We start from the raw sequence: 72,089 nt of genomic DNA, 5'->3' as shown, positions 1-72,089 counted from the left end.
TTGCATCCTCATATACATCTATGTTTTCATTAACTTTTACATCTATTTTTGCATCCCTTTTTGCATCCACGTTTGTGTCAAGATTTGCGTAAGGTTTTGTGTCTCCTATTGCATCTACTTTTGCATTGAATTTTGTTGCATCAACTTTTACATCCTATTTTGCATCCATTGTTTCACCCATGTTTACGGCTGCTTTTGCATTCCTTTTTGCATCTCAATTTTCTTCCTTTTTTGCATCTATCATTACATACACTTTTTTTATCACACAATTTTTGCCATGTTTTGTACTTACTATTGTACCCATGTTTTCTTCCAATTTTGCATCCTCTTTTGCATCAAATATTGCATCTATTTTTGCACCCAGTTTTGTGTTGGGTTTTTCATCTGATTCTGTATCTTCTTTTGCATCTACTTCCATTACATCCATATTTTTCATCCAATTTTGTTTTTGTTAATGTGCCCATGTTTGCATCCACTTTTACATCCCTTATTGCATCTTGTATTGCATATAGGTTTGAATCTTTTTTTTTGTGTTTGTTATTACATCCACTTTTTTTGTGCCACAATTTGTTCGATATCTTGTGCCTATCATTGCAACCCACATTTTCTTCCACTTTTGCATCCACATTGTCATCCTCCTTTCTGTCCAAGTTTTCATCAAATATTGTTTATGTTTTTTGCATCCCATTTTGTGTATACTTTTACATCCACTTATAATGTGTCCAATTTTTCATCTAATTTTGTGTCCACTATTCCACCCATGTTTGGTCCATGTTTACATCCATTTTTTCATCCAAGTTTGTGTCCTTTTCTGCATTCATTGTTGTATCCACATTTGTTTCACCACAATTCATGCTAATTTCTACGCATACTATTGCACCCAGGTTTTCTTCTACATTTTCCATGTTTGCATCCTATTTGTGACCAAATTTGCTTCAACTATTGCATCTACTTTTTTATCCACTTTTGTGTCAATTTTTCTATCTTGTTTATCATTTACTTATGTTGTCTCCACTCTTCATCCAATTTTATGTCTATTTTTCTCACGTTTTTTGTTCACTTTTGCATCCCTTTTCCAACACTCATGATAATTTTTGCATTGATGATATTTCTTATGACATTGATAATTATCAACAACTAATTAAAATGTCAATAATTATCACGATGATGATAATGAAGATGATGACGATGATATGAATTGTGATTATTATGATAAGGACATGATGATAAAGACAATGTGGGTTACAATGACAAGGATGATGATGATGCTAATGACCTTGGCCAATCTTCCCAATTTTTAAATGTTTTCATGGTCATAATCATAATCATTATCTTTGGCATTGTCTTCCAATTCATCATCATATAATCATAATTATCATTATTTTAATTTTGGTCATCATCAACAACAATAATGGCATGAATGATGATTATGATGTTCATGACGAAGACGACAACAATGATGATAGAAACTACATTAATTATGATAATGGCGATGATGAAAATTAGAATGACAATGATTATCATCGATCATATCTAAAAGATAAAGTTGTTAGTTCTTTTGTATATATCATGTTTCCTAACAAACCTTCTTGAGAACTCCTAATATAGTTTGGGTTGATGATATTTCTTATGAAACCTATAATTATGAACAATTGATGACAATGTCCTTAATCATGATAATTATGATGAGGAAATGAATGGTGATTATGACGATAATTCAATGATGAAAATAATGATGATGACGATGGTGGTGATGATGATGAAACTCCCTCTAAACTAGGGAGGCACTCATAATGAGACAAAAAAGTATTCTCAAGTTGAAATATTCATATAAGAAGGGATCTGGATTGATAAGCATCAATGATGATATACATCATTATAGCAAACATTATCAAAATAGAAATGCCCTGACTAACAAGTTCTATCTCTCCATTAGATCACAACACAATGTTGGGAGGAATAAATTTGGACACCACTACCTCTCTACGAACTTACCCCACCAAGATGTTCACCAGGTATGTCCTCACATGATCATTTCCTAATCCACTGTCATAATATTTTACACCAGGAAATGTCAATCCTCATGACTATTCTTATATTGGATTAATGTACTTATGGTGGTTAGTCCTAGTCAAAGAAAGAAAATATGAAAGAATATTGGTCCCATATGTTTATCCAATCCACCATTCTCCCTACTAGTGTCTTTACTAGGCTTACAACTGTTAGTCCTGGCCATAGTACATAGCACATGGATAATATGGTGTCCACCCTCACTCCTCTCAACTAGGGAGGATACATCCACATGCATAAGATTTTACCCATCATTTTAATAGAGAGAAACATCACTAATTTGTTTTATCACATGCCACCTTTATGATTAATCATTCATAGATTTGTAGCAAAATATTTCCCCTTTTATATTTTGTGATGAAAGAAAATAAAAAAGTGAAATCCAAAATCATTAGAGATACACCATAATGATTTATCTAATTCTAAACTCTAAGGTTGAATTGAAAATTCATGTAAATGTTATATCTATGAGTTGTTCCAAACTTATGAAAACCCTATTCCTTAAGGCCTATATATAAGAAAAATAAAATGAAATAAAATCAAGCCCAATGAATGGTAACTCATGTATTTACTCCCTCTTTGGAAAACATATGAATATATACACTCCTAGTCACACTTGATCACATGTCTGTGATGGTTAAATCATGAAGTCATCTTTTCCCTTGCATTCTCACTTCATCATTTAAGCACCTAATGGATGATCTAGTGATTGTTTGTTTGCTAATGGTTTCATGTCTACTCTTGGATTACATGTGTCACACTATGGTCAATTTATGTGATGGAGTGAAACAATTAATTTTGTGGAGTTATTAGAACAATGTACTAAGTTAGTCACCACACACACATGTATTACATATCATTGATCCACATGCGTGGGTTGGAGCCTCACTGCTTGAGAACTTTAATGGATACCTCTTTAGAGATTTGATGGTATTGATTACAAAATCTCTTGGTAAACATTGTGATTCACCCTTTACTTTCCTTGAGACAATTGATAATATTTAATTCACTCCCAATAATCCATGGAGATGGGGAGCATAAATTACTTCTACTGCAAATAGAATTGAGAAATAGAGGCTTTCCATTTGTGATATTGGAGTCATAGACATTGGATACATGGCAATAGTCCTCGGTGTCAATTAACTAAAATTGTATTGTCATAATGCGAAAAGAGGTAAACATATTACTAACCTTGATGTCCTGATCATTCCAAATAATAGCCATTCAACCCAAGTATCTCTAAGGACTAATCACTACTACTCAGAAATTCCTCCCCCACTTTCTAATTATATGAGGTAGAACCTCACTTAATATTTTTGTTTCTTATCTCAACATTATTGATGGGTACTTTGCGTACCATTTTTCTTTTAGGAGTCTTTGTTTTCCTTTCCTATTGAGGACCCTTATGTTCCATGAGATTAATTTCATGGAGAATTTACATGGAAAGGAAGCATAATGTGACTAAGAAAAACATGTTTCAATGTTTAAGTGCTTGGAAAGTGCCACTTCATGACTTCTATATTTCCTTAACCTGGGGCCGAATGGTGAACTTGATGGCCTTAAGGAGAATTGAGCAATGAAAATCTCCAAAAGAGGTGCCTTTTGACTTCATGACATACAAGATAATATACTAAAAAAAATATCCATAAAAATTTCATCAATCAATGTATCATTAGAAAAATTACTCAAAACAATTTCATCAAGCAATGAATCATTACATAAAATACAATCTATAAACCTTTTTGGAACTTTGTTCTAAACCATGCTCAAAATCAATTTAATATTAATATTTAACAATAATATGGAAAATAACACATTTTCATAAATTAAATAACATGTTATCAAGCCTAAGAAGTGTCACTAACATAAAACTAAAAAGCGTGCAACTAATGGGAGTGACCACTCAAGGCCACCATAAGACAATTAATCTATTAAGACCAAGATTAATGGGGAAAAAGGTCTACAAAGGAGAAATCAAAACCTATTTTAACTTTATTGTTTTATTAGGCTCAAGTTGAACATCTCAAGATGTAATGAAGAGCAGAATTATTTTTATTGCATTAAGAAAATCCAAGCCGATTCTATAACTTAGCAAGGAAGAGATGTATAATACCCATCCCAGTGACACAACACATGGAATTAAGTTACTTTTTTATATATAATTTAAACTTATAACATAAAATCACAAATTTAGCATGAATGGAATGTTTAAAATCCATTTTTATAAAAACAAAATATAATTTTTGTTATATAATAAAAATTAAAAAAAACCAAAACTAAATAGATATTAAAAAAAAATTAAAACATAAGCAAATATATATATATATATATATATATATATATATATATATATATATATATATATATATATATATATATATATATATATATATATATATAACTTTTTTTTTAATTTTAAACAATTTTTATAATTTTTTAAACATTTCCCTCCATTCTAAGAAGAAAAAATGATAATAGAATTAAGGACGAACCAAAAATCTTCCTTTTCCTGGTAAGTGTATCCCACCATTCATTCTACTCGTTCGAGTTATTTCATAAAACAAAGATAAGTGTTATTTCACACTCTTTTGGCAAAGCCTACTGAGCTTCGCATGTGATACATCTATTCCTTGATTGAGTCCTTGAAATATTCATCAAGTTTTGATTCCTTAGAGATTAATTAGAAAAAGGAAAATATGAGTACTCTTAATTCCAAGTTCAATGCCTTTGATGGTGGACACGAGCCTGCAAGGGAGGGGTTTCTATCATGGTCATAACTCTAATTTCATTGTCTCTAATGGTGGATGAGGCAACGGAGGGGGTTATGGTCATGGTATTGGTCGTGGAGTTTTCTCTTTTACATTATATTTAGGGAGTTCAATGTAGTTTGAATGGAGTAATTGTCATCAGTGGGTATACTGGATTACGTGTGATAATGGATAAAATGAAGTAATTATTTGTGAGCATTTGTTCTTGAACGAACATTAGGATCCATTTTATCATAGAGAAAAGTACATGCATTAAAAACAACTCAATATTTCATGTGACATTCATATTGTATGCGACTTATTTTTCATTAAAAACAATTTACTTTTTCATGTGACATTCTTTTTTTGTTAAAATATCTTCTATTTCTAATCTGAATCACAATTGTAATTTGAAATAAAGCTTCCAGTAACTCTAAACTTACCAACCATGCATGGACATCATAATAAACATTCACAATGTAATATGACGAACAAATGGGTACCTACTCCATATGCATTATAAAATTCTTCTACTACTTAATGTAAATTACAAGTGTGATCTTAGTTGGATCTCTAATATATCTTAAACCATATTTTCATTTTATTTTTTAGTACTATTAAATTTTATTATTTCATACCTCATTTTATGGTTAGAATTGTAACAAAAATATACATTGTGCAATAGAATTACTACTAACATATAATATTGTTTTTTTTTTCAAAACACTACAAGTAATGACCATGAAGATGATGTTACATACTATGTTTAGATTACATTATATTTTAGACATGATGATGATGAGGATGGTGATGGTGTTGGTGATGATTATGTGGATGATATTATCAGGATGGTCAGCATGATGATCACGGAAATGATCATGAGGATAACCTTGATTATGATTTCTGTGGTGCTAGCTAGTCATGCGTTATTTTTTATATTTAGTTGGGATGTCTTAATGTGGTAATCAAACATTTTAATTTTATTTGATTAGAATAATGATGATGATACTACCGGTACTATCTTGTTACCTTATGTATATGTTGAAAATTGTTTACATTTTTCTTATGAAGAATTATTGTGTATGATGAGATTCTTATTTTTTTGTGGATGTTGTGAATTTACCTTAGAATAATGATATCTATGAAACATTTTTATCTGGTAATCATTCATTTACTTTTAGTTGTTTTGATTAAATATGACGATCATATTATCATTTTTACTTGTTATTTTATGTATATATTGAAAATTATCAACATTATTTTGATGGAGAATTGTTATGCATGATGATATTACTATCTTTTGATGGATGTTGTGAATTTACCTTAGAATAATAGTGTTGATGAAAGATTTTGATCAAATAATCACATATCTGAATCTTATTTTATTTGATTAAAGAAGATGATGATATTATTAGTATTATCTTGTTACTTTATATATGTGTTGAAAATTGTCAATTCTTTTTGATGGAAAATCATTATGTGTGATGATATTACTACTTTTGGATGTAATGTTTTGAGTTTACATTGGAATAATGATATCTGTGATAAGTAATGATTTAGTAGTCATATATGTATATTGAATAATATCAATGATTTGTTGATGGAAAATTGTTATATATGAGGATAATGCTATCCTTTTGATGACTTTTTTCAGTTACCATTAAATTTGTTTACAAATATTAAATTACCAATTTGAATTGTGATATCTTCTTAAACGTGTTATACATGAAAATACCTCCTCATCATCTTGGAGGAGAATACTATATTGTTGGTTGAAATACCCCTTTCTCATAGACTGTATAAGACTATAAGACAAGTTATGTACCATGACGACCACATTATCCTAGTCTATAACAAGTTGCCCCCCTCATCTAACTTTTGTTACCGAAATTCTCACGTAGTCATGAGGGAAAAAGCTCGAGTTAACTAGAATTTGACACTTTTGTTCAGTTTCGGAAGCTCATAAGGTGGAATGTGATCTATTTCATCCTTAGCTTTTTCCTAGAAAAAGCATACAAAAGCAGGAAAGAGCCATAAAGCACAAGGAAGCTTTTTCCTAAGCACAAAAGCATCTAATAAGTGCAAAAGGCCATTTTTATATGAGGAAACATTATTCACCCAAAAGCTTTTGTCGAAATTTAACTAATGAGGAATTTGGGAAATCTTCATAGCATTAAATTTCCTATATATTGGAGGCTTGTCCATTGAGAAAAGGATGGGAATTCTTATATTATCACACTGCTGAGATCTATCTTGAGAGGGAGAGCTTTGGAGCTATTAGTTGGGGGAGTTGCTGCTACAACTACATCTGATGTTTGTAACTTTCCTCCAACTCCTTTATTAATATATATCGGTTTTTCTTCTTTCCATATGTTGCTACTCATTATTTACTTATTGTATTTAACTAATGAATATATGATATGTTGGTTTATATTTATTTATTCAGTAATATTTATATTTTTCTAATAGTTTCAATTATCAAGATATTATGCTATGAAGGTTGCTTTGTTCTCTCTCTTATGTGTAGGACAAAGCTTTGGAACTAGCTAGGAGCACTTCACAACTACACTAAAAACTCCAACTAGACTTGCATGTGAGGACTCACAGTGATTCCTTCTCTTTTTCTTAATATATACTCTACATCTTGATCTAATAAGAATCTTGAGCCTTAGAAAAGCCTTCATCTTAATCGATTTGTCCTAGGCTTCCAGGATAAACTGAGAGGGTTTTATGTCCATCTAACCGTGCATTAAATCCTAGAGAAAATTGTTATTCAGAAATTGTAGTATTTTCACTATGTAATTGAAATTAGTAAAATGAAACATAAATTGTGTCATAAATGGAAATAAAATTAAAACTCTAAACAAGAGGCCAAAAGTGGATGTTAGCATGGATGCAAAATTGGGAGTAGAATTGGATGTTAAACTAGCCATTAAAACACGATGCAAACAATGACAAAAAAATGGTTTTAAAGTATAATTAAAAAATGGTGCAACACTAGACACAATGAATGGAACAAAATAGGGCATACAAAAGGATAACAAATTGTGTGCAAACAAGGATGCAAAAATGGACACGAAAATGAAGATGCAAAGAATGATGTAAAATTAGAATGCAAAATTGGGTACAAAAAGGATGTAAGAAAATTCACAAAACAAGATGCAAAATGAGATGAAAATGTGGACATGAAAATGTGGTAGAAAAAAGGATGCAAATATGGATGCCAAAAAGGATGCAAAATTAGATACCAAAATGATGAAAAATTGGACATGAAAAATGGTGCAAAATTGGACACAAAAGTAGAAAAGGTAGTGCAAAAAGGGCTCAAATGTGGATGCAACATTGGATGCAAAATGAGGTGCAACAAATGATTCCAAACTTGATGCGAAAGCGAATGCAAAATTAAACAAAAAATGGCTCAAAAATGAACGTAACATTAGGCACAAAATGGGATGCAAAGGTGGACACAACATATGGTTCAACATAGGGTGAAAATTTATATGCTCAAGAGGATGTAAAATTGGATGTAACTGAATGGTGTTAAAAATGATGCTAAATTGGATGCAACAAATGATGCAAAATATGGAGCAAAACAGGATGAGAAAAAGGGAGAGAATTAAAACGCAAAAATGGTGCAAAAATAGACGCAAAATTTCACAATAAATTAGATTCAACATATGGTGTAAAATTGGATGCAAAAAATAGTGTGAAGAAAGGCAGAGAAACTAGCTCAAAATAGATGTAAAAATAAGTACAAAATTAGAAGTAAAAAATGGTATAAGACTAGATGCAAAAACTAACACAAACTGAATGAAAAAAAAGGCACTAAATCAGATGAAAAATATGGTTTAAAACTTGATGCATATTACAACAAAAAACTAGAAGAAAAGAATGCCACAAAAAAGGAAGCAAAAAATGATGCAAAAATAGGTGCGAAAAAATGGCACAAAACTAAAAGCAATACCTATTGTAAAACCAAATGAAAATGTTCGTGAAAAATATGATGCAAAATTTGGCATAAAAAAAGTTGCGAAATTTGGTGCAAAAAAGGATCTTTAAAAATTATACAATTAAGCTATATTTAGCTCCAGGCTGGTCATCTCAATTGAGAAAAAAATGCACTAAAATCTGGTGCTAAATCTGGCGCAAATTCTCTGTTTTTTTGTAGTGTGTGTGGGAGGAAAAGAGTGTGAAAGAATAATAGAGTATGTATGTGGAGTAGACTATGTATATTTCTTCCATAGTTGAAATGACATATCAACACTTGCAGAAGGTAGTAGAAGCGTGTTTCATTCATTATATTGAGCTAAGAGTGAGGGGATGGTGCAAAGGGATAATCTAATATCTTTATTTTGTGTTTAACATGCTTCATTACATATGTTGATCAGAGATTGAGGAGACGATGCAAAGGGATATTTGAAGATATATATCATGTGTTTTGTTATAGCTAATGTGTTTATCTGATTATATCATGCAATGTTCACATTGATTGATTTTATCATTTTGTGTAGGACTAGTATGTTGTTGAGCTATGAAGTTCTCCTTGGTGTCTAGTTTGAAAATGAATGAAAGCATGGCTACGAGAATTTGAGCAGGTGGTGTCCTTTGCTACATAGTGGTTGAACAAGATAGGGTTGGTGTCCAAAAGATGGTATATTGGGAGTGGAATCCCCATCTAATGGTGGTTGGATAGAGTAAGGGTGGTTGGGAAAGGTTTACTAGGAGTTGTGGCTTCCAGCAAGTGTCGGCCTACAAGGTTATGTCAGTAGAGATTTCCTAGCTGGTCGTGGATAACAATACTATTCACAGGGGTAGTGGCTCCTAGAGAGTGGTGGCTAGCTAAAAGATGTCAAATATTTGATTCATAATACTAAGATAGAAACAAGTAGCACAACAATAGCGGGTGTCAGATGGGTTTTCCTCCCTTTAGGGTTTCGATCAGAGATACTTGTGAATGTGTCTATTGATGTTTTCCATGGGTCTTATGTGTTCATTCAGGCTACAAGTATCTACCCATGTTATGATGTCTATGAATATTTTATGATTCGGAAAAAAACTGTTAAAAATTATACAATTTCCTTCACTACTAATTCAACCCCCCTCTCTGTAGTGTGTAGAAATTGCCACTGTAGATCAACAAATTATGCAATATACTAAAGAAAAATACAAGATCTACTTCTACAACAAACTTTGCAGAATCTTAATCGAATATGGGCAAGATCAAATAGAACACATATAAGTAAGAATGAGAAATAAATCACACATGAGCACAGAAGAATAACACAAGGAAAGCCTCAACCTAAAACCCCAATCTCTATATTATCATACAAGTGGAAATATGTTCAAATTACAAAAAGAATCATATCACAAGCTATCTCGATCTCTCTGCACTAAAAAAATACAGCTCACAGACTAAATAGACACTAGATATGCCTTCCCTCAGTCCCCCAAGACTCCTATTTCCTTGCACATTTTTTCTTGGGGTCTAATGATGCCACCTACATGATTAGCCTCATCACACACTCACTAAACTGAAGAATTAAACGTTCAATCTCAAAGGAATGAATTCCTTCTACATGAAAGAGATATTCACAATGCAATATTCCCGCAACTGATAGTATACAGTCCCTCCATCTGATCTCAACTGGGTCTCCGACTGAACTGACATGCATGAGTTATTTATGAAATAATATTCAGTTATCTGAAGTGCAGCAGTTACATGCATGCATGCATTAACTAACTGAACTCACAATTATTTCAATAAACTATTTGAACTAATCTAACTGGATTTGACTCAGTTAACTAAGCCAACTAATTACAACTCAATATTACAACTCATCCTTATCTCTTTAACTCATGGATAAATTCCTCAACCAATGGAGAAACTATTGCATGTCTTCACATAGACTTCATGTTTGATTTTCTACAAGTAATTAACTCAAGATGAATTAATTAATTATTTTACAAACAACTGCTAATATCAAATTCAAATTTTTTCTTCTCTATTTTATTTCAGGGACTAACTAAAATAGGAAGCTATCAAAAAATGCTATTTATAATAGTCCTAAAATTAGCACTCCTATATTTAGCATTTCCTGTTTCTATTTTCAACACTCCCTCTCAACAAGAAAGGCATTATTAGTAACCCCAATCCTGTCTCTATGGAACTCGAACTTGAATTTTGACAATGCCTTTGTCAAAATATCTGCATCTTGTTCCTCAGTCGAAACATTCAGTAACAACATGATCGTCTTGACCACATAGTCTCGAAGATGGATATACCAAATATCAATGTGCTTGGACCTCTCATGAAAAACTGAATTCTCAGAGAGTTTGGTGCAACTCTAATTGTCGCAGTAGATCACAATTTGATCCATCCTCTAACCAAACAATCCTACTAGAATCTTCTACTTCCAAATGGTCTCACATGAAGCTTGAATAGCAGCCATGTATTCAACATTTGCTGAGCTAAGTGAAATTGACCTCTATTTCTTGCTATACTAGGAAATTGTAGCTGAGCCAACGTTAAAGATTCCTCTAGAAGTGATCTTCTAGTCTGATGGACTCCTTGCCCAATCTGTATCTATGAAGCCCTGAAGCTTCACTCCCTCTATCTGTCTGTACCACAAACCAAACTGATATGTGCCTCTTAGGTATCTCAGCACATGCTTCGTTGCCTTCCAAAACAACTTGATAAGCTAAACCATAGCTTGGCTCAGCTGGTTCACCGCAAAGCATAAGTCTGGTTGTGTGTTCAACATATAGATAAGTGAACCTACAAGCTACCGATAAATAGTAGTAGCTACTACCTCACCTGAAGTAGCATCCTCCTTCCTCCAATTCCCAATTAGAGGAGTCTACATGGGCTTGCACTTCTCCATGTGAAAGCACCTGAGTATCTCATTGGCATACTTTCCCTGAGACACAAATACTTCACCATAATTCTACCACAGATCGATGCCTAGAAGGTAGTGCATAAGACCCATGTCTTTCATTTTGAACTCTCTTGCAAGTTCCTCCTTACAAGACTATATTAGTTGATTATGACCTATCAAAATTAGATCATCGATAGAAAGAACAATGATAAATGGCTTACCTTCTACCATGATGTGTTAAAGGTTCACATCTTCTTCACCCTTGGTGAAGCCAAACCTGATGAAATAGTTGTCGATATTGGTGTACTAAGCCTTAGTTGCTTGCTTTGGACCTATAAAGCCCTCTTGAGTTGGCACACATGTGACTCATGATCGATGGTCTCGAAACCCTTTGGCTACTCAATGTACACCTCCTCCTCAATCTTCCCATTGAGGAATGTTGTATTCACGTCCATCTGATGGATATTCTAATACATTTGAGCTAATAGTGCCAATGGTGATATGGTAGATGAGTTCCTTTCTACAGGAGTAAAGGTCTCATCGTAGTCGATCCCCTCGACCTATGAGAAACCTCAGGCAACAAACCTCACCTTATGTTTCTCAACACTGCCATCAGCTACCTGCTTTACCTTGTAAATCCATCTGGAACTAACCACTGACTTTCCCTGAGGTCTTGGGACAACATCCCACACACTATTCCGAATGATAGAGTCGCACTCCTCTACCATTACATCAACCTAGACTGGTTGTTGCACTGCCTCCTTGAATTAAAAAGGTTCATTATCTACACATTCCCCAACCATGGCCATGTACCTAGTGTACTGCTCGAGTGACCTCCTCTGTTTGTGCTGAGAAAATGGTTGTCCCACATGCTCCCGTGCATCCAGCATCAACTTGTCAACTTCCCTTAATCATTTCCACACATCCTTGGAAGTCTTAGATGAGTGGATGTCTCCACTCCAGGCTCCTCTGCATGCAGCTACTTCGCATCAATTTGCGGCTCCTCCTCCTTAGGAACTGAAAGTTCCTCCTCTGCATACAACCTGAGCTCCCTAGAAAGTGATACTTGCATGGATTTTTTCTCATCAAACTTCAGATCCCTACATATCACTATCCTCTGGTTGGTAGGCAGGTAAACCCGATAGTTGTGGGGTGTATTAGTGTACCCCAAAAATATTCCTAACTCAGCTGTTGGATCTAGCTTCTTTTAGGCATCTTTGGTCACATGATAGTATACTAATGATCCAAAGATTTGGAAGTGACTCACATTTGGCCGCTTCCTAGAAAAGGCCTTCATAGGTGTCTTCATTCCCAATATATGGTGTGGTCTTCTATTTTGCAAGTATACTACTATATTGCATGCCTCATCCCAAAAATGCAGTGGTAGGCTTTGGTCATGCAACATCGCTCGAGCTACTCCCACAATCGATCTATTCTTCCTTTTTGGCACCCAATTCTATTGTGGGATATGGGGTGTCTTCAACTCCCGTTTAAATCCTTCTATAGTGCATAAGTCCTTAAACTGTTGTGAGACATACTCTTCACCATTGTTGCTACACAATGCTTTTATTTTCTCTCTAGATTCTTTCTCTACCAAGGCTTAAACTCACAAAACCTCAATAACGCCTGATCCTCCTTTTGCAGAAAGTAGATCTAGAATCTACGAGAAAAATCATCAATACAAATAACATAGTACCTTTCTTTAGTAGTGGAGGTTGTAGAGAAAGGTCCACAAACATCTAAGCTAACTTGCTCCAGGATTGCTCCAACTCTACTGTCTCGATCCGCAAAGGAATATTTCACATACTTACTCAAGGCATAACCTTTGCATGTATTATTTTGCTCCAGATTTCCCTTGGGAAATCCAATAGAAATCTGCTGCATGATCTTTAGGGCTCCATGGTGCAAGTGGCCCAATATTCTATGCCATAGCTCGCCATCATCTTGGCTCTAGACTATCTTAGCTATGGAACTCAATGCAGCACAGCCGTCTACCTCTAGCTTGTAGAGATTCTTTACTAGAATCCTAATTCACTTGGTCTATCCAATACCGATATGCCACATGAATCCCTTTCCTTTACTAAAGACTACATCATAACCTTTATATTCTAGCATAGCAATGAACACAAGATTCTTCTTCAGACCTGGTACATACTTTACATCGGTTAGGGTGAGGGGAGCTCCATGCTCCCTCTGAAACAAAATTGTACCTTTACCTGAAACACGGTATTTTCCATCATCACCCATCTTGATCTGCATCTGGAGATCCTTCTCCTCCAAGGTACTGAAAATATTCTTGTCACCTGACATGTGGAATGAAGCTCCACTGTCCAGGTACTACACACATCCCACCATGGATGAAACCATGCATGTGATAAGAGATAAATCCAGCTCAAACTGTGAGGTGAGTGACTCACCATCAGATCCCTTTAAGGAACCATTCTTTGATTTCTACTGTGGACAATTCATAGCCTAATTTCCCACTTTATGACAATGAAAGAATCATACTTTCGATTTGTCAAACTTCTTCTCACCATGGGAAGAACTGGATTTCCGATGGGATGCCTTCCCTTTAATTTTCCTCGCCTTACTCACTAAGGTGGGACTTCCCTCATAATCTCGCTTTAATGAGGATCCACCTTTAGTGCTTCTTCTTATCTCCTCCTGCATCAGATCTGACCAAAGTAAATCCCAATCTAGTAGTTTTTCTCTTCCATTAACCGAGTCTTGGTAGCTATGCTAGCTCTTAGGAATACCGAGGAGTGCAAGACTCACCGTCATCATCGGGTGTCATGATCCCTACACTTCCAAGCTCATCCCTGCAGGTGGTGAGCTTGTTCAGATATGTAGGGATCGAGTCGCCCTTTTCACACTTGATTTTCTAAATCTTGTCTTTTAGTGCAAGCTTCCTCTAATTGATTTTGTTATGATATAGATCTTTCAATGTTTTCCACATTGAAAACAATGTCTCCTTCCCATGGAGGCTCGAGACAATGTGGTCTCAAACTCCCTCCACATAGATTCTCCTTGCTCTAGCCACACATTTCTTCCATTCCACCAATTCTGTAGCATTAGCTGCTGCCGACTTGGGGAATTCTTGATCAATGAAGTTCTTTAGACCGTTATCCTCTAATACTCCTTCCATGCGATCCATCTAAGTTATATAATTCTAGCTGCCATCAAGGGCATACTCGAGTCTTAAACCATTGAATGCCATTGGTGAAATTGAGATGTGATAAGAACTCGATTTCTATATTCAGGAACCTAAAACTTTGAACTTCTCCATTCTTATATTGTTCTTCACATGATCACCTTTGCTACGATACCATGTAGAAATTCCCACTATAGATCAACATATTATGCAATATACTAAAGAAAAATACAAGATCTACTTCTACAACAAACTTTGCAGAAGCTTAATCAAATATGGGGAAGATCAAATATAACACATATAACTGAGAATGAGAAATCAATCACACATGAACACAAAAGAGTTACCTAGGAAAACCTTAGCTTAAAACCCAAATCTCTATATTATCATACAAGTGGAAATATGTTCAGATTACAAAAAAAATCAGTTCACAAGCTATTCTGCTCTCTCTGCAATCAAACAATACAACTCACAGTTTGAATAGACACTAGATGTCCCTTCCTTCAGCCCTCCAAGCCTCCTATTTCCTTGTGTAGTTTTTCTTGGGGTCCAAAGATGCCACCTATGTGATTGGCCTCAAAACACACTCACTAAACTAAAGAAGTAACTGTGCAATCTCCAATGAATGAATTCCATCTGCATGCAAGAGATATTCGCAATGGAATATTCCTGCAACTGATAGTACACTTTCCCTCCATTTGATCTCAATTGGGACTGTAATTGAACTGACATGCATGAGTTATTTATGAAAGAATATTCAGTTATTTGAAGTGCAGTAGTTACATGCATGCATGCATTAACTAACTGAACTCACAATTAGTTCAACAAATTATTTGAACTAATCTAACTAGACATGACTCGATTAATTGAGCCAAATAATTACAACTCAATATCACAACTCATCCTTATCTCTTTAACTCATGGATAAATTCCTCAATCAATGGAGAAACTGTTGCATGTCTTCACATAGACTTCATGTTTGATTTTTTACAACTCATTAACTCAAGATGAATTAATTAATTATTTTACAAACAACTGATAATATCAAATTCAAATTTTTACTTCTCTATTTTAGTTCAGGGACTAACTAAAATAGGAAGTATCCTGAAAAGCTATTTATAGTAGTGCTAAATTTAACAAATCTATATTTAGCATTTCTTGTTGCTATTTCAACATAGTGATCTACATTTCTAACATTTAGTTAAAAAGAGAGTTGTAGTCTAGGGAAGGATAGTTGACATAGAAAAAGAAAAGGGTCTTGCATCTTCAAGAGAGAGACACTACCACAAAATTAATCGTGACAAGAGTTATAGTGTCATGGGTGGATGAAGAAACTATGGCGAAGGAAAATTATGTATTTAGGTTTCAGTGAGAGAGGAAGACTAAACCTAGGCAGAATAACTGAAAAGGTGCATAGATCTCAAGGGGAACTCAACAGTTCATTTGTCAAGAGGAGTATGGTTACTCCTATTATATTCTGAGAAACATAAACAAGTAATTAATTTATTTTTTTATGTTCTACTAAAAAATTGATTCATATTAACTATTTATTCCTCTGTATAATGAATAGGAGTGACTAAAAGTAATAAAGGGTGTTTTGGGGAAAACTAGTGTCTTTTCGATCTCCTAGTCCCACTAGGATTGACAGCTGTCCTAGAAACAAACAATCAAAGAAATTTGTGATTTCTTCTATGTATTATAGAAAGGAGAGAATCAAAGGGACCAACTTGGATCTTCTTCTTGAATCTTTTCTTGATTTCTCTCCCCCTTGATAGAGCTTGTAACTCCTCTCCTACTTGTCCTACTTAGAGAATAAATGTAGAAACAAAGTAGTAGAACACCATCAAAGCATCTCAATCTATTATATCATAAATAGTGCAGAATCATAAACACATTGAACATAAAATGGCATTCACAAATAACAAGATTCACAAGTACATAATTTTATGGAGGAAAACTCAAAGAAATTTATTAAAATAGAAGGGAGAATTACAACCCAGCTGTCTGATCCAGCATCAAAGCCTTCTTCACCTCATGAAAAGCAAGATCACCAAAAAATACAATGCTCATTCTCAAAGACAAACTATCAACACTTGCAAATTACAAAATTTCAGCCTCCATATCTCTCAAATGAGCGATCCATTTATAGATGTTTGCAAAGGTGTGAGCCATCTTTGGCTTTTTACTAGTGTCATTCCACTTGTAGTTCTTGGTTCGACTTGGAGATTTCTTGGATCTCTTACTCATCCCGGGGTGAATTCAGAGAGGTGAGTGTTGTTGGCATTATGATTCAAGTGTTGTCCTTGATGGCAACTAACTCAGAGGTTGGCACAGGTGATGGAAACTTAATCAGAGGACAGATCTTAGTACAGCAGGCCAAGATAGTTCATACATTCAGGTTCATTAAGCCCAAGTCGCATATACATGCTAGTTCACTATATATCAAGTCCCGTGTACGCAGGTTCGCTATATACCAAGTAGGGTATACACGCAGTTTCATGTACGGAAAAGAGCGTACATGTCAAAAAGCTTACTTTTGGTCCGTGGTAGTTAGTCCTTGGAATTTGTGCCTATGGTTTTGGACCATGGAGTCTCGACAGACGTGTTGATCCCTAGTATTGAGTTGATGGTATTGGGTTACTATGGTTTTGGACCGTGGTATTGTGAAGGGCCTAAAGCTATATAAGGAGAAAGATCATTAGGCCAGAGGACATAGCAAGAGTGTGGGAGTGATGAAGATCTGAGGAAGCGTGAGATCCAAGTGTTGATTATGGGTTGGTGATCTGAACCAAGGTTTCACTCATGTGGAGGATGATGAATGATGGAACGAGATCTCAAGGCTTGGAATGATTATCTTCATATGGTTTGACTGTGAATAGACTAGATCTATTGACGCATGTTTATTGTTATGATCTGGGCATGTTTTGATGTCCCATATAGCTGCGGAGCTTTAAGTTTGAATTTACAGATCTGTACGCGGGTTGTCTTTGGTAAAAGAGTGTATACACGCAGGTTGGGTTCGTTGAAGTAGCGTATACAATGTGAGGTATGAAGATGGAGTTGGATCTGGTTGTTGTTATGTTGTCTATGTTCTTGACAGGGTTTCAGTGATTCAGTATTGGGTGATTCAGAGATTGATGATGCAGGTTGTACTACAATGGTGATTGTTTCATGGATCCAGTATGAAAATGTATGAAACGTGGTCCCGGGAAGATCATAGGCCGGCACCTACGTACTGGTAAACATATCAGCCAGTACAAGAGCCAGGGGGTTGTAGCTCCCTTCCAGTAGCAGCTGGAAAACGAGTAAAGGTTGGAGCATTCTGTAGGTAGGCACCTACGTACTAGTAAATGGATCGGCTAGTACAAGAGCTACGAGGGTTGTAGCCCTCTGCAGGTTGTAGCCTGCGTGCTGGTAAAGGACTGCACCAGTACATTGTAAAAGAAGTTTCTTATTAAAGGAAGATAGAGACAAATTGCAGCAGGTGGTTTTCACCCACATTGGTTTTCCACCTTATATCATGGTGTTCATGTGTGTGCCTTATGTGTGATGATCTGTTCTGTTATACTGCACCTGTTTACTGTTAATGTGGTTAATAATGTTCTGATGCATTTATTGAAGATAAGCTAACTGAATCATAAGATTACTGCATGTACGCTAGTTGCCCTACGAAGTCGCGTATATACGCTGATATCCTTAACTGAAGCTGCGTGTATGAATCTGAGTATGAAATTCATAAGTTTTATCTGATCTGATAATACTAATTCACCCCCCCCCCCTCTCAATATTATTTCCAACAATTGGTATCAGAGCAGGTCCTTCAGAGAAGCTTGATCGTTTGAAGGAGATTCGTAGAGCAATGGGGAAGAAAGCGCGTCAGAAGAAGAAGACAGCTCAAAGGAAAAATGACAACCTGCCGTTGAGTGGAAGCAAGAATTCAGATCCTGAATCACCTCAGAATGAAGATGGACAAGCAAATGAAGCATCAGATCAAACCATAGATCAGCAAGATCTACCTAGCAAAAAGGAGAATGCCCTCAAAGAAGAAATCATCAGATTAGAAGATCAGTTGGAATGTGCCTCCAGAATTCAACAAATGCTGCTAGCGCTGAATAAAGAGCAAGAAAACGAGATCCTAAAACTAAGGCATCAGCTGGATGAAGGAAGGAAAGCTGAAGAGACCTTGAAGAAGCAATGTCTGGAAAAGGAAGAACAACATCAAGTTGAGGTAAATATCTTGAAAAGTAAATTAGAAGAAAAAGATAAACTATTACGATTTCAAGATAGTACTAAGATCTTGGATGATATTCTTAGTAGTCAAAGATCCCCTGCTATCAAAATTGGTCTTGGTTTTCATGAGTCTATTGAAGGTGAATCTGGTGAGACAAGAAACTCTAAATCTGAAAGTCTCAACAAGGAGATGAAAGGACAACCCCATCAACAGTCAAGGAAAGAGACTCCTCAAAGAAAATCTTTTACTCCTCCCATGAATAATGTTGAATGTTATGTATGTCATAATCTTGGACATGTTGCAGCCATATGTAGAAGAAGAAGGTTTCAAGACCATCATGCAGAAAGATCATCACATTCAAGGTACTTTAATGGATATTTCGTTTCTTGCAATATGTTTGGCCACAAAGCTGTTGATTGCTATAAGAGGAATATGAAACATGTAAGATGTTATGCATGTAACAAGTTTGGACATAAAGCAAGAGATTGCAGGAACAAAGCTCATGATAAGAAGAAATCATCAACATGCTTGAAGATATGGAAGAAGAAGGAAGTTCAGTCAGAAAAATATGGCACAGCTCAGGGAACTCAACACAGCACAGACATAATAGACTCAGGGGGAGCTGAAGGTGTAAAACTTCAGTGTTCTAATTCTCATACGCAAGTTTAATGAAGGGAAGCCATGTATATATGCAATTTCTACACTGCAAAGTCGCGTATATGTCAGTTTGTGGAAAAGCAGTGGGAACAGACTCAGAAAAGGGGTCTGATATGTTTTAGTCCAGTATATGCTCTATTGGTTAATAGTTACAGTCTGCTGAGGAGGTCTGGAAATGTCTTAAGATGCTAGAAGTGTTTTAATCCTAACTTGATGATGATGATATCTTGATGCTTATTACTGATGTATGCATGATCAGATCTAACTGAAAACAGATGGCACAAGCTCAGGGGGAGCATATACTTCAAATAATGCATTGTTGGCATTATGGTTACAAGTTGTTGAAGCTAAATGATACATCTTGTTGTTTGATCAAAGGAATGGTATTGCAGGTTGATGCTTATGGTACAGATCATATATGATGAATGATAATCATGGTCTTGAATGAATTGTTGGTCTTAGAACCTGCATCTGCTCAGGGGGAGCATGGATGGATTAATACAAAGGGGAGCCAAATCAAAAACTTCAGCATGTACTCAGGGGGAGCATGGACAGATTGGCACACTTTGGCATATACAAAGGGGGAGCACATTTGGAGATTTCAGCAGGTACTCAGGGGGAGTATGTACTGTAGAAGGTATACCAAAGAAGAGAATATCTTGGTCCGCCCTTTGCCCTTGATGTCAAAGGGGCAGAGTGACTTTTTGTGGTGGTTGCCATCAAGTCCAAAGGGGGAGATTGTTGGCATTATGATTCAAGTGTTGTCCTTGATGGCAACTCACTCATAGGTTGGTACAGGTGATGGCAACTTAATCAGAGGACAAATCTTAGTACAGCAGGCCAAGATAGTTCATACACGCAGGTTCATTAAGCCCAAGTCGCGTATACACGCTGGTTCACTATATACCAAGTCGCGTGTACGCAGGTTCGCTATATACCAAGTAGGGTATACACGTAGTTTCATGAACGGAAAAGAGCGTACATGTCGGAAAGCTTACTTTTGGTCCGTGGTAGTTAGTGCTTGGAATTTGTGCCTATGGTTTTGGACCATGGAGTCTCGACAGACGTGTTGATCCCTAGTATTGAGTTGATGGTATTGGGTTACTATGGTTTTGGACCGTGGTATTGTGAAGGGCCTAAAGCTATATAAGGAGAAAGATCATTAGGCCAGAGGACGTAGCAAGAGTGTGTGAGTGATGAAGATCTGAGGAAGCGTGAGATCCAAGTGCTGGTTATGGGTTGGTGACCTGAACCAAGGTTTCACTCATGTGGAGGATGATGAATGATGGAACAAGATCTCAAGGCTTGGAATGATTATCTTCATATGGTTTTACTGTGAATAGACTAGATCTATTGACGCATGTTTATTGTTATGATCTGGGCATGTTTTGATGTCCCATATAGCTGCGGAGCTTTAAGTTTGAATTTACAGATCTGTACGCGAGTTGTCTTTGGTAAAAGAGTGTATACACGCAGGTTGGGTTCGTTGAAGTAGCGTATACAATGTGAGGTATGAAGATGGAGTTGGATCTGGTTGTTGTTATGTTGTCTGTGTTCTTGACAGGGTTTCAGTGATTCAGTATTGAGTGATTCAGAGATTGATGATGCAGGTTGTACTACAATGGTGATTGTTTCATGGATCCAGTATGAAAATGTATGAAACGTGGTCCCGGGAAGATCATAGGCCGGCACCTACGTACTGGTAAACATATCAGCCAGTACAAGAGCCAGGGGGATGTAGCTCCCTTCCAGTAGCAGCTGGAAAACGAGTAAAGGTTGGCGCATTCTGTAGGTAGGCACCTACGTACTAGTAAATCGATCGACTAGTACAAGAGCTATGAGGGTTGTAGCCCTCTGCAGGTTGTAGCCTACGTGCTGGTAAAGGACTGCACTAGTACATTGTAAAAGAAGTTTCTTATTAAAGGAAGATAGAGACAAATTGCAGCAGGTGGTTTTCACCCACATTGGGTTTCCACCTTATATCATGGTGTTCATGTGTGTGCCTTAAGTGTGATGATATGTTCTGTTGTACTGCACCTGTTTACTGTTAATGTGGTTAATAATGTTCTGATGCATTTACTGAAGATAAGCTAACTGAAACATAAGATTATTGCATGTACGCTAGTTGCCCTTAACGAAGTCGCGTATATACGCTGATATCCTTAACTGAAGCTGCGTGTATGAATCTGAGTATGAAATTGATAAGTTTTATCTGATCTGATAATACTGATTCACCCCCCCTCTCAGTATTATTTCCAACAATTGGTATCAGAGCAGGTCCTTCAGAGAAGCTTGATCGCTTGAAGGATATTCGTAGAACAATGGGGAAGAAAGCACGTCAGAAGAAGAAGACAGCTCAAAGGAAAAATGACAACCTGTCGTTGAGGGGAAGCAAGAATTCAGATCCTGAATCACCTCAGAATGAAGATGGACAAGCAAATGAAGCATCGGATCAAACCATAGATCAGCAAGATCTACCTAGCAAAAAGGAGAATTCCCTCAAAGAAGAAATCATCAGATTAGAAGATCAGTTGGAATGTGCCTCCAGAATTCAACAAATGCTGCTAGCGATGAATAAAGAGCAAGAAAACGAGATCCTCAAACTAAGGCATCAGCTGGATGAAGGAAGGAAAGCTGAAGAGACCTTGAAGAAGCAATGTCTGGAAAAAGAAGAACAACATCAAGTTGAGGTAAATATCTTGAAAAGTAAATTAGAAGAAAAAGATAAACTATTACGATTTCAAGATAGTACTAAGATCTTGGATGATATTCTTAGTAGTCAAAGGTCCCCTGCTATCAAAATTGGTCTTGGTTTTCATGAGTCTATTGAAGGTGAATCTGGTGAGACAAGAAACTCTAAATCTGAAAGGCTCAACAAGGAGATGAAAGGACAACCCCATCAACAGTCAAGGCAAGAGACTCCTCAAAGAAAATCTTTTACTCCTCCCATGAATAATGTTGAATGTTATGTATGTCATAATCTTGGACATGTTGCAGCCATATGTAGAAGAAGAAGGTTTCAAGACCATCATGCAGAAAGATCATCACATTCAAGGTACTTTAATGGATATTGCTTTTCTTGCAATATGTTTGGCCACAAAGCTGCTGATTGCTATAAGAGGAATATGAAACATGTAAGATGCTATGCATGTAACAAGTTTGGACATAAAGCAAGAGATTGCAGTAACATAGCTCATGATAAGAAGAAATCATCAACATGCTTGAAGATATGGAAGAAGAAGGAAGTTCAGTCAGAAAAATATGGCACAACTCAGGGTACTCAGCACAGCACAGACATAACAGACTCAGGGGGAGCTGAAGGTGTAAAACTTCAGTGTTCTAATTCTCATACGCAAGTTTAATGAAGGGAAGCCACGTATATACGTGATTTCTACACTGAAAAGTCGCGTATATGTCAGTTTGTGGAAAAGCAGTGGGAGCAGACTCGGAAAATGGGTCTGATATGTTTCAGTCCAGTATATGCTCTATTGGTTAACAATTACAGTCTGCTGAGGAGGTCTGGAAATGTCTTAAGATGCTAGAAGTGTTTTAATCCTAACTTGATGATGATGATATCTCGATGCTTATTACTGATGTATGCATGATCAGATCTAACTGAAAACAGATGGCACAAGCTCAGGGGGAGCATATACTTCAAATAATGCATTGTTGGCATTATGGTTACAAGTTGTTGAAGCTAAATGATACATCTTGTTGTTTGATCAAAGGAATGGTATTGCAGGCTGATGCTTATGGTACAGATCATATATGATGAATGATAATCATGGTCTTGAATGAATTGCTGGTCTTAGAACCTGCATCTGCTCAGGGGGAGCATGGATGGATTAATACAAAGGGGAGCCAAATCAAAAACTTCAGCATGTACTCAGGGGGAGCATGGACAGATTAGCACACTTTGGCATATACAAAGTGGGAGCACATTTGGAGATTTCAGCAGGTACTCAGGGGGAGTATGTACAGCAGAAGGTATACCGAAGAAGAGAATATCTTGGTCTGCCCTTTGCCCTTGATGTCAAAGGGGGAGAGTGACTTGGTGTGGTGGTTGCCATCAAGTCCAAAGGGGGAGATTGTTGGCATTATGATTCAAGTGTTGTCCTTGATGGCAACTCACTCAGAGGTTGGTACAGGTGATGGCAACTTAATCAGAGGACAAATCTTAGTACAACAGGCCAACATAGTTCATACACGCAGATTCATTAAGCCCAAGTCGCGTATACATGCTGGTTCACTATATACCAAGTCACGTGTACGCAGGTTCTCTATATACCAAGTAGGGTATACACGTAGTTTCATGAACGGAAAAGAGCGTACATGTCAGAAAGCTTACTTTTGGTCCATGGTAGTTAGTCCTTGGAATTTGTGCCTATGGTTTTGGACCATGGAGTCTCGACAGACGTGTTGATCCCTAGTATTGAGTTGATGGTATTGGGTTACTATGGTTTTGGACCGTGGTATTGTGAAGGGCCTAAAGCTATATAAGGAGAAAGATCATTAGGCGAGAGGACGTAGCAAGAGTGTGTGAGTGATGAAGATCTGAGGAAGCGTGAGATCCAAGTGCTGGTTATGGGTTGGTGATCTGAACCAAGGTTTCACTCAAGTGGAGGATGATGAATGATGGAACGAGATCTCAAGGCTTGGAATGATTATCTTCATATGGTTTGACTGTGAATAGACTAGATCTATTGACGCATGTTTATTGTTATGATCTGGGCATGTTTTGATGTCTGATATAGCTGCGGAGCTTTAAGTTTGAATTTACAGATCTGTACGCGGGTTGTCTTTGGTAAAAGAGCGTATACACGCAGGCTGGGTTCGTTGAAGTAGCGTATACAATGTGAAGTATGAAGATGGAGTTGGATCTGGTTGTTGTTATGTTGTCTGTGTTCTTGACAGGGTTTCAGTGATTCAGTATTGGGTGATTCAGAGATTGATGATGCAGGTTGTACTACAATGGTGATTTTTTCATGGATCCAATATGAAAATGTATGAAACGTGGTCTCGGGAAGATCGTAGGCCGACACCTATGTACTGGTAAACATATCAGCCAGTACAAGAGCCAGGGGGTTGTAGCTCCCTTCCAGTAGCAGCTGGAAAACGAGTAAAGGTTGGAGCATTCTGTAGGTAGGCACCTACGTACTAGTAAATGGATCGTCTAGTACAAGAGATATGAGGGTTGTAGCCCTCTGCAGGTTCTAGCCTGCGTGCTGGTAAAGGACTGCACCAGTACATTGTAAAAGAAGTTTCTTATTAAAGGAAGATAGAGACAAATTGCAGTAGGTGGTTTTCACCCACATTGGGTTTCCACCTTATATCATGGTGTTCATGTGTGTGCCTTATGTGTGATGATCTGTTCTGTTATACTAGACCTATTTACTGTTAATGTGGTTAATAATGTTCTGATGCATTTACTGAAGATAAGCTAACTGAATCATAAGATTACTGCATGTACGCTAGTTGCCCTTAACGAAGTCGCGTATATATGCTGATATCCTTAACTGAAGCTGCGTGTATGAATCTGAGTATGAAATTGATAAGTTTTATCTGATCTGATAATACTGATTCACCCCCCCCTCTCAGTATTATTTCCAACAAGTGTCATAGAGGAAGTTTCTAGAAGATTCCATGAGCATCCACTTAGCAAACTATCTTGGAAATTTTCCATCCTTGCTCATCGCACCCTATAGAAGGCTTCATCAGTATGCATCGCACCTAGATAGTGTAGAAGTCAATATGCATTGCACGCTGACAGTGAAGCAGTCAGTATGGTCCAGTTTTGGCCAGTTATGAGTAGTTTTTAAGGTGGAACTTTTAGGGAATGATGTAATGAGTTGACCATGATCCTTTAGGGTATGAAACAATACTTTTAGGGGTTAAAGATCCGTTGGCTTATCAACATATAAGATTGGGGTTGCAGTGTCCAAATATGTCTATAACAGTTGCCCCTTAAAGCATGAAGTCATAAATCTTTTCATGTTGGGTGAAATGCTTTATCATGAGGATCTGAGGTATTCAAACTGGAATGTGACCTGTATAAGATGCAATAAAATACAAAATCATAATATTATTTTCATGATCTAGATGAGGTGGGCATTCCCATGCTCAGCTTTATAAATTTATTTTTATGTACATAGGACAGATAATCGTCTGTAGTTGCAAACTAGTGATTCATTATATGTAGAGTCATCATCCCTTAGCTTGGATGATTGTCTGTGCAACTTCTATGTACATTTTATGTCTTTATGTTCCAAAATATATCATAGCCCAGATGGATGAAACTAGATCAGGGGTCTTCAAACTCGTTCAATCTTCACCCGATGTACAAGTCGATCCATGTGAAAAGATGTCCTGAAGTTGAACATGGAAAGACATTGCCTGATTACCAGCCAATAATGTAAGCTCTTAACAGGTGCAAGAGGAATCACCGATAATGATAATGACCCTCAAGGTACTACAATACAATTCATGTGGTGTGAATATATGATCCGATGTCACACACCATGCAAAATCTCTCGGTTGAAGGCCATTGATGTAAACCTGTCACCAGAAGTGAGAAACTTTCCATTGAGGCATGCAAGCTTTAAAGTACTAAAATGGTCGTTTCTAAGTCAACTTCTTAGATAATGAGATGATGTTGATAAGAAGTGACCTATCATAAGAGGGGCTTAATGAATCCCACATCTATGACACGAAATGTAGCAAATGATTTTCTAGATGTGAAAACGATTTGATGATACAAGGTTCAGGAATGGTGATCATGAAAAATGAAGGGTGAAGGTATTGTAGTGGATCAGGCATTAACTGGATCTTGAATTCTCTAAATGACTTATGTTGAACATATCGGCGACACTGAGATGGATTGGTAGCGTTAACTCCAAAAATGGATGGCACGGAGGACCAATAGTGATATGACTAGTGAACGGAGTAACCCAACCTGACTCAATCATGGTGATAGAGTGAAAGTGTCATGTTCAAGAGCGGCTCGCTACCAATAAAGTTCTTCAAGTTTTTTCCCTTTCTCCCTAGTAATTGTTGACCAATACCTCTTTATTTTTGTCAAGCTTGAGGAGGATAACATATGCTTGTTCTATAATTTTCCCTTCAAGAAAACATGTCACAATGTCTAGTGATAGTGAAACTCATTCTTGTCTAGGTGGACAAGTTTGTCGCTATTGTTTTAACAAGTTTAATGGTAAGGATAACTTGGTCCTTTTCATTTTTAGAGAGTTTGAAAAGGGATGAAAATGAAACTCCAATAGTTTTTTTCATAGCATAATCCCTTAAGTCTGAAAAGGAATAAAATAATACAAAAGGGATGAGCGTTTGATAGCTTTAGCGAGATGAAAAGACAAGCGCTCAAACTTTTTCATGAGATAATCCCTCAAGTCCGAAAAGTTTAAAATGTACAGGAGGGATGGCACTTCTAATCACTTTAGTGAGCTAGAAAGGCCAATAGCTCAACAATCTTTTCATATTTAGTGAGTCTGAAAAGAGTTTAAAGTAGACTCGCTTTTTGAGGAACGAGTGGCGTTTAGGGTAGCAACTGGTTCCGGGTAATCTTGGAACATCTCAAAACATGGTGATGTGAAAAGGGTGGTTAACGGGAATACTCATCAAAGCTGTCCCTAAAAAAGGTAAACAATCAAGTGGAAGTGTGTGATCAGCCAAAAGAATGGAGGTGATGGCGAGAACACAACCAAGGTTCAAAAGGTTGATAGAATGGCAATCACAAAGGTTATTTACCAGAGGTGGGTTCATTTTTAATGAGCTTGAAGTCTAGGGGAACATATGCTTAGCGACCAGTTTATTTTTTAATGAGTTTGAACCTTGCAGAAACATTGCTCATTGTTCCATTTTATGTAAGCTAGGAATGACCAAACTAAAAAGCTAAAAAATCTAGAAAGCTAAGGAACTACTGAGGTTAGGTAGGATGGTTTTGCCCACGAAACAGTTTAAACACTTCCTTTTCTTCGTTTGCAACATATACAAAGGTGAATGGTGGATCAAACTAATCGCCTAACCTAAGAAGTTGAAAAAACTAAAAAGCTAAAAAATCTAAAAAGCTAAAAAATGAATTTGGTCGTTTTTCGCTTGCATAAAAAGGTTTGCATGCCCCCAAGCATCGAGAAAAGGAAAATCTCCAAGTAACCATATGGAAGTCACTATGGTTAAGTAGGATTGCTTTTGTTAGCAGAGCCAATGAAACACTCCCTTGGATTTGTCCATCAAATAGAAAAAGATGAATAGTGTGAGATAACACTTCCAATCACGTAACCTACAGAGAAACCCATCTTTTCAGTTGGGTTCATCTTAAAATAGACAAGGGTGCATGCCCCCTAAGCTTCATTACATTCACTGGACTACTCGTGGTAATTAGGTGGATGGAATGAAGGTTGAAGAGACACTTTTGACACAAAAGAACCATTTAGGGATGATGTTTGACTTGAAGCTATGTTTGAACCGGGAAATGAAAGCTGGTCAACAGTGACAATCTTGCCTTTATGCGGGAAGCACACCACTCAAAAGAGTGTTGAAACAATAGCTTCCGTGTTGTAAACATAGCCACATCCAAGGAGTATATTGTAATCTAAGGGTCCTTTGACTACCATCACGTTTAAGTAAATGGTTTTCCTTCTCAAAGTTATGGGTAACATAGGAAAGATCCCTAATGGTGGACTGGTTCCTTGTTAAAGCCTGAAAAATTTTATGTAACAGGCATAAGTGATGGTGAGGTAGGTGCTTTCTAAGCAATTGAGGAAAGGATACTCACTGAAGCCTCTTATTCTATGATAGTGACAGACACGACCATTTTATACACTTGTACTATGTTCCGGAATGGTACATTAGAAGGAAGGTGGGATCTCGCTAGTCGATTCCAATCGAAGGAAGTGACTAGACTGCTTGGAGGGGGTACCAAATAAACGGTTGAATTGACCCCTTGAGCAGTAGGAATTGGGGGGTTCTCTTCCTGTTGTGAAGGAACAGGTGGATTGCCCCCAAGTTCATCGAAATCTAAAGTGACAAAAAGAATTTGACCAGTGTCGTTCTCACTCTCTTTGGGAATGGTATCATCTGAATGTGGATCTTCTAAAGGTAAAATTGGGTCGTCTGCCATCTCAACTTGTTAACTTTGGTCCGGTATGAACTCAAAAGATTCACTTTCAATGATAGGTGTTTCGACTGACCGTTGAGTTATGTCAGTCAGATTTTCAATCAGTAAAGGACTTGAGGTGAGTTTATTTTATTGATATGGAAGTCACTGCAGTGAAGCAGGACTGTTACGCAAGACTCTTTTGGCCTCATCCAAGAAAGGAAAATGGGGAAGGTGATGGTCCCCTTCACATAATCCACATGGAATTTTGGCCTTTCCTTTCTATCCATGAACATCATTTTCACTAGTTGATGGTCTACTGTCAACATGATCACCAAAGGTTGATGACATTGGACAGTGCAAGAGGGGAGACCATTCTCTCAAGATCCGTGGAACATAAGGACAATATCGATGAAAATGGTTTCCTTTTCAAATTACACAAGGATATTTGGGAGATTTAGTGTGCATATTTTCACCAAATGATTCATGGTTGCCACCTTGCTTAACTGACTTCTTCTTCTTCTTCTCCTTCCCTTTCTTCTTCTTCTTATTCACTTAGTTACTAACATCACTATTTTCACCAAGCGAAGAGGAAGAAGGGGTGGGAGAAAAAAATGAAGAAGAAGGCGAAGGGTCAACTCTAACATTAACTAGTTGACGATTCAATTACTGAGGAATTACAATATTTTGAATGACAGAGGTTGAGAATATCCATACTGGAAGGCCAATTGTGATTCTGTGGTCGTATATGGAGCACCAATATCTCCATAAGAGGAGAAATGACTAGGATTCCCCTCAAAAGGGATTGCTTGATTGGTAGACTCCATTATCTCAACCTAAGATCAACGAAGAAACATGGATGTTATTTCGAATTAAATAAATTTTAATGATGCATCGACACTACTTTGTTTTTTCAATTTTTAAGTGTCCAGAAAAAACTAAAGATGACTCTAGTCCCCTTCGATTTTTAATGAGCTTGATGTGACAAGTGCTCAAATGGACCTTTTCTTTTAAGGAGTCGAAAAGGAACGAAAGTGACTACTCTAGAAATGTAGATAGAGGGATTACCAAACCAATTGCAAAACCACAATAAACACCTTGGTGATAAATTAAAGAGAAATTACCAAGGACTTATGTACGTCAGTCAATCTTCCCGAATGTTGTGTTTAGTGTATTACGATTGATAGGGTGGTGGACACGGCTCCCTATGCATAAAGGATATAGGCCAATTGTTGTATTCCAATATATACTCGATGGTACGGGGAGCACAAGTCCATGCTAGCACTTGTCATATCAAAGAGGAGGAATCACCCAACCTTTGATGAAAAGAATAGTTACTAGATTTTACAACACCGGAACACGTCTCTAGCCTAGACCTCTAGATGTGTTGCGTTAGGTTCCAAAGCATTATTAAGTTCATTGAAATTTATTTTAGAGTTGATCTTGCTTAGAAGTTTTCCTTTCAAGGTTCACCGCAAGATGTAGATGTAAAATTCCTAAATATGCAATCTAAAATGATAAGCAATCATTGTTTATTTTTAGCAATGAAAATCCTAACTACTGAGGAAAGAAGATTACGATTCTTTTAGACAGAGAGCAAAGAACACACATTAAATTCACATTTCCTAAATCATTTTTTGCACACAGTCTAAATGTAAATGGAAGTGCATGTATTTGTTTTCTTCCCTTTAATGCGAAGAATGTCAAAAAGGAAAACTAAGTCTAGATCTGAAATATTTTCTTCAGAGTGACATTTCGATAATTTCTCTTTCAAAATTGAAGGAAGACTTTATGACTCTCCTCTTTTTGACACAAAATGATAATTATGACACTTTTCTACCAAAATGATAGATCGATTCACTAAACTTTTCGATGAAGGACTGTAAATGATGGAAAAATACATAAAAAAAAAATTACTAATCATAATCAATGGAGGCTGGTCTATGTAATGCAAAGAGGCTTTAGTAATGAGATATTGTTCATAAGTAGCAAAACAATTAAACAGAGCTAAAAACAAGGACAAAAAACCCAAATTTGAAGGAGAGAAATAAGATTACTCAATCATCACACCTATGTTTCACAAAAACAGGGATGCATCTCACCTGCTACACTAGAGAAGTGCAATGCATACTAGCTTTGAGTTATAGATATTGCAATGGGCCAGGGAGCACAACTAAGATGGGTTTTGGCTCAAATTTATAGCTAGTTTTAGTGAGTTAAGATGAGATATTATGGACACTCAAGTGTAAATTACAGGGGAATGATCTTCGGAGGTTATTGAGCTACCAATAGGGAATCTAGAATGCTTGTAAGTCAGATGTTCAAATCATAAACTAAACCAGAGATTGACTGAAGTAGTATTCATCTACATAGAAACTGCAGAGCAAGAGCAATTCGAAGGCTATCTTGCTAACTTTAGGCTCCGCCTATAGTTTATAAAGAAAACAACAATAACAAACAAACAAACTATTCATTCCCCAGTGGATTCGCCATTTTATTCACAGGAAAACTAGTGTTTTTCGATCTGTTGGTCCCACTAGGATTGGCAACTATCCTAGAAACAAACAATCGAATCAATTTGTGATTTCCTTTATGTATGATAGATACAAGAGAAGCAAAGGGACCAACCTGGATCTTCCGCTTAAATCCTTGCTTGATTTCTCTCCCCCTTGATAGAGCTTGCAACTCATCTTCCTCTTATCCCACCTAGAGAATAGTTTAGAAACAAAGTAACAGAACACCATCAAAGCATCTCGATCTATTATATCATAAACAGTGCAGAAACATAAATACATTGAACATATTATGGCATTTACAAATAACAAGATTCACAAGTACATGATTGTATGGAGGAAAACTCAAGGAAATTTATTAAAATAGAAGGGAGAATTACAACCCAGCTGTCTGATCCAGCATCATCCTCCTAGCATCAAATCCCTTTTCACCTCATGAAAAGCAAGATCGCCTAATAATACAATGCTTCTTCTCAAAGGCAAACGATTAGCACTTCCTTGCAAATTAAAAAATTCCAGCCTCCATATCTCTTAGATGAGGAATCCATTTATAGATGTGTACAAAGGTGTGAGCCATCTCTGGGTTTTTGATTAGTTTCATTCCAGTTGTAGTTCTTCTTTCAACTTGGAGATTTCTTGGATCTCTTACTTATCCCTAGGTGAATTCAGAGAGGCAAGTGTCATAGAGGAAGTTTTTAGAAGATTCCATGAGCATCCATTTAGCAAACTGTCTTGGAAATTTGTCCATCCTCACTCATCACACCCTACAAAAGGCTTTATTAGTATGCATTGCACCTGGCTAGTGTAGTAGTCAGTATGCATTGCACCCTGATAGTGAGGTAGTTTGTATGGTCCTGTTTTGGCCAGTTCTCAGTGGTTTTTCAGGTGGAACTTCTGGGGAATGAGGTAATTAGTTGACTATGATCCTTTAGGGTATGAAACATCACTTTTAGGGGTTAAAGAGCCCTTGGTTTATCGACATATAACATTGGGGTTGCAGTGCCCAAATATGCCTATAACAAAGGGAAGAAATGTTACTTACTTAAAAGGGTTTAGTTTCTATTATAACATGTCTACAATTTGGGTGTGTGAATATGCAATGTTTAAATAGAAAATAGGAAAAGCATATACTTATATACATAATAGAGATAGAAGGGTACATGATGTCATTGAAGGAGGAATTCTTTCCAAAATTATTAAAATCGTGTAGTCCCTATTTAGTAAACTCCCTTTAGAAGAGTTGACAAAGAAACTCAATACAAGAGTCAAACAACAATTTCTCTGTATGAGAAGGAGTCTTGTTCAAGTACAAGTTAAATGAAAACCAATATACACATAAATAGAAAATTGAGTAACTACATATTAATTGTCATATAGGAGATAAGATAATAGAAAATAAGTACCATAATGTTTTTCATAGCATAATGAAAAAGTAAACCATACATATAATCAGTGAGGCAACTGTGTAGAAGTCCAAGATAAGGGAATATATTGTTACTATAATTACCTAAAATAAAGATAAAGAAGTATACTATTACTATAATTACCTTTGATTCTAGTGCTAGCAAAGTATATATTTATGTGTATGTCTCATATGTGAAACAATACAAATCTAAGCCGAAATCCTGCCTATAGAATAATGAGAAGGAAATAGAATCAACACCGTTTATATTAATCATAGATTTAAAAGAAAATAGAAATAAACACCCTTTGGAAGAACCGAGGTCAAGATTTATCAAAATATTCATGCATGCATTGGAAAATCAAACTGGTAATGCTATGGAGGAAAGCCAAATAATAAAGTTAAAGAAACAACAGATTTTTACATGCTTGAATACACAAAGTTCTTGGGAAGCAAAATCATTGTTATTTTGTGCCTTAACAAAATACATTAACAATATAGGCAGCTAAGGCAAAATAGGAAAGGGAGGCTGGAGGATTAAATAAAAATTTACACGAGGACTAAATAAAAAATTACAGAGAAAGATAATAACCGAATGTCCCATACAATATGAATGTAAATGAGAAGTCAACTACACAATGGGGCTAGAAAACCCTGAAATTTTATATTTCCAGACCATGAAAACCGAAAGCGTGAAGAAAACGCCAGTTTGAGCATCTCCATTCTAATCTGTAAGTAATCGCTTAAGAAATTAAATATAACCTTGCAGATAAGAAAAAGTGACAAGGGTTAGAAAAACCTGTGTACTTGGGAATGACATAGTTAAAATAATCCAAATCAACCAAGTACGAATCTATAGTAAAATGTAGGAAAGATGATGTTAGAAATTTTGGGCATAAGAACTGTCGGAAAAAAAAAAAAAAAAATATTATACGAATGAGAAAAGAATGTCAAGATACGTATGTGTTAAACCCTTCAGTGTGCTTAACCGTCGCATGCACACCAAGAAGAACCGGAATAATGAGAAATGCCACAAAAAAATCCTTAGAAGGAAAAGAAAATCAGGGGTTCACTAAGAAGGCCATCCAAACATATAATTACCAACTCAAATTTTGGAGGAAAGCCAATCAAAAAAGAAATATTAGAGACTTTTCTAGATCAATTGAATGTAAAACCCTACCTCCGAACGATTCCCTGTGGGATCCTAACCTATGATTGGAGCAGGGTTTAAACATGACTAGACACCTGCAAAGGAAATTGAGAATGAAGAAACGTAAAAACCCTATCAAAACCTTTAGAAACAATCGAGAAGATATTTTCTCTTAAGGGGCACCCAATTTACCTGTGTAACCAGGAACATGGTTAGAAATTAGTCAAGACTGATATAGCCCATCGTTGGGATGAAGACACAGTGTGTGGCCAAAGGATATCATTTCGTCACTTCCCTACAGCCACTCTTGCAAACGGCATAGAAATTATGCACTGTGCAAACCAAAACAAGGATAGCAAAACCAATGGAGGAATAAGTAATTAATAAATGATACAATAAGGTAAACTTAGAAAAATTACCTTAAGCAACCAAGCAACAAAACTCTTCGGATAAAGTAAACAAAAGGAAGAGATGCAGGGTTGCAATGAAAAGAAGCGGAAACCCTAACCACCCTTTCCATTACTCCCACCATCAGGTCACGGGAAAGCACGTGAACTGTGGATTCCATGCAGATCACGTGGATATGCCTCGAAGACCTAGCGACGCCTTGAGGATGGAAAAAATCCAATACATGAATCTTAATCCTTACAAAAATTTACACACAGCAATACATATGGTCAGCTAGCGAGGTAAAATCCTATGGGAGACCATGGTCACAGGTTCATGCCACCTAAGACAACTTTATAAAACGAAACTGTACTCAACCTTGAAAACGAAATTTTCTTTTACCAAGGAAAGGGTGATGAAGAACCCCTTAATAGTAATACCAGTACATATATACATGTATAAATGGTTTTTCTTTATACGCAATTTGTAATCTTCGAAATGTATTTATTTAAAAAATAAATAAATTATATATATATATAATGTATTTATTTAAAAAATAAATTAATTATATATATATATATATATGAGAAATTAAATAATTAATTAAGTATTGATTATATTATTGTAAATTTCATATTAAATATGAAAAGAGTTATATTTTTTATATTAAATTATAAAAATAATCCATTTTTTTTTAAGTCACTACCAATATTATCAATGTTCTCATGTCATATGTAATTGTCATTTAGTTCTTTCGCGCTATTTAATTTATCGAAAGTTCAAGAGGGCCGGCAGAAAAAGGAAATGGCAAGATCGAATCTTGATTACGGGCATACTACGTGCATAGTTGACATATCAGTCAGATGCTCGATGGTGGTTTGGCCAAACAGGACAGATTCTCTATGTCAGATCTCGTTTTTCTTGTTGCAGGTGGCATAGAAGAGCTCAGAAAATGCGAACCGCTTCCTAGCACAATGAATTGTGAGTCGGATTCCAATAGAATGGATTGCCCAGCTTTGTGTCTGGCCACATGGATCCATTGTTGGACATGATGACCTGTCGTTGTGCATTCAATGGCTGCTCTTGCTGTTTGTTCCGTCCTCTATGATAGTGGATTTTCATATGTTAATTTATTATTTGATCATTCATCAAGCTTTTATCATATGTTAATTTATTATTTGATCATTCATCAAGCTACAATGGTGGTGATTTATAGTGATTGTTTATTGTTTTAGGGTGGAGTCACATATTATGTGTAAATTTTATTGGATTTAGATTTGTGAAATGATTAAATGCGTAAAACCATAAGGAATAAAATAATTATTTAATAGATTAACGTTATTCGCTGTGTTTCAGGATTTTAAGAAATTTTTAATATAGCTAATTTGGTGTGATCTATCATAAAAGTGTCAGTAATTTTATAAGGTCAAGTTGTAGAATTGTCTTTTGAAGACATTTTGTACCTTAAATGTTATTCTAGAAAGCTAGTGAATAGAGAGGAAGACCATAGTAATTCTACAATGTCAAATTGTAGAATTGTCTATTGAACATATTTTGTACCTTGAATTTTATCCTAAATATCTAGTGAATAGAGAGGAAGGCCATATATTTAACATCTGGTGGAAATTCCATAGGATGATTAAGTATCGAAATTGATTTGTTGCACTCAGGAGGTTGAGAAGCATCAATTATGCAAAGCACATAATCTATGGTTTAAAACGGTTATGTATTAAATGGATCAAGTGGGAAGCTCGAAAGTGTGGTGAAGAAAAGAGCGGATCGTGGATTTTTAAAGCGCATACTTGTTGTAATATTTATTTTCAATGTTTTCCATTTAAACATTAACGGAGGGTGTCGTAGGTAATGCTATCATGTCATTTATACTTATCATTTGGTCTAGATGTTGTTGCTTCCTATGTATGAGTTGTTGTAATACTTTTTTCAATGGTTTCCATGTAAACATTAAGGGAAGATGTTGGAAGTAATGCTTTCATGTCATGTGTAGTTGTCACTTAGTTAAGATGTTATCGTTTCCTATGTATGAGTTGTAGTGGCTAACTAGATGGGTAGAAGTCAATGATTTATTTGCTATAAATTTGTAACTGTTATGATCAATAAAATGTGCAAGTATGATTTATTTTGCATGTATAGCTTTTTCTGTCCATTCTCTCTATTTTTCTAAATAACAAATATTTAAAATAATATATTATTTTATTTCATTAAAAATAAATAAGTTGTATGATTCAAGAAAACATCTGTATACACATACATTAAGTTAATTTCAATATACTACTTGAGTTAAAAAAGCTAAATAATTTAAAAGTTTTATTTTAATTTCCTATTTTATTAATAAAATTAAAAAAAATCAACTATACGTTTATTATTATCATGACAGATTATTTATTATTATTATTAGATATTTATTTTAGAATAAAATTTTCAAAAATTTAAATTAATTATTCATAACCATGAGGGGAATGTTACATTTAGTCTCCATGGAATATGTATAAAAAAATTAAAATTAATATATCTTTAATATAGTTGACACATTTTTGTTTTTTAATTAATTAATTAATTACAGGAAAATATCATTTGAATAAATATCATATGAACTTTGTTATAATCATACATAATCATATGAACTTCGTCATGGTCATATAGTCTTGATCAACGGTGATATTGAATAATACCATTGTACAAAACTTATTTATAAATTTAAAATTTTTAAATAATAAAATCTAAATTAATCTATAGATTAAAAATTAATTATATAATATAAATTACCTTATATAAAACTTTCTTATATCTTAGGATAACTATAATTATAAATATACCCCTTATAAAATAGAAATAAAAAACAAATTAAAAAAACAGTAAACATGTTCATTCCAATCGGTTCATTCTAAACCATATAAAGCTTCCCTTAAAAATCATATTGTATTAACAAAACCATTAAAAAAAAACCAATGTATAGATCTTTTGTTATCCCATAATAATTGCTTTTTATAAAACTTTTATTTTAGAGTATAATATTTATAAATTCATGTATTCAAAATAGACGCCAGATAGAACCAATGCGCCTCAAATCTGCCCGCTGATATGCATTCTCCTTTAACTTTACTAGTTTGCTCCAGCAATTATATCCTAAATCAGAACTACACTAGCAACATTGTCAACTATGTTTTGACGTAACAAGTGTCCCTTGGAACTCGATAAAGCTATCTCAAAACCTACTTACACGGAGTCTCTTCAATAATTTTCCAGATATACAAATACATTAAAGTAGATTTTACGCATAAAATAAATCAATCAAAAAGAGAATATGAATATTGAACTTAGAAAAAAGCCATAAATAACTGAGTTAATAACTGAAGTATATGGTTTTGAAAATAGAAAAATTTCAAATATTTTACACCTGCTGCCTTCCACTCTTTCGAAATTTCAAATTGCAAAAAGTATAATCCAATGTGTAATACAAGTCTAGTTTTATACAACTTTGGCATTAAAAATGAGTCATCTTACCCTTCCTTCTGAGACCAATTCAAAAGATCTGACAAATAATGAGGACCCTTATTCTATTCCTCCTTCTGGTACAATTTATTCCACGGGCAATGTTAAGTCAAGCATTAGTATTTGCGATTTGTGAAAAGCAAATAGATTAGCGAGTTGAGCAAGAATGGAAGCTATTTAAAACTGAAACTACTGAACATCGAAATAAATCTCTCTATTTCCTATTATTATATATATTTATCAAAATAATTTGTACTAAGAAAAGTTTTTCAGATTTTTATATTTTTTTATTTTTATACTAGAATAATGGATTTTAAGACTAAATTTCTTGAAATGAAAATAAAACTTGAATAAAATGTTGCATTTCTATACCATTGATAATCAAGAGAGAGCACTTGTAATTTTTTATATGTTGTATTTTTCATTATATAAAATGGATAAAATTTGTCTGGGTATAAAATAGTTAGATTTCTTAAAATCTTGTAATGAGAAAGAGTCCACTTGAGAAAGCATTAGTATTTGCGATTTGTGAAAAGCAAATAGATTAGCGAGTTGAGCAAGAATGGAAGCTATTTAAAACTGAAACTACTGAACATCGAAATAAATCTCTCTATTTCCTATTATTATATATATTTATCAAAATGATTTGTACTAAGAAAAGTTTTTCAGATTTTTATATTTTTTATTTTTATACTAGAATAATGGATTTAAGACTAAATTTCTTGAAATGAAAATAAAACTTGAATAAAATGTTGCATTTCTATACAATTGATAATCAAGAGAGAGCACTTGTAATTTTTTATATGTTGTATTTTTCATTATATAAAATGGATAAAATTTGTCTGGGTATAAAATAGTTAGATTTCTTAAAATGTTGTAATGAGAAAGAGTCCACTTCAAAAAATTTCATTGTTTATGTTGCATTTGTAATGTATAAAATGAATCAAAATTTACTTGAGCTAAAAGAGTTAGACAACTTAAAATGTTTTCAATCATAAATGTTTTCTTCAATTTTTTATATAATGAATATGTAGCTCTTTTATAACTTTTAATTACTTTATTTCATTATAAGATTAAGATTACATTGGTTCAAATATTCTATGGTTGAGTCTTTTATTATACTTTTAATTAAACAAACCATATATTTTCTTTTTTAATCATATGGGAATCAAAATATTTTATTTATGGTTAAGAGTGAGTGAAGTAAGTTTGCTAGTTGTGTGTGCATATATGTTAACTCCAAGTTGAACACAGCCACATACATATCTCTTTCATATTGAGTTGTAGAATGCAGAAAAACATATTATACTGGGTTATAAAATGACAACTCAATGAATATCTCTACACAATAATAAATATTAAGAACAATATTGTCAATTATTGATTTATTACTTTTTTTATCATTTTTATTATATAAAAGTAACACAATATCAATTAACTAAAATTAAAACTCTAGACTTTATCATTATATTATTATTTAAAAAAAAATTCACCTTACTTCATTCATATCTATCTAGGTCATATATAGGTACTTACAACATTCATATCTAGGTAATGGTACAATAAAAATAGGATAGGATATTTCCACACATCTTTGCACTGTGGAGTAATTCTACGGAGAACAAGAAGTAGAGATTTTAACAGATCATTTTCATTATGCTGTAAGTTACTAGTAAATGAAAATTAAGTTACTAGTATGGAAATGAAACTATGAGGGAAATTTTCACATAGCTGATAACAGCATATAGCCTCAGCGGCCTTACATAAATTTCATAAAGACCCAAAGCATTAAAAAAATGATTTAATAATAAGCATGTTGTTCACCCAGTAAAATCGTGGAGAACAAGAATTAGAGATTTTAACGGATCATTTTCATTATGCACAATTTATATGTAAGTTACTAGTAAATGGAAATGAAACTATGAGGGGAGATTTTCACATAGCTGATAACAGCATATAGCCTCAGCCTTTTCATTATGCACTTTTTATATGTAAGTTACTAGTAAATGGAAATGAAACTATGAGGGGAGATTTTCACATAGCTGATAACAGCATATAGCCTCAGCCGCCTTACATAAATTTCATAAAGACCCAAGCATTAACAAAATGATTTAATAATAAGCATGTTTTTCACCAAGTAAAATTGTGGACTTTATTTAGAAATTCCTTATAACCCAACCGTGGATCCAAACCACAAGAAATTGGGATTGTAGTAGGAATTAAGTCGAACATAATAGTGACTTTACTTCGAGCTTCCACATAACCCAACTGTGCATCGTAATAATAGGAAAGGAAACAAGGATTTATAGTTATGCTGACAGCGGAGGAGATTTACAACACACCAACTTCGGGCAAAAATAGCAGCACCCTGGAGGAAGTTGACATCCTGTATCTAGACAAGTCTGACAATTGGGAATACTCAGTGTCTTTATGTTCACTTTGGAAAGATCCACGGTCTTCTCAGGCCTCATCTTATCATGTACCTTCGTAGGTTTGAGGGCCGAGTGACTTTCACCTGCATAATAAATATCATTATATTCACTTTTCAATTAATTATGAGCTACCAACTAATACAGTAAATTGATCTACAACAATTGCAAAACCAACCTGCTACATCATTCCGGACTTCTGCTGTTTGCGACAGTACCACTGTAAAAGTTAAACATATTATAAAGAAAGTCATAATGAGGGAGGGAGAAGCCATTTTCAATTGCATAACACAATATCTTTTTCCCTCTCTTTAGATCTTCTCTGCGGAATAGTGTGGAATGATGCTTATGTATGTGGATTTTATATATTTTCTGAGTTGTTTCTAAGGCAAGCTTATCCAGAGTGTTTCCAGTTTCAGTGTCCAAGGTATGAATCTTTCCAGTATGTTTCCGATTTTAAATTAGAATTTCTCAATAATTTCATCAATCTAGACTCTTACTATACTAGAGTTCTTACTATACTAGAGTTCTGCTCAGAATCTTAACCATTTAAACTCTTTCAATTTATTTTCTAGGAGGTCCTAAAGGAAACATTACTAAATCTGTTTTTTAACCAAAACCCCATCCCGTGGCAAAGTTGAAAGGATGTTTCCAATTTTATAATAGAATGTCTCCATAAAAATATACAGCTGCTTCCAGAGGGTTTTGCTAGTATTAACAATATTCTTTTTCACGTTAACGAAATCTTAATCACTGCATTAAGAGGTAGCGGTAGTTGAAAGGTTACAGTTGTAATCAGTCATTTTAAAATTAAACTTTTTCAAATTATTATATCTCAATTTTTTTAAAACCAATGTATTTAAAGATTGAAGAAAAAAAAGTTAATAGTGAATAATAGATTTATTAATATCCAAATATCGAATTTCCACAGATTTCATTTTCGAATTATTGAGGGAATTTACTGTAATTATTAGAGAAATGTTTTATATAGTTATTCAAATTCAATTTATATGATAAAATAACTATTAAACCAATAAGAGAATAATATTGTATTACAATTATTTTAATGGATCATAAATTTATCTTTAACAAAAAAACCTAAAATCTTGCTCCAATTTTTTTTAATATTTGTTTTAATTGAATATTTGTAAAATGAATCATGGAAAACCATATCTTATGGATACATTAAAATCCCTAAAGACATAAATATTTCCACGTGGAAGTTTAATATTTGAAATTTTTATTATCATACTATTTAAAAATATCATTAAATTTAATATTAATTAATATATTATAATATTAATAACTTAGGATTAATACAATATTAAATTTGTTATATTTTAATATATATTAATAAAATATGATAGATATTAACTCTATATATGTATGGGATGGAAAAACAAAGAGTGATAGAGGTGGAGAGATTGAGGGAGTGTGAGGAAGGATGAAAGAGGAATTGAGAGAAAGGATGAGAGGGCGAGGGATAGAGAAATATGGAGAAAGAGTGTATGTTTTGGGGATGATATAGGGAGACAAAAGAGAGAGAGAGAGAGAGAGAGAGAGAGAGAGAGATGGAAGGTGAAGAGAGGGAAGCAGAGGGAGTTATAGAGAGTGAGATATAGATAGATATGGAGGGAGAAAGCATGTGTGTTTGGGGGAGGGGGGTTCAGTTAGAGAGACAAACAAGGAGATGCAAGGAGATATAGGTATAGATGGAGGTGGGAGAGAGGGAAGAGGAATTATTGTACTAGATGCATTGATTTAAGTGTAGATGGTGATTTATAATCCTATTCGATTGCTTGCATTGAAGGATATAAACTGAAGTACATGGGAGAGGAGGAATTAAGAGAGAGACAAGGAGAGGGAGAGAAGGGTAAGAGAGAGATAGGGAGACACAAATATGGAGGAGGGAGAGAGGGGAAGAGAGATAAGGATAAAGGGAGGGAGATATTGACGGGGTTTGAGGGAAAAGAAAGAGAGAGAGAGAGAGAAAGAGAGAAATAAATTGAGAGGAGAGAGTGAGTGGGAGTGAGGAGGAGAGAGGGAGGACAAATAGATGTATTTGGAAGTGGAGAGACGGAGGGAAGGAAAAAAATACAGAGAGAAAAGTGGGGCAAGGGAGAGAAGGGTAGTGAAAGGAAGATATCTAGAGAGTGTATGTATATTTGGAGGTGAAGATAGAGATACAAAGAAGGATAGATGGAGGGGGAGAGAGAAGAAGATTTCTTGCAATAATTTCATTGAGTTCAAGGTAGATGGTGATTTGTAAACCTATTCTATTTCTTTCACTAGGTGCATTAATTTTAGTGTAGATATTGATTTATAATAATATTTGATTTCTTGCACTAGATTCACTGATTTAAGTGTAGATGTTTATTTTGAATCCTATTTGATTGCTTGCACTAGTTGCATTTCTTTCAGTATAGATGCTTTCTAATTCTTATTGATTGCTTGCATTATATGCATTGATTTCAGTGTAGATGGTGATTTCTATTTCTATTTGATTTCTTGCAATAGATGCATTCATTTTAGTGTAAATTGTGATTTATAATCCTATTTGATTACTTGCAATAGATGCATTAATTTCATTATAGATAGTGATTTCTAATCTGCATTGATTTTAGTGTAGATGTGGATTTTTAATCTTATTTGATTTCTTGCACTGGATGCATTGATTTTAGTGTCGACGTTGATTTATAATCTTATTTGATTACTTGCATTAGATTCATTGATTTCAGTGTAGATGTTTTCTAATATATTTGATTGTGTGGATTAGATGCATTGATCTCAAGGTAGATGATGATCTCTGATTTTATGTAACTCAATGTATGATGGTCCATTAACTTAACGTGATTGGCTTAACAGTATGCATTAATTTAAGTGTAAGAACAAAAAAATGATGGACAATTTGCATTGGTTTTTGTGTTATAGTATTCAACCTATTAATATTGGAGGGCAAGAGAGACAAGGTATGATGTTTACTGCAATAGTTTGAGTTAAAGAATTGAAGTGTCTAAAATCTCAACTATCATTTTCATATAATCCATATGAAAAGATGGAAAAACTAAAAAATAATTTAAATATTGTAAATATGACCACTCATTAAAAAAAATTCAAGATTACATTATTTTTTGAATTTTGCAAAACAAACTATATATAAAAAAAAGTCATCCAAATATTTTGAAGGAAATAGAATATTTCAAACATTAAAAATGAAACAAGTCAACTATCCTTTTCATATAATGTATATGAAAATATGGAGAAAGTAAAAAAAAAAAAAATTAAAGATTTTGTAAAGCTGACTAATCATTAAGAAAAATCAAAATTACATTATTTCTTGTATTTTGCAAAACTACCTATATATAAAAAATTCATGATCAAAATATTTTGAGGGAAATAAATTATTTAAAACATTAAAAATGAAACAAATGATTTCAAGAGTAATATCTATGCAGTAAATTATTAATACTACTCTTCAAAATATAAGAATTATTAATTGTCAAAGGTTGTGATACCTAAAAGTAAAAGAAACATATGTGCATATCAATCCTCTTGCAAACTATGGATAAGATTGTCTCCTGTATTCATTACCAACTAATTACTAAGAGACAATTACATGCACTGAAATATAACACAACAATTGTAACATTCACAAACATTACCATCCAAATTTAAACACATAAACACACAAAGCACTCAAAGCCGGACAAACCATTCAAGGCAAACAACAGAAACAAAATGAAAGAAGATAATAATATAGTCATGTCAAACAAAGAAAACATCGTATAAATTTCAAAGTATGAAGTTTATCTCAAACATATACATAATAATTATAATATAAAAATGTATCATTGTAATGATAGAGTTATGTCAAACAAAGAAAACATAATGTAAATTTCAAAGTATGAAGTTTATTTCAAACATATACATAATAATTATAATCTAAAAATGTATCATTGTGGCCCTCAACTGAACCATACTAGATCTATCTAATTTCAGACATTTCATGTGCTGAGAAAGATCAAATCCCCCAAAATACAAACTTTTCCTCAAATTCTACAATAAAAAAAAAGTGATAAATCCAAAATTAATAACAAATAAGTCTACTATAAAAATATGATAAACGAAAACTATTTCAATCGTTTTACTTTGTACAATTCCATCGAAATATCTTAAGAAAATCTACAATCAAACAACACTTGGACGTCCAAACGATTCCGGTTTATTGCGACAAAATGTGTTTCGGCAGTATAAAACCCTATAAACATGTTAAGCTAAAAGTTTATGGAATTCGTTTTTATTTTTCCTTTTCACACTTAAAGTAAAATGACAAATAAAATTATAAAGATCTTATGCTCAACCAACAATTAAACTATAGTTATTTTATTTTACTTATTAAATGTTGAATATTTATTTTTAGGATATATAGATTATCCTTTTAAATATATATTAATTTGTTTTTTTATCATAATATTTAAAAATAATTTTTATTTTTGTGATATATTAAAATTTTATTTTTAATTGTTTAGGGTTTTAGATAGATAGTGATTGGGTGTTTTGTTACGCATGATTTTAGTGATACATAAAACATGAAAAATATGTAGTCCTCCGAAACTTACAAAATAAAAGAAATTATTTTTGATTACTTTATTAGAAAGAAAAATATAATTTAAAAATATATATATAATTATTAAATTTAAAAGGAAAATCCTTTTTTGTTTATGGCAAATTACCTTAACAACTTTATAGTTTTTTATATATAAATAAATGTGATATATTAAAATTATATTTTTAATTATTTTATTGATAAAAAAAATATAATTTTATAAATTACATTTAGAATTTTTTTATAATAAAAGACAAAATTGATTTTTTTTAAATTGTAATTCTAATTATTTTTTATCTTTTTTTATTATTTTTACAAATTATATATGTTTTATATCTTTAATTAATATTAATATATGGAATAATGTAAATATATTAAGTAATCATGATAGTGTTAATTTCTATATTTACAAATGATAATTATTTATTTTTATTATTTTTTATAAAAATTTATATAATCTTTTACAACCAAAAAAAATTATTTATAAATTTTAAAAATAAATAATATTATGATGATGTTGGTGGTGGTGGTTAACGTCCACTGAGACCAAACTTTGGTCTATAAGACCTAAAGAAACAAATTATTTAGTTTGATTTAAGATTTTATTCCTACAGTCAAAAATCTTGGACTCATTCAACCTCCTAATTTGACTTAGTCCACCATTCTCATTTGTTTATTGCATGTTTTTGATTATTTTTATGTTAATAGAGTGAATTTGGTTAGTCATTATGCCAAAAAGTCTAATGGGTGCTTTGTGTAACCTTTTTGGTCAACTTGGAGACAAATTTGAAGGTCTTAATGAGCACTTGGCAGCCAAATTCGTGGGAGAACAAGCTAGAGGATTTGTAGGAAGGTGTCCCCCTCATTTATGGGCCCTTACCTCGAATTCTCCACCATCAGCCTGGAGTTCAAGGGCCACCGAATCAATCAGCTCAAGGGCAGCCAAGCAAGTCAAGTTGGACTGCTGTTAACTACAAGTCTTGGGCAGCCAAGTCCCTAAATTTTAGGAGGACTGTTGGGTCCTCAAATTGTATAAATAAGAGGGCTTAAGACCTCATTTCAGTTAGTCATTTTTGTAGCTAGTGGTTAGTCATTTCGTAGCAGCTAGTTAGTCAATTTGGTTTTTGCTCTTTGTAAGCCAGTTTTGGCATGACATTAGACTTTTGATTATGAATAAAAGCAAGCAGTTTTGGATCAAATTCTGAGTTTTTAAAGGAGCCTAAAGCTCTCGGGGTTGGGCCCAACCTGAGAGCTCAGGCCTCCTTCCTTTGTATCAATATTGTTCCTTTAGCATTTCGTTTCCATTTTCCTTTACATGCATTCGAGTATAGCTGCTGATTTAGATTTCCTATAGTGGTTAAACAGTTGCTGATTTGGATTTCCTGTAGAAGTTAAACAGATTGGTTTTATCAGTTAGAATTGCTGGCTTACAAAGAGCAAAAACCAAATTGACTAACTAGCTGCTACAAAATGACTAACCACTAGCTACAAAAATGACTAACTGAAATGAGGTCTTAAGCCCTCTTATTTATACAATTTGAGGACCCAACAGTCCTCCTAAAATTTAGGGACTTGGCTGCCCAAGACTTGTAGTTAACAGCAGTCCAACTTGACTTGCTTGGCTGCCCTTGAGCTGATTGATTCGGTGGCCCTTGAACTCCGAGCTGATGGTGGAGAATTCGAGGTAAGGGCCCATAAATGAGGGGGACACCTTCCTACAAATCCTCTAGCTTGTTCTCCCACAAATTTGGCTGCCAAGTGCTCATTAAGACCTTCAAATTTGTCTCCAAGTTGACCAAAAAGGCTACACAAAGCACCCATTAGACTTGTTGGCATAATGACTAACCAAATTCACTCTATTAACATAAAAATAATCAAAAACATGCAATAAACAAATGAGAATGGTGGACTAAGTCAAATTAGGAGGTTGAATGAGCCCAAGCTTTTTGAGTGTAGGAATAAAATCTTAAATCAAACTAAATAATTTGTTTCTTTAGGTCTTATAGACCAAAGTTTGGTCTCAGTGGACGTTAACCACTGATGAGCCCCAAAAATGTACAATTATTTGGGCTTATTCAACCTCCTAATTTGGCTTAGTCCACCATTCTCATTTGTTTATTGCATGTTTTTGATTATTTTTATGTTGATAGAGTGAATTTGGTTAGTCATTATGCCAACAAGTCTAATGGGTGCTTTGTGTAGCCTTTTTGGTCAACTTGGAGACAAAATGGAAGGTCTTAATGAGCACTTGGCAGCCAAATTCATGGGAGAACAAGCTAGAGGATTTGTAGGAAGGTGTCCCCCTCATTTATGGACCCTTACCTCGAATTCTCCACCATCAGCTCGGAGTTCAAGGGCCACCGAATCAATCAGCTCAAGGGCAGCCAAGCAAGTCAAGTTGGACTGCTGTTAACTACAAGTCTTGGGCAGCCAAGTCCCTAAATTTTAGAGGACTGTTGGGTCCTCAAATTGTATAAATAAGAGGGCTTAAGACCTCATTTCAGTTAGTCATTTTGGGGAGCTAGTTAGTTAGTCATTTTTGTAGCTAGTGGTTAGTCATTTCGTAGCAGCTAGTTAGTCAATTTGGTTTTTGCTCTTTGTAAGCCAGTTTTGGCATGACATTAGACTTTTGATTATGAATAAAAACAAGCAGTTTTGGATCAAATTCTGAGTTTTTAAAGGAGCCTAAAGCTCTCGGGGTTGGGCCCAACCTGAGAGCTCAGGCCTCCTTCCTTTGTATCAATATTGTTCCTTTAGCATTTCGTTTCCATTTTCCTTTACATGCATTCGAGTATAGCTGCTGATTTCGATTTCCTGTAGTGATTAAATAGTTGCTGATTTGGATTTCCTGTAGAAGTTAAACAGATTGGTTTTATCAGTTAGAATTGCTGTAGTTGTTTGGAAGTAGGCTGAGTAGATTAGAGTGAATAACAGTTAAAACAGAACAGGCTGACTGTATGCTCATGATCCACCTCTTTCTAGAGGCAGGGATCGCAGACTGTGCTGCCCATTCAAAAATGTTTGCTTACATGTTAATGCTCTCTTGAACGCAGTCTTGGTGATGGATAGAAGTGTCCATGAGTGTCAATTTCTTGGAATGCTTCATTGCTTCAGTACCATATATCAGTTTCCTTCACGAATACATTGCTGTTCATTGGTTTAATAAGCTGTTGGCATAAGTTAATAACTTTTACTTGCAGGACTTGGATGATTTGTCTCATTTACACCGTGCAACGCTACTCCATCGTTCTCCTACCTTCCCGAACCGTGCCCAGACCAACTATCCATCCTCCAATGAAGCCCTTTGTTCCTCAACTACCCCACTGCTCATATCCCCTGTTTTTCTTGCCTTCCATTCCCTCTATTTCCTCTAAGACAAATCTGCCTCTACACTCACCCTCATCTCCTCACCTCACTATTGCTGAGCCATTACCACCTCATTTCCATCCTACATATCCCCCTATACCACTCCATCACTTCACCATCACCCAAAACTCCCATGGTAGGACATCCTGTAGAGGTTAACAGACTTCCTATAGAAATTCCTGAGTTTCCTGTAGGATCCCCTGCAGACATCCTGTAGGAGTCCACACACTCGGTTGCTGAGCATCTGAACATGAGGAACCTCTCTGGACTGATGCTAAGGATCCCTTAGGACCTCTCCTAGCCTCCCTGACCTTTCCCAAGCTTTCCTTCCCTCTGCACCACCTCTGCACAACCAAACCCTAATAAGAACAAAATCACAATCACTCCATCCACTTAAGAAAAAATACAGAAACATGTCTTTTCAGATGCAAGTAGTTTAATTTCATGCATTTCACATCACTAGAAGTAATGGCATCATCTTTAGACATTTGCACTCTCACTATTGCATCATAGAGGTTAGACTAGTCAGATTAGGGTTTACTAGGGTTTCCATGTTTTGGTTGGCTTTCAGTTCATTTTTGCCAAGAAGATTAGTTTCCTTTGAGATAGATTTCATCCATCATTTAGCAAGCTTCTCCTGAGAGCATATAGAAGTTGGCTTGAGCCCTAGCGGACTTGTGCCAGCTGACCAAGTGACAACTGCGACAAGAGCTAGTACTTGTGCATACAGCACCGTCGCTTCCAAGTTTGTACGAACTACCGGGTTGATAAAATTAGAGATAGGAAGCCCCAGGAGTTGTAGCATTATTGCTACAATACTGGAGCCCACCATCTTTTTGCCGCCGTTGCCGGGGAAGCGACAGAGTATTGGTGATTGTTGCTATTCTTCTATTTTCTACTACAACCTTCTGCTCAGTAGTTTATTTCATTTTCATTCTGCAAAAGTAGCATAGACATTTCCTGCTTTCATAGATTAGTATTTCCTGCTTTCATAGATTAGTATTTCCTGCTTTCATAGATTAGCATTTCAATTCCGCAATTTCATTTCTGTAAGCGTAGGGTAGCATTTCAATTCCGCAAGCGTAGCCTAGCATTTCATTCCTGCAATTTCATTTGAGCAAAATAGATTAGTCCTTTCCTGCTTTCATTTCAATTCCGCATTTTCATTTCAGCAAGATAGTTAGTTGCAGTTCAATCTATTTTAGTTTTGCAGGTAGAAGTAGAAAAAACAAAAAAATCAACCAAAAAGATTTCATTTCATGATCTGTAGGAGTAGAGATAAGTTAGAAAAATGATTGCACAACACCCCCACTGCTTCACACAGCCAACGTTCTTCTTCGACGGCTGTGATGAAAGAACCCCTGGGTGGACATCAAGGCATATTTAAAGAACCTCTAGGGGAGAAGAAGAAGAAAACATTCCTCTGAAGCAAATGGCTACAAGCAGAAATGTTTGGAGCAGTACCTTGTCCAAAGATGAATTCGAAGATCAGATAGAAGGTTTCAAGAGTGATATGAGGCAGTTTCTTGCCATGCAACTGGATACCTTGCGGATCCAAAAGAAGCAAGAAGAAGCCAAGAGGGCTTTGGCCATTTTTTGTCCTAGGTGCACTAGAAAGCATCCTAGGAACGAATGTCCAATGCACTCTCTAGAAGTGTGTTTCATCTGTGAAGAATACCATCCTACAGATCAGTGCCCTTCCTTACCTAGAATCAAAACTACATATCAAAGAGCCAAGGGAGCCACTGAATCACTCTATTATATGAATCAAAGGAGGCCACATGGACCCATACCCTACCAGCAGGAACTACAAGGGACACCCGAGACCTATTATGACCCTTACCAAGCCACCTTCATGCCTTCTTGGGGTCCCCCTGCTCATCCTTCCTGGTTCACACCTCCTCCTTATTCCTTCACAGATCCATATTATGCCCAACCAGCTGCTCATTCATTTCACTCTTATGCTCAGCCACAGCCTCAGTGGAATGCACCTTATCAGGAGTGAAGGCCCCAGTACAACTCTCATCCCGCTCATTTTCCTCCACCACCTGCTCATCCACAACCATCACCTCCTCCTCCACCAAGGCAACCCCAAATGCCTACCCAACCACAATGCCATCCATCTCCATCTCAATTTCACACCTCCACTCAGCTACCCGTACCTCCATTTCCAAAGCCATGCAATGGAGCAGCTCAACCAAATTGCAAAGCTGAGGCACAACATGTGCAAATGACTCCTTTTGAGCTCAATGATGTTCACCAAAGCTCAGGAAGAGTGTTGCAAAAGAGAGAATCTATTGACAACATTGAAGGACCAAAGGAAAAATAAGATTCCAAAGAGGAGACCAAAGAACCATGGGCTGCACTTGATAAAGAGAAGAGATCTAAATCAGAGATCGAGAGAGTTCCCTCATGGTTGTCATCAAATCCTCCATGTACTCAAGAGAAAGATCAACAAAAAGAGGAAGATCAGAAGGTCATGATAGAAGGTGACATGAAGAATGATCCAAATCAGCAAGGCGACCAAGGATATCAAATCTATATTGAGATATGGTTTCAGAAGGTCACTAAGTTGCAGCGGTACTTTCTTCCTCAGTTATGTTTGATCCCTTCAAAGCCAGATCATTTGGTCTCTGAGATCCGGATACCTGTCAAAGCATGCATTTCGAGCCTTCACATCATCTTGTCTCTAATCTCGATGTGCACATGGCTCCATTGGAAGTATTCTTATACTTGAAAATGATTTTGTTTTTCAAGTAGGGTAGGGTAGAAAAAAGAAAAAAAAAAGAAAAAAAAGGAAAAAAAAGAAAAAGAAAAAAAATGAAAAAAAGAGGAAAATAGAAATCTAAGGTGAAAACCTCCTCGGAGGCGCCTTAGATTGGCTCATTGATTGAAAACCTCCATGAGGCGGTCAATGGGTTGGAAAAAAAAGAGAAAAGAGAATAAGATCTTTGGGTGAAAACCTCCCTTGGAGGCGCCCAAGGCAGGCAATTAGGGTGAAAACCTCCATGAGGCGCCCTAGTTGTTTTTCAAAAAAAAAAAAAGAGAAAAAGAAAAAGAAAAATAAAGCTAATCTCCATCGAATAATTTCATGTTGCAGCAATGACAATGCAAGTTGCAAGAAGGAAGTTTCATGACGGGAGGAGCACTCAAATCAAGGTCAAAGTAATTGTTCTTGTGCCTTCTACAGGAAGCTCTGTATTTCTACAGGAAACATCCTGTAGAACCTTTGGACGAGCCAAATCCAATTTCAAAAGTGAATCTGATGGTGGGAATCTGTTGATTAGGCCTACAATCACTTGTGTTTCCATCCCTTGCCTTTCTCCATCATTTTTTCACCTCCTTGTGCTTCTCATTGTGCTTCTACAGGAACTTCCTGTAGAAATTGTGGGAAACTAGGCATGCATTTCAAAAAGTGGTTTGGCAAGCATGGTAGCTTCCTCAAAAGTTCAGAAGTCCTCCTGCAATCTTCCAACTCCTCCTCCATCATCTCCATACCTGCATCACAGCCAAAATTCATTTTGTCATACCATGCAACCAAAATGCAAAGTGCCTTGAAGCAAAAACACATAGAGCAGAATTTGTTTTTGCCATAACTGGAAAACCATGCATCCATTTGTCAAACCGTTTTGTGGGGAATTGTACAAGGTTGATGAAAACATGCCTGAGCAGTTTCATGCAATTCCGGTGCACGGTTTCCAAGAAATCAGCCTCCTTCACCATCAGCCATTTTTGCATTTTATCCATAACCGTGCATCCGTTTCAAAACCTGTTTCATGGGGATATGCATGTGAGTGACGGTAACCCACCCAAGCAGTTTCAGCTGATTCCGATGCACGGTTTCCGAGAAATCGAGCTCTGAAATCTTCAGCCATTTTCCATTTTTCTCGAAATCCGTGCATCCATTGATCACGAATTTGCTATGGGAGATGCATAATGATGGTAGGAACATTCTCACCGAGTTTCAGATCAAACCGATCTACCGTTTGGGAGAAATGGCAAAAATAAGTTCTGGTTTTGTGACCATGCAGCAGCAGCAGCTTGAACGGGCAGAGTTGAACGTGGAAACGATTGCATGCAGCTCAGATCCGGCCAGAGGACACCTGCACAAGGGAAAGCAATCAAAAATCATTATCAAAGCCTCATACAATCAAAGAATCAAAGCATGCAGCAGCAAGAAGCTTCACAAGCAGCCGTTTGATTTCAGGTACGTGACTAAACCTTGTTCATCTGTTTGCATAGATCTAATCTAAAGCAATGCATGAATGAATGAGATGAGTGGATTAAGCCAAGAAGAGAGCCATGCTCAATTGCACTCAGCAAGGCAAAAATCACGCAGCATGATCAGCCGTGCACGTGAAAGTCAAAAAACGGACAGTTTGTGTCAGCTGCTGGAACTCCAGTGCAGCGGATCAAGAAGAAAACATACGGTTCCTAAGTAGAACATGCAGTTCACGACAGCCTAACTGTCTGCATGGCCAACACATGTCTCTGCCACCTCACTCCAAAAATCACGCAGAAATCTGAGCGCTCAGTTGTTGGTCAACTTGCACTTGCAACATGATTCACTCGAAGAGTATTCAAATTCAGGTATTGCTTCCCTTTTTGTGAAGTTACATACTCTGACATGCGAGCTCATGCTGTGGAACTATTGTTTGTCTTGTCTCAAGATGGAGATAAACGAAAATTAGCAGAACATCTTGGAGAAAAATATATGAAACGGTTAGCAAAACTTATTTCAACATCTTCAAATATGGTCTTGGTGGTTCTTCCATGGCTCTGTTTGGCAGAGTAGGTGGTGGTATTTACACCAAAGCAGCGGATGCAGGTGTTGATCTTGTTGGCAAGGTTGAGAGGAACATTCCTGAAGACGATCCACGCAACCCAGTTGTCATTGCTGATAATGTTGGTGACAATGTTGGAGATATCGCTGGTATGGGATCAGATCTATTTGGGTCCTATGCTGAATCTTCCTGTGCAGCTCTGGTTGTTGCATCCATATCATCATTTGGAAACTCTCATGATCTTACTGCCATGTGTTATCCCTTGCTTATTAGTTCAATGGGTATCATTGCTTGCTTAATCACAACTCTGTTTGCAACTAACATATTTGAGATCAAGGCTATGAAGGAAATTGAGCCTGCAGTGAAAAAGCAACTTATTATCTCCACAGTAGTGATGACTATTGGCATTGCTGCTGTAAGCCTAGTTGCATTGCCTTCATCCTTCACTATCTTCAATTTTGGTGCCCGGAAGGTTGTAAAGAACTGGGAGCTTTTCTTCTGTGGTGCTATTGGTTTGTGGTCTGGCCTTGTTATTGGTTTTGTCACTGAGTACTACACTAGTAATGCTTACAGCCCTGTCCAAGATGTTGCCGATTCATGCAGGAATGGAGCAGCAACTAATGTTATATTTGGGTTGGCTTTGGGATACAAATCTGTTATTATTCCCATATTTGCTATTGCAGTAAGCATTTTATGAAGAAAAGAAAGATGCCGCAGTCGGAAAGTATTGTCATGTCAGGAACAAAAACGTGAATCAAGGTTAACCAATGGAAAAACAGTGATTTAAAGGCCTGGAAACACTTTTTCCCATCCAGCTTTGGCATGCAATATCTATTCTCAGGCAGTTCATTGTACATGTGTGCTTTTATAATACATTAGACTTGCCATTTGTGTTGGATTCGTCAGCTTTCAGGCAGCGCAGTTCAAGGAGAAGGCACCCCCAGCCAAGCAAGTAAAATCAGTGAAATTAGTTCTACAGGAAGTTAGCAGACTGTTCTACAGGAAGACAAAGGACTGTTTCTACAGGAAGACAGAGACTGTTTCTACAGGAAGCCAGTGAACAGTTTCTACAGGAAAGTTTGAAAAGCGGGAAGCCAAAGGATAAATCGGCCGAGATGCTAGCCAAGGAAGTCACCAGGGCCATCAAAGACAAGGGGGGAGATTTGGTTGCTCAGAGGATGAGCAACACTTTCAGTAGGGGGGTGATGATGAGCCCCAAAAATGTACAATTATTTGGGCTCATTCAACCTCCTAATTTGGCTTAGTCCACCATTCTCATTTGTTTATTGCATGTTTTTGATTATTTTTATGTTGATAGAGTGAATTTGGTTAGTCATTATGCCAACAAGTCTAATGGGTGCTTTGTGTAGCCTTTTTGGTCAACTTGGAGACAAAATGGAAGGTCTTAATGAGCACTTGGCAGCCAAATTCGTGGGAGAACAAGCTAGAGGATTTGTAGGAAGGTGTCCCCCTCATTTATGGACCCTTACCTCAAATTCTCCACCATCAGCTCAGAGTTCAAGGGCCACCGAATCAATCAGCTCAAGGGCAACCAAGCAAGTCAAGTTGGACTGCTGTTAACTACAAGTCTTGGGCAGCCAAGTCCCTAAATTTTAGGAGGACTGTTGGGTCCTCAAATTGTATAAATAAGAGGGCTTAAGACCTCATTTCAGTTAGTCATTTTGGGGAGCTAGTTAGTTAGTCATTTTTGTAGCTAGTGGTTAGTCATTTTGTAGCAGCTAGTTAGTCAATTTGGTTTTTGCTCTTTGTAAGCCAGTTTTGGCATGACATTAGACTTTTGATTATGAATAAAAGCAAGTAGTTTTGGATCAAATTCTGAGTTTTTAAAGGAGCCTAAAGCTCTCGGGGTTGGGCCCAACCTGAGAGCTCAGGCCTCCTTCCTTTGTATCAATATTGTTCCTTTAGCATTTCGTTTCCATTTTCCTTTACATGCATTCGAGTATAGCTGCTGATTTAGATTTCCTGTAGTGGTTAAACAGTTGCTGATTTGGATTTCCTATAGAAGTTAAACAGATTGGTTTTATCAGTTAGAATTGCTGTAGTTGTTTGGAAGTAGGCTGAGTAGATTAGAGTGAATAATAGTTAAAACATAACTGGCTGACTGTATGCTCATGATCCACCTCTTTCTAGAGGCAGGGATCGCAGACTGTGTTGCCCATTCAAAAACGTTTGCTTACATGTTAATGCTCTCTTGAACGCAGTCTTGGTGATGGATATAAGTGTCGATGAGTGTCAATTTCTTGGAATGCTTCATTGCTTCAGTACCATATATCAGTTTCCTTCATGAATACATTACTGTTCATTGGTTTAATAAGTTGTTGGCATAAGCTAATAACTTTTACTTGCAGGACTTGGATGATTTGTCTCATTTACACCGTGCAACGCTACTCCATCGTTCTCCTGCCTTCCCGAACCGTGCCCAGACCAACTATCCATCCTCCAACAAAGCCCTTTGTTCCTCAACTACCCCACTGCTCATATCCCCTGTTTTTTTTGCCTTCCATTCCCTCTATTTCCTCTAAGACAAATTTGCCTCTACACTCATCCTCATCTCCTCACCTCACTGTTGCTGAGCCATTACCACCTCATTTCCATCCTACATATCCCTCTATACCACTCCATCACTTCACCATCACCCAAAACTCCCACGGTAGGACATCCTGTAGAAGTAACAGACTTCCTGTAAAAATTCCTGAGTTTCCTATAGGATCCCCTGCAGACATCCTATAGGAGCCCACACACTCGGTTGCTGAGCATCTGAATGTGAGGAACCTCTGTGGACTGATGCTAAGGATCCCTTGGGACCTCTCCTAGCCTCCCTGACCTTTCCCAAGCTTTCCTTCCCTCTGCACCACCTCTGCACAACCAAACCCTAATAAGAACAAAATCACAATCACTCCATCCACTTAAGAAAAAATACAAAAACATGTCTTTTCAGATGCAAGTAGTTTAATTTCATGCATTTCACATCACTAGAAGTAATGGCATCATCTTTAGACATTTGCACTCTCACTATTGCATCATAGAGGTTAGACTAGTCAGATTAGGGTTTACTAGGGTTTCCATGTTTTGGTTGGCTTTCAGTTCATTTTTGCCAAGAAGATTAGTTTCCTTTGAGATAGCTTTCGTCCATCATTTAGCAATCTTCTCCTGAGAGCATATAGAAGTTGGCTTGAGCCCTAGCGGACTTGTGCCAGCTGACCAAGTGACAGTTGCGACAAGAGCTAGTACTTGTGCATACAACACCGTCGCTTCCAAGTTTGTACGAACTACCGGGTTGATAAAATTAGAGATAGGAAGCCCCAGGAGTTGTAGCATTTTTGCTACAATACTGGAGACCACAAATAATCCTGTTAATAATGCAGAATCTTGGTTGGGTCCGTTAAATTTTAGGAGCACTCAAATCAAGGTCAAAGGAATTTTCTTGCCTTCTACAGGAAGCTCTGTATTTCTACAGGAAACATCCTGCAGAACCTTTGGACGAGCCAAATCCAATATCAAAAGTGAATCTAATGGTGGGAATCTGTTGATTAGGCCTACAGGCACTTGTGTGTCCATCCCTTGCCTTCATCCATCATTTTTTCCACCTCCTTGTGCTTCTCATTGTGCTTCTACAGGAACTTCCTGTAGAAATTGTGGGAAACTAGGCATGCATTTCAAAAAGTGGTTTGGCGAACATGGTAGCTTCCTCAAGGGTTCAGAAGTCCTCATGCAATCTTCCAACTCCTCCTCCATCATCTCCATACCTGCATCACAGCCAAAATTCATTTTGTCATACCATGCAAACACATGCAAAGTGCCTTGAAGCAAAAATCCATAGAGCAAAATTTGTTTTTGCCATAACTTGAAAACCATGCATCCATTTGAAAAACCGTTTTATGGAGAATTGTACAAGGTTGATGACAACATGCCTGAGAAGTTTCAGCCAATTCCGGTGCACGGTTTCCAAGAAATCAACCTCCATCACCATCAACCATTTTTGCGTTTTCTCCATATCCGTGCATCCATTTTAAAACCTATTTCATGGGGAGATGCACATGGGTGATAGTAGCCTGCCCCAGCAGTTTCAGCCGATTCTGAAGCACGGTTTCCGAGAAATCAAGATCTGAAATCTTCAGCCATTTTCCATTTTTCTTGAAATCCGTGCATCCATTGATCATGATTTTGCTATGGGAGATGCATAATGATGATAGGAACATGCTCACCGAGTTTCAGCTCAATCCGGGTTACCGTTTGAGAGCAATGGCGAAAACAAGTTCTGATTTTGTGACCATGCAGCAGCAGCAGTTTGAAGGTGCAGATCTGAACGTGGAAACAATTGCATGCAGCTCAGATCCAGCCAGAGGACGCCTGCACAAGGAAAATCAATCAAAATCATCAGCAAAGCCTCATGCAATCAAAGGATCCAAGCATGCAGCAGCAGAATCAGAGCATGCAGCAGCAAAAAGCTTCACGGCAGCCATTCAACTTCGAGGTATGTGACTGATCTCATTCTTCTATTGCATAGATTTAATTTGAAAACTGCATGAATTGATGGAATGGTGAAATTAAGCCACGGATTAGCAAGGCTCAACTGATTGTCTTCTTTAGAACTCAGCCGGCAGTCACGCAGTGCACGTGGACAGTGGACTCACGTAAAAATTAAAAAAAAAAAATTAAAAGAAAAAAAACAGTGATAGAGAGTTTAACTCCAGTGCAGTTGATTAACGGGAAGAGGACATGCAGCTTCACAGCACTGCCGTCTGCATGTGGCCACGTACGCTTGGCCACTGCACTCCTTCACCACAAATCACGCAACACTTAATCAACGCTCAGCTGAAACTCTCACCATTCAACTGCAGTCAACTGAAACCATTTCCAGATCAGTTAACCGATGGTGCTCTACAAGATTTCTGCCTTTTTTTCTCGAGATCTCTACAGCTCCTTAAACAATTCCCGCCTGTCGCACTCTACAGGCGTTTCTATAGGAAGACGTTCTACAGGAAAGTACAGCAGAGCCTTCTAGAGCAAAAAAGCTTGGATTTTTCTTCGACAAATTGGGAATCCTGAAAGTGGTAGGCTTGAAAAAACACTCTTCCATGCATGATACATCTGAAAGGTGGTGAATTAAAACTATTTTTGAATAAGAAAGTATGAAAGAAATCTGTCTGTGGGTCAAGAATGGTAGTTTTCCTGTGTGATACACGAAATTTTTCAGTTGGTTATGCATCACATTCCCCTCCACAGGTCCTATTAACAAATTTCTCCTGTACAAAAGTTAAAGCACTGTGAGGACTAACATGTGCATGAAGGATGTGAAATTTATGTGGTTGTATGTGTGCTGGGGATGAAAATTAAGCTCTACACGTTGTCTGTGGGAGCCTAATTCCCTTCTGACAGTCGAGTATTTGGGTAGCAAAAGTCTTGAAACGAGGGAATTGTTGTTCATTGATATCAAACAGCTGAGGAATTCTTCCTTGAGTCCAGGGGGAAACTATAAACAACACTTCTGTTTCTGAAAAAAGAATAAGAAAAAGGGAGCACTCTTACCATGCCAGGGGGATTCATGATTCTGCATTATCCATGGTTGTCATGTGAACTTACACTTCCTCCAGCAGTGAGGAAAAAGAAGCAGTGGCCGAGGGAAAGAAAGAAACAGGCCAGAAGACCCCGACCACAGTGCAGAAGAAAGAACAAAAGAGGAAGCATGAGAAAAAGGATGACAAAGAAGAAGGTGACACACCCATCTTGTCAGCAAGAGAAAAGAGGTTGAAGAGCAGAACGAACAAAGCTGAGGTGGTCCACATCAGCCCAAGTACCTCATCATCACCTGCAACCAAACCAAAAAGCAAAACCCATGCAGCAAAGCAAGCAAAGGTGGTGACACCCGTGTCTACAGGAAAGCAGAAACAGGCTTCTACAGGAAGCCCGAAAACAGTAAAAGGGTCTTCTACAGGAAGCCCGAAAATCATTGAAAAAGGGGCTTCTACAGGAAGCCCGAAATTGGCTAAAACAGGGTCTTCTACAGGAAGCCTTAAAAAGGCGAAACCCAAGGAGAAGAAGGCGGACATCCTAGCTAGGGAGGCAGCAGCTGTGCTGGCCGCCCTAAGTACCTCTCGCAAGCTGAAGGAGAAGTAAAAGAGGGAGCTTCCACTATTTTTAAGGCAAGAAAGGGCATGTAGATAAGAATTGGCAGACCCCAAACCACAGTCAAAGAAGCAAATCGTCATTGAGGACACACAAGCTAAACAAAAGAAAGAGTCTCCTTCAAAGAGATCCATCATCTATGAATGAGGAAGCTAAAAGCCTTCACCTAAAGAGAGAAAATCAAGATGATGGACTCAAAGACAGTTCTACAGGAAGACAGAGAACAGTTAGCAGATTGTTTCTACAGGAAGACAGAGAACTGTTTCTACAGGAAGTTTGAAAAGAGGGAAGCCAAAGGAGAAATCAGCTGAGATGTTAGCCAAAGAAGCCACCAGGGCCATCAAAGATGAGGAGAGAGATTGGTTGCTCAGAGGATGACCAACACTTTCAGTAGGGGGGATGAGCCCCAAAAATGGACAATTATTTGGGCTCATTCAACCTTCTAATTTGACTTAATCCACCATTCTCATTGTTTTATTGCATTTTTTTGATTATCTTTATGTTAATAGAGTGAATTTGGTTAGTCATTATGCCAACAAGTCTAATGGGTGCTTTGTGTAGCCTTTTTGGTCCACTTGGAGACAAAATTGAAGGTCTTAATGAGCACTTGGCAGCCAAATTCGTGGGAGAACAAGGTAGAGGATTTGTAAGAAGGTGTCCCCTTCATTTGTGGGCCCTTACCTCGAATTCTCCACCATCAGCTCAGAGTTCAAAGGCCACCAAATCAATGAGCACAAGAGCAGCCAAGCAAGTCAAGTAGGATTTTTGTTAACTACAAGTCTTGGGCAGCCAAGTCCCTAAATTTTAGGAGGACTGTTGGGTCCTCAAATTGTATAAATAAGAAGGCTTAGGGCCTCAATTTGGTTAGCTAGTGGTTAGTCAATTTGTAGCTGATAGTTAGTCATTTCATAGTCTTGTTGTAGTCATTTTGTAGTTCAATTTCTAGGCAATAGATTAGTTTTGTTGTCAGCTCATTTTCAAGTTCTCCTTGTGGACAGTTTTGATGTAACTCTTCATTTCTTGATCAATAAAGATGAATCCAGCTTTGCACCAGCTCTAAATCTCTCTTAGGAGGCTGTAGCTCTTGGGGTTGGGCCCATCTCAAGCGCCCAGTACCTCCTTCATTTATCTTTATGTGTCTTTGATGCATTCTTGGAATAAAATCTGCTACTTGTATTTAAATCTTGCATTGTTATTTGGATTTCTTTTGATGGTTAAAGTAGCTGTTTATGCTTAGAATATATTGGTAGGATAATAATAGGAAAAAGCTCCAAAAAAGGGTCAGCAAACGCTTTTGGTTTCACCTCTTCCTTATTGGATCAGGGGCTGGAGTTGAAGTAACCATGTTGTCCCAACAAAAACACTTTCTTTGCTTCACCATGCAATCATTAGTGTTTGAATCTCATTCGTGGAACTTGATATCAGTTTGGATGCATGTTTAGGTTTATGATCACTTAGTTTCATGGTTGTTTCACATGGTTTCACTGCAAATAAACTTATGTTCATTTCCTTTTGCTGTTAGGTCAGATTAGAGTGAAGTAACTAGGTCATAGGTTTTATAACTAGATCTTTGTTTTCTTGCATGTCTTTGTTTGTTCAGTTTGAAAAACGACTTGCAGAGCACCTGTACCACTCCTTCATCTGCTTATTCTCCATCAGCACCATCCACTCCACCCTCTACTTAGAACCCTTGCTTCACGTTTGCCATTCGCTCCCAAAACCCTAATTTTTGTGCAAAATTGTTTCACTCTCCCTTGAACAAATCCAATCACTCCTTAGCCTCATCCACCAAGTCCTAGGCCTCTTCACACCCCTATTTCACCTCCATACTCGTTCCTCCACCTTTTTCCCTCCATCCATTCTCCAAAATCCTCTTTTCAGAACATCCTGTAGAAATCTCTGAACATCCTGTAGAAACCCCTGCAGACATCCTGTAGAAGCCTGCACACTTGGTTGCCGAGCACCTGAACGTTGTGGACTTCTGTGGAATGATGTTTTGGATCCCCTGGAACCTCTCCTAGCCCCCCTGACCTTTCCCAAGCTTTCCTTCCTTTCGCACCACCTCTGCACAACCAAACCCTAATAAGAAACAAAATCATCATCACTCCAACCATTTAAGCAAAAATACAAAAACATGTTCTTTTCAATAAAAGTAGTTTAAGTTCATGCATTTTACATCATTAGAAGTAATGGCATCATTTCCAGACACTTGCACTCCACCCATTGCATCCTAGAGGTTAAGCTAGTCAGATTAGGGTTTACTAGGGTTTCCATGTTTTGGTTGGCTTTCAGTTCATTTTTGCAAAATAGATTAATTTCCTTTAAGATAGCCTTCGTCCATCATTTAGCAAGCTTCTTCTGAGAGCATATAGAAGTTGGCTTGAGCCCTAGCGTACTTGTGCCAGCTGACCAAGTGACAGCTGCGACAAGAGCTAGTACTTGTGCATACAACACCATCGCTTCCAAGTTTGTACGAACTACCGGGTTGATAAAATTAGAGATAGGAAGCTCCAGGAGTTGTAGCATCTCAGGGTGACCCGGGTTCGATCCCCGACAACGGCGCCAAAAAGATGGTGGGCTCCAGTATTGTAGCAATAATGGTACAACTCCTGGGGCTTCCTATCTTTAATTTTATCAACCCGGTAGCTCGTACAAACTTGGAAGCGACGGTGTTGTATGCACAAGTACTAGCTCTTGTCGCAGCTGTCACTTGGTCAGCTGGCACAAGTCCGCTAGGGCTCAAGCCAACTTCTATATGCTCTCAGAAGAAGCTTTCTAAATGATGGACGAAGGCTATCTCAAGGGAAATTGATCTACTTTGCAACAATGAACTGAAAGCCAACCAAAGCATGGAAACCCTAGTAAACCCTAATCTAACTAGTTTAACCTCTATGGTGCAATAGTGAGAGGCAAATGTCTACAACTGATGCCATTACTTCTAATGATGTGAAATGCATGAACTCAAACTACTTCTATGAAAAAGAACATTGTTTTTGTATTTTTGCTTAAGTGGATGGAGTGATTATGAATTTGTTTCTTATTAGGTTCTGATTGTGCAGGGGTGGTTTGAAGGGAAAGAAAGCTTGGGAAAGGTTGGGATGGTACAGAGAGGGTCTAAGGGATCCCCAGTATTCTTTCTGAGAGTTTCACAAAGTCTGGATGACATGCAACCGTGTTCATGAACTTCTACAGGAAGTCTACAGGGGCTTCTATAGGAAGTTTCTACAGGATGTTCTGTAATTCTTCTACAGGATGTTTACGAATTGGATTTTTGAGGATGGATGGTTGATGGAAGATGCATGGATGGTTATGGAGGTAGGATGGGGGTCTGAAGTGACCTAGGAACTGATGGATGGAGTGGTGAGATGATGTGGAAGGCTGACTTGCATCAACGAAGGTTGAGGCAATGGAAAAGCAAGAAGGTAGGGTTACGTGGCAAAAGAGCAGATGGGAGATGAAGAAACAGACCTGGTGATGGAGGAGCTGACCTGAACGAGGCTCAGATGAACGAGGAGGTGATGAAGGTGATAGAGATGCCCTGCACAATGCTTATTCAAACAAATCAATGAATTCTTGCAAACAAACCAAGTCCTAGCTAACTCAATCCAATTGTTAATGAATGAATAAATAGCAGCCTCGTTTGAAAAGAGAACCATATACATCACGTGAGAAAGAACATGCCAAAAGATCTAAATGCATACAAACTTCTACCAATTGATTCTAAGCATAAAAAGCTACGTTACCCATCAAAACCAACTACAATAACAAAGCAAGATCTGAAGAGCAGATTTTATTTCAAGAACGCAGCAAACACATAAATATAAACAAGGGAGGTACTGGGCGCTTGAGATGGGCCCAACCCCAAGAACTACAGCCTCCCAAGAGCGATTTAGATTTGGTGCGAAGCTGGATCCATCTTTATTAATCAAGAAATGAAAAGTTACAGCAAAACTGTCCACAAGAAGAACTTGAGCATGAGCTGAAAGCAAAGCTAATCTACTGCATAAAAATCGAACTACAAACTAGCTAACTAATGGCTAAAACAAAATGACTAACTGGCTAACCAAAATGAGGCCCCAAGCCTTCTTATTTATACAATTTTGAGGACCCAACAGTCCTCCTAAAAGTTAGGGACTTGGCTGCCCAAGACTTGTAGTTAACAGCAGTCCAACTTGACTTGCTTGGCTGCCCTTGAGCTGATTGATTCAGTGGCCCTTGAACTCCGAGCTGATGGTGGAGAATTCGAGGTAAGGGTCCATAAATGAGGGGGACACCTTCCTACAAATCCTCTAGCTTGTTCTCCCACGAATTTGGCTGCCAAGTGCTCATTAAGACCTTCAATTTTGCCTCCAAGTTGACGAAAAAGGCTACACAAAGCACCCATTAGACTTGTTGGCATAATGACTAACCAAATTCACTCTATTAACATAAAAATAATCAAAACATGCAATAAACAAATGAGAATGGTGGACTAAGCCAAATTAGGAGGTTGAATGAGCCCAAATAATTGTACATTTTTGGGGCTCATCATCACCCCCCTACTGAAAGTGTTGCTCATCCTCTGAGCAACCAATCTCTTTCCTCGTCTTTGATAGCCTTGGTGGCTTCCCTGTGATGCCAAGCTTCTGAAGTGATTCCCTCTTCTCTGTCATGAAACCATGCTTCTTTGCTTCTTCCCACTGCCTGTTCCTTTTCCCAGGGAATTCTCAGCCTTGGTATGAGTGTGCAAGTATATTCAATCTGATGGCAGCAATGGTGGCGAAAGGAGATGAGACCAGTGGAGGATGGAAGAAAAGAGTGGTTTCATGTCTCCTCAACAGTCTTCAATCTTCAAATCCCTCTCCATAATTGATTCTAGCCTACCCAAAGGCTTCTACAGGATGTTTCTGGTAAAAATAGAGAACTTCCTGTAGAAAGTTGAACCATGACTAAATTGTGTCCGAACCCTGAAAAGAATGAGTGTTCATGGAGGGGATGGATGTGCTTAGGGTGGCCAACACAGGTGCTGCCCCCTTAGCTAAAATCTCGGCCGATTTCTGCTTTTGCTGCCCTTTTTCCAAACTTCCTGTAGAAAGTCCTGTAGTGGCTGTTTTCTGTCTTCCTGTAGAAACAGTCTTCATTGTTTTGGCCTGCTTGGCTGAGGGTGCCTTCTCCTTGACTGTGTTGTGGTTGCCTTGGGTGTGTCCCTACTTGTTTTGACATTTTTAGTCCTCTCTGCCCGTGTTTGAAACCATTTCTCCCTTGGTGTTTGTGCCTTCATTCCTCCAACAGTTTTGGCCTCAGCAGCTTGGCATTTCACTCATTCTTCTTGTTCCTTCTGTGGTGGTCTGTCTTGTGTTCCTTTTCCATGTCCTTCCACTGCTCCTCCTATTCTGCTTGTTTGAATTCTTATGCTTTTCCTGGCCTTAAAATACATGGATGCCTGCCTTTTTCTTTTTCCCTTTTTGTTTTGTAGGTGTGCCTAATGCAGCATGCACAGTTGCTGCCTCCCTTGCCAACATTTTAGGGGATTTCTCTTTTTGTTGTTCTTTCCCTTCACTTCCTGTAGAAACCTCTATGCCTTCGTGTTGCTCTAACTGTTTTTTCAGCAGTGCATTTTCTCCTGTAGCTGGGATTTTTTTAATGCTTCCAATGTGTCTCACCATGGCCAATTGTTCTCTTAATTCCTTTAGCTTGTCCTCCATGTGGTGTTGAGTGTTTTTTTCTAAATAAAATACTCAGGTGAGAAAGCAGGTAGAATTGAAAACAGAGGGATAGCTGAATTGTCATCTTTTTCTAAAACCAAATAAGGAATTTCCCATGTGCTTCTCCTTACGAGATTACCTTGCAATATTGCCCTTTGTTTTAAACTGCTTTTATCCCCAATTTGACTCTCTGCTTTTTGAAAAAACAAATTTTTTTGACAGAACAATGGATAAATAACACAGGTTCTTTTCATAGAGTAGGCAGATATGCAAATTCATTTCTTTTCACACAGGCTGGTTTCTATGGTTGCATATGTTTTCTTTACAGTGGAATTTGAGAAAGAAGGCAACAAACTTTGAGTGTAGAGAAGGAAACAGAGAACTGTGTAGAACTCAGGGAAAATGTGCATGCATAATTTCAAACTTGACTCTTTTTCAATCCACTGCTGTGTTTTTAATCATTCAAATAAGTCATATGCAGATAGATTTCCCCAAGCCTACCTCATTTCAAGCTTGAATTTTGACAAAAATCTCTTCATTCTGCAGAGCTGTTCTCTGCGTTTCCTGTAGACGACTTCACCCGTTTCCTGTAGAACGTGATTCGGCCTTTGAGTGAGCCCGATGCACTAGAGAAATTCGAAAATAGTTAGGAAACTCAACGGAGGTCGATAGATTAAGCCGATTGTGGAAGCAGAGGATGTATACTTTGAGTGAGCATGATGCAAGTGCAAGTTGACTAACAGTTGAGCGCTCAGATTTCTGCGTGATTTTTGGAGTGAGGTGGCACATACGTGTGTTGGCTTATGCGACTGTTTTGCAATCATGAACTGCAGTGGTCACTATTTTTTCTCTGCTTGAAATCTCATTGATTTAGTTGCACTGGAGTTAGACTGCCCATACTGTCCGTTTTTTGACTTTCACGTGCATGGCTGACCCATGCATGCTGCGTGACTTGCTAGAGAACTGGACATCAAGTGAACCTTCCTAAATTCGTGGCTTAATTCCATCACTCCATTCGTTCATGCAGTTCTTGAATTAGATTCATGCAATAGAGGAATAGGTTTTGTCACGTACCTGAAGTTAGTCATTTTGGTTAGCTAGTGGTTAGTCATTTTTGTAGCCAGTTAGTCATTTTGTTTTAGCCATTAGTTAGCTAGTTTGTAGTTCGATTTTTTATGCAATAGATTAGCTTTGCTTTCAGCTCATTCTCAAGCTCTCCTTGTGGACAGTTTTGATGTAACTCTTCATTCTTGTTTAATAAAGATGAATCCAGCTTTGCACCAGCTCTAAATCTCTCTTGGGAGGCTGTAGCTCTTGGGGTTGGGCCCATCTCAAGCGCCCAGTACCTCCCTTGTTTATCTTTATGTGTTTTGCTGCATTCTGAGAATAAAATCTGCTATTTTGTTTTGTTATTTAGTTTGTTTTTTTGATGAGTAAAATAGCTTTTCATGCTCAGATTTAGTTGATAGGTTGTTAACAGAAAAAGCTTCAAGAAAAGGGCCAACAAACATCTGTGGTTTCACCTCTCCCTTAGTGGGATCAGGAGTTGTGACTAGGATGACTTTGCTGCCCACAAAAACACTGATTTTGCTTTGCCATGCAATCACTAGTGTTTGATTTTCATGTGTAGAAGTTGGTTACAAGTTCAAACATTCATTTGCTTACTTGCATGAGTTAAAATACATGGTTTCATTGCAGGTCACACTTCTGTTCATTCTCTTTACTAACAGCTAGAAAATTAGGTCAACGTAATTAGGTCTTTGAATTCATAAGTCTTTGTTGGTTCAGATTGGAAAAATGACTTGCAGAGCACCTGTACCACTCCTTCATCTGCTTATTCTCCATCAGCACCATCCACTCCACCCTCTACTTAGAACCCTTGCTGCACGTTTGCCATTCGCTCCCAAAACCCTAATTTTTGTGCAACATTGCTTCACTCTCCCTTGAACAAATTGAACCATCCTCGCCATTCCTTAGCTCCATCCATCAGTTCCTAGGCCACTTCAGACCCCTATCCTACCTCCATATCCACTCATGCATCTTCCCTCACTCACCCATGCTCCAAAATCCCATTTCAGAACATCCTGTAGAAATCTCTGAACATCCTGTAGAACCCCTGCAGACTTCCTGTAGAAGCTCATAAACACGGTTTCGTGGTAGCCAAACTTTGTGAGACTCTCTGGAAGGGTGTTAGGGACCCCTTAGACCCTCTCTGAACCTTCCCAACCTTTCCCAAGCTCTCTCTCCCTTCGCACCACCTCTGCACAGCCAAACCCTAATAAGAAACAAAACCATAATCTCTCCAACCACTTAAGCAAAAATACAAAAACAATGTTCTTTTCAATAGAAGTAGTTTAAGTTCATGCATTTCATATCACTAGCAGTAATGGCATCATTCTTAGACACTTGCACTCCCACCATTGCATCATAGAGATTAAACTAGTCAGATTAGGGTTTACTAGGGTCTCCCTTAGAAGCCTTTGTTTTTGTTTTCGGGCTTCCTGTAGAAGCCTGTTTCTGCTTTCCTGTAGACACAGGTGTCTCCACCTCTGCTTGCTTGCCTACTTGAGTTTTGCTTTTTGCTTTGGTTGCAGGTGTTGTTGAGGTACTTGGACTGACGATTGTCAGAGGGCTTTAAATGAATTGAAGGACAAGTTGGTGTCAGCCCCAATCCTGAGAGGTCCAAACTGGGCCCTACCTTTCCACATCCACACTGATGCCTCGAACAAATCCATAGGTGCAGCTTTAGGACAAGTTGAGCAAAAACTTCCCTATGCCATTTACTTTGTTAGCAAAAACTTGTCCAAAGCTGAGCTGAATTACACTGTAACCGAGAAAGAATTCTTGGCTGTGGTCCATGCATTGAACAAGTTCCGACATTATATTACTGGTTACCAGACCTTTGTACATACTGACCATGCTGCAATCAGATATTTAATGAATAAACCAGATGTGAATTCTCGTATTATTATATGGTTACTTTTATTGCAGCAGTTTGATTTGACCATTGTTGACAAACCAGGTAGAGAAAATGTTGTTGCTGACTTTTTATCTAGATTGGATTTTTCTGCAGATGAGGATGGAACAGTGGATGACCAGATGCCCGATGAACATCTGTTTTCTATTTCAGTACTCTCTCCATGGTTTGCTGATATAGAAAACTATCTTGTTTCAGCACAGTTCCCTCCACACCTATCTTCCAGAGAGAAGAGCAGAATCATCAGAAAAAGTGCCTCATTTACTTGGATCGGGGGCAATCTGTTCAAGCTTGGCCCCGATCGGATCTTAAGGCGTTGTGTAAGGGAAGAGGAAGTCTTTGATATCCTCCTCACTTGTCATGATGGGCCTTGTGGAGGACATTTTGCAGCAAAGAGAACTGCCTTCAAAATCCTGCAGGCAGGCTACTATTGGCCCACACTTCATCAAGATGTCAGAAGATATGTCAGTCAGTGTGACCAATGCCAAAGAATGGGGAAACCGACCCAAAGGGATGAGATGCCTCTCCAACCTCAAGTGACTCTTGAGCCATTTGAGAAGTGGGGCATGGACTTTGCGGGCCCAATCAACCCCTCTTCGAGGCAAAGGACTTACATCATTGTGTGTACTGACTATTTGACAAAGTGGGCAGAGACCAAAACAATCAAAGTAGCAATAGAAGAAAAGGTGGCCGAGTTCCTAAGAGAAAACATCTTCTATAAGTTTGGCTATCCAAGAGAGCTGGTCACCGATCAAGGGAGCCAGTTCACCTCCAACCTGGTTGAAGATCTCCTAGCTCATCACAAGATCAAGCATAGGACTTCCACCCCTTATCACCCTCAAGCAAATGGGCAGGTGGATGTCACCAATAGAGCATTAGAAGGGATCTTGACTAAGGTGGTGAGCAGCAGCAGAAAGGACTGGGCAGATCGCCTGGTTGAAGCCACATGGGCTTACAACACCACTTGGAAGACCACCACCGGCTTCACACCGTATGAGCTGGTCTATGGGAAGAAAGCTTTGTTGTCCATTGAGTTTGAATACAACACTTTGAGGATGGCAGCTCAGCTGGACCCAGATCTCAGCCATGCACAAAAAGAAAGGCTATTGTAGCTGAATGGCCTGGATGAGCACCGAATGCAGACCCTCCTTCACTCAGAAGTGGTTCAACTTCAAAGAAAGGTGTGGCATGACCAACATCTCCATGACAAGCAATTTCAGCCGGGAGATTGGGCTTTGTTGTATGACTCCAGATACAAAGATTTCAAGGGGAAGCTGAGAACCAGATGGCTAGGACCATATGCAGTGGAGAAATGCCATGACAATGGATCTGTCCTCATTCGAACCATTGATGAGGAAGCCATTCCCATGCTTGTTAATGGGCATCGATTGAAGATCTACAGGAGACCTCTCTCAAGACAAGAGTTCATCAAAACTATGGAGAAATCTGTATTGGTCCTAGAGAGGGGTTCTGCCTCTGCTTTTGGCATACCCTGAGGGATATGAAAAAAAAAAAAAAAAAAAAAAAATAATAATAAAGATCCTTGGGTGAAAACCTCTCTGAGGCGCCCAAGGCAGGTGGTAGGGGTGAAAACCTCATTGAGGCGCCCCTATTGTCTTTCAAAAAAAAAAAAAAAAAGAGAAAAGGTTTGAAAAAGATCCTTGAGTGAAAACCTCTCTTAGGTGCTCAGGGCAGATGGCACGGGTGAAAACCTCTTTGAGGCACCCCTGCTATCTTTCAAAAAAAAAAAAAAAAAAAAAAAGAAAAAAAAAGAAAAGAAAAAACAATAAGCAAAATATGGTAAAATTGCATGCAAGTTGCAGATGTTCTATGAAGGAGAGGAAGCCCTTCAACTCAAAGCCAAGGGTCCTTATCATGCTGTCAAGAGACCTCACCAGCACCTCCTCCAAGGGTACCCATGTTTTTTCAAGGTATGTGCAATTTTATCATGGTTCGAGTCCTCTACAGGAAGGTGCAGTCTTTCTACAGGAAGATGCAATCTTTCTACAGGAAGATGCAGTCTTTCTACAGGAAGACGCGGATTTTCTACAGGAAAGTGCAGACTTTCTACAGGAAGCCCGAACTTTCTACAGGAAGCTCGGTGTTCTACAGGAAACTTCCTGTAGAAGTTTGGGACGGCCCAGAATTCATCTTAAAAGGAGATTTAGCGATTACGGATTGGTTTGGATGCATGAAAGCCTCTGTTGGCACCCTTGCACATTGCTGTCACCTTGCTCCACCATCCTTGTCAACATGCAACCAAGTTCCCTGCACCAACAAAGCAGATCGATGAGTTCTCGCGGGAAAATCCATTTTCGAAGATAAACAAATGCTGAGATCTCATACCACAGGCATCAGAAGCTCCGGGAACGTGATTGAAAGGCCATATCCTCCATCGTGCAGCATGCACCCAAGGAGGAAGAACTGTTACGAGACACCTCGCGGGAATCCTGTAACAGTTCAACCTGCTAGAGTGGATACCATTCATAGCACCGCTATCTGTAATGAAACGCGGGCGCATGCAACCCAAGCATCCACTCCATCGTCGGCAGCCTGTAACCACGAGCCTCCGGGTCTGTGTAAGTTCGCATGCAGCAGGTAGATCCACTCACCATCGTCCAAAGACTGGAAAAATCGTGTGCAGCCACGCAGGTAAGTGTCTCGACCCTTCCTTCCATCAAATCACATGAATTTTACTTTGAATTGTTTGCATGGCGTAAAAGTGAATGGTTGAGCAATATTATGATGATGTTGGTGGTGGTGGTTAACGTCCACTGAGACCAAACTTTGGTCTATAAGACCTAAAGAAACAAATTATTTAGTTTGATTTAAGATTTTATTCCTACACTCAAAAAGCTTGGAGAGAAGCCTCTCGAGCTCACTGTAATTTTGACAACTTAAAAGGCTGGGAAGGTAAGTATTGCAAAAAAGATTTTGAAAACTAGATCTAATATGGTTGTACACAGGTCACTCTAATAGGAAGTGATTTTCATGCTCGTATTCTCACAGAGATGGCAAAACCTTTCCATCCATGGTGTTTTAGGAACTACCCAATGACCCGTTTCACTATGGAGCTCCTGACAGTTTGTTCTAATCTTGGCTAGATATTAATTTTCTTCTTTGAGCTAGTTAAAACAAAGAGATACTTTTGATCTTCTAGGGTGGGGTTAATGACCTCCTTATAATATCTTAATTTTCTTTTAGCTGCTAAATCTTTCTCACACCACATTTTCTCTTTGAACCTAGAAGTAGCAATATTTTTAATGTTATTAATGTTTTGCAATGCAACATTCTTTTCGATCTTCCAATGGTATAACCATGCCCTAGTGTCTTTATACCAACCTCGTTTGAGCCTTAGGTGGTTTTTGCTACAATTGAAAGCTAGCTTAGGAAGTCTATGGTCTCCTATGTTAATGAGTTTGTGCTTGTACAACAGAAACCTAATCATAGCTAAGCTCTCGATAGAGAAAAAACCCACTTCTATATATGTATAAGTTTCACTATTTAGATTTTATTTTTGAAACATACCATACAACACATGCTCCACTCTAACTAGTAGAATTAAAAATTAATAAACCAAAAAGTGAGTTATTTTAGGGTGCTTATTATTTGCGTATACTTGCTTCTTACCTCCAAAATATAATAATTTTAAATATCCTCAAAACCAATATAAATGAATAGTATTCTGATATGGTTTAAACTAGGTTATAGCGAGTGATGCGAACTTAATTATTTACTTATACCTTTGCCCCTTGGCCGGAAAGCGCTTGGTCTCACATAAATGATTAACTAAAATTTAACAGTATTAAATTCAACGAAAGTATAACGAATATAATATTAATAATTAACCATTTATTTAGTGAGGGAGTATAGTATTTATTTTGAAGTCAAAGTGCAATTGCATTATTTTATTGTGTTATTGCAATTTTAATCAAAGTTTCAAAAAAATATTTAACTTTTTCTTTCTTGTAAATTTAAAAATAATTTTCTAATTTTCTGTAAATTTTAGTTTTAATTTTATATTGGTGGAGTGAGCTATGATGGGACATATTTCCCCTATTGGAAAACATTTTATTTTTCATATTTGTCTCTGCTTGACAAATCATTTAAAAAAAACTAATTTTGTGTGGTTATTTCATTGGTGATTGTTATGACACTCACACTAATGTTGTTATGCTACTACTTTGTCCAGTGATGCTAAAATTCACGTGGTTGGAGGTCCTTTACATAAGCTCGAAGGGGGTAGGAGTGAGGTGAGAAAATATGCAATCAATATCATTATATTTCATTGTGA

At 37.0% G+C, this 72,089-nt stretch overlaps 1 pseudogene; it reads left to right on the top strand.

Moving 5' to 3' along the window:
- Positions 1-52,477: 52,477 nt before the first annotated feature.
- Positions 52,478-53,684, top strand: LOC149216208 (pyrophosphate-energized vacuolar membrane proton pump 1 pseudogene; annotated as a pseudogene).
- The last annotated feature ends 18,405 nt before the right edge of the window (positions 53,685-72,089 follow it).

This window comes from Pinus tabuliformis, chromosome 1_1 (genome assembly GCF_031772625.1).
Source record: "Pinus tabuliformis cultivar Carrire ecotype Pingquan chromosome 1_1, CPIR1, whole genome shotgun sequence".
NCBI lineage: Eukaryota > Viridiplantae > Streptophyta > Pinopsida > Pinales > Pinaceae > Pinus > Pinus tabuliformis.
Note: the sequence above shows the minus strand (reverse complement) of the source record. Positions and strands in the feature narration are given on the sequence as shown.